Source organism: Lactuca virosa, chromosome 7 (assembly GCF_052849685.1).
Source record: "Lactuca virosa cultivar CGN04683 chromosome 7, Lactuca_virosa_CGN04683_v6, whole genome shotgun sequence".
NCBI lineage: Eukaryota > Viridiplantae > Streptophyta > Magnoliopsida > Asterales > Asteraceae > Lactuca > Lactuca virosa.
This window is the reverse complement of record NC_136432.1, coordinates 250,270,417-250,342,505: the sequence shown is the minus strand read 5'-3', so window position 1 is coordinate 250,342,505 and position 72,089 is coordinate 250,270,417. Positions and strand designations below refer to the sequence as shown.

Genomic DNA, 72,089 nt, shown 5'->3' with positions numbered 1-72,089 from the left:
AACAAGTTTAAAACATACCAAGTACATTACGTTAAAATAAAGGAGTATTTTAGGCACCATATAAATAACTTATGTGATAACTTAAAAGACCCTTACGAATAGGTCTATAATCTTACAATGTATACTCTTAAGGTTTTATATAATTGAGATCTTATAGACTTAGAATTTGTGATCCACGCTTCACTACCCATTCCTTAATTGGTTGTGGTTTTAGAGTAGGATCACTTATTCTAAGGTCTATTTAATCTTGAATTATATACAACTTGTATACATTGTACAGTTATAGCAGGACTCTGTAAGGATCACCCCATAACGTTACCATTAATCTCATAGATTCTTTAGTCACTTCCATTCTCGCACGACAAGCCCAGATAGATGTAACCACTTCCTCATAGTAGACAATAGAAGAGTCAGGAGGAAACAAGAGCAAGTTCATGAGGAGCTTTCAAAGAAGGATCAACAGAAGTAACCAAAACGTCTTACACGTCACACTAATAAATAATAATCTTGTTAACTTAATGAGCGAGTGGAGACACTGCTCACATTATATGTTAGGATTATTTTCTTACATGCACCTGGTAACAGTTATTCAGGCAACAGATATTCATTCGAGGATAGCCATTTTCAAATTCATAGAGTTTATTAGGTATAGACTCTTTTATGAATTGTTTCTAGAACCCTATGGAAGTCAGGACCCGATACACCCAGAACTAGGATAACCTTGTATTTTTAGCTTTCGGCTTGTGTCCATTGCTTTAGACTTATTCCGTCTCATCTTTGTATTCTTTTAGCAAGGATGCCTCCTCGCAGATCACACAGACGCACTACTCCGATAACTCCAACTCCACCGTCACAATTCGATGCTGCTACTCTCCATGCAGCGATATCCTCCGCAGTGGCAACTGCTATAGCTCACCTCGGTGAAAGTGGTACCTTGGGATCTGGTAGCGATACCCACTTAGCCAACCACGGAACTACTCACGGACACCTAAGGGAGTGTTCATATAAAGACTTCATGAGCTGCAAACCAAATTCCTTTAATGGAAATGGTGGAGTCATCGCTCTGATGCGATGGTTCGAGAAAACAAATTCGGTCTTCGAAATCTGTTTGTGCCCAGAAGGGAGCAAAGTGAAGTTTGTTGCTTGCACCTTCTCTGACAAAGCCCTAACATGGTGGAACAACCATGTTAAGTCACTGACCCTGTCAGTGGCTAACTCAATAGGTTGGGAAAACCTAAAAGAGTTGATGCTGGAAGAATACTCCCCAAGGGGCGAAGTTCAAAAGCTGGAACAAGAACTGTGGGAGCTCACTATGGTCGGCTTAGACATAGTGACCTACACTGACCGGTTCAGCGACCTAGCAACTCTATGCCCCGAGATGGTTACCCCGGAGAGCAAGAAGATAGAAAGATACATTTGGGGTCTGACTGCCTCGACCCAAGGAGATGTGTTGTCTTTTAACCCAGCCACATTCGATAGCGCCAAACGCCTGGCCCAGCGACTCATCGACCATGGAGTCCGCCACGGTGTGGAAGTCCTCATTCCCGAGCCATTAAAGGGAAAGGACTATAATCACAAGTCGGGGAACAAGAGGAAGAAGAAGCGAACAACACAGGACACCCCGCAAGAGCGACAAGCAAGTACTATGTACGCCGCTACGACACCTGCTGCTCCAGCACCTGCCAGTCGATATGCTGGAACCCTCCCAAAGTGTGGAAAGTGCAACTATCACCACACCGGAGTATGCCGGGAAATGCAGTATCTGAACTGCCACTGAAAGGGACACACAGTCCGTTTCTGCAGGTCACCGGCTCAACCGATCTCCCAAGTCCCTGGAGCTGAAGAAAACGAAGCCTGTTATGGCTGTGGTGAGACTGGACACTATCAGAGGGACTGCCCGATAACAAAGAACTCAGGAGCGGATGGACGCATTCTGATGATCACCGCGGGAGAATCTACCCCGGAGTCGTCGACGAGCAGCGGTACATTTTCGAAATAGTAATTACTTTGAAAATTAATTTATATTCATATAAGATTAAAACTTGGGGAAAACACTTAAAAAGTAAGTGTAATAACTCACATATTGAGATAGATCACAATATTCAAGAGAACTAAAAGATCCGTTTGGAGAAGCTATGATGGTGTAGCATATACATCATGGTTGTGAATAACTAAGAGGTTGCAGGCTTAGAGTGAGTGATTCTGCCTTAATCCCTATTCCTTTTTTGGTTGAGGATTTGAGGCAGAGTTACTCAGTCGATTGTCTTATTCACCTTAAATATTCATAACTTGTATATGACAGGCGATCGTAGTGGTACCAAGGAGGATCATGATATAAAGTATCATCACCAGTTAAGCAAAGCACTCTCATTTGTATGTATGCGCACATAGCGGTACGATACGTAGGAGTGTTAACATCAAAGGGAACACAGAAAGCCCTGGATCATTTACAAAGAGTACATTGTCGAACACACTAGGAGTATATTATCGAACACACTAGGGACACATCATCGTATAACAGACGTTTCTTTCAAATTTGTCAAAACTTTGTTCAGTAAAGAGTCTGTTACTATCATTCGTCATGAATTTGCGTGGTCCTCACCATACTAAGTTCATATGTTTCTATCGCCTCGATCGACAAGTTCTCAAAACTTTCGTCATTCGTATCGACAGTCCGACCTAAACCTTAGTTTTATCTTTCGTATTCTAAACCCCAAAGTACTCGTGCGAAGAGTACTTTGTCCTCCGAAGCCTTATCGTCGAATGTCTGCAGACCGTCACGAAATACCACTCGTCCAACAGACCAAGTTCGAGCACACATGCTATGGACGAATACAGCCCACCTATCACTATTCAGTGTATACGCGTGTTGGATAAGGTGTCTAAGTCCATAACTTATTTGGTATATACTTGACCCGACCCGGCATGGTCCATTTGGGTTGCACTTCACCCGAACTATTTATATGGATAACATTATGAGAAGAGTATATTTGCGGCTTATTAATATATTATAAGTTATAATATATTAATATGAAATTGTATTATTTAATTAGTATTCGTCTTAAATTAATTATGAATTAATTTAGTGATCAAATGGTGACTAATTAAACATGGGCTATTATATTTATATAGTGTGGGCTAACACTCATTATGGTAATGGGCTAAGCTTATATGGGAGTCCATGGATGATCCATGGAGCTCTTAACCCATGGATCCTTGGAAAGGAAAAGACATGGGTTATTAGGGTTTACCCTAATCATGTGCACTATATAAACAAGCTTGTGATGCATGAAATGACACCTTAGTGTGTGTGAAGAAAGGTGGCCGATTTCTAGAGCATAGATATACTCTCTCATAAGTTTTCCAAGGTTGTGGTGATTTGTGATTTCCATTTGAGGCATTCACATTATTGGTGCTTGGCTCTCAAACTCCTAAGGAATCAATTCACAATCAAAGGTATGTAATTCATCTAGTTCTTTTATGTTTAAAAGTTCCCCATGCCATGCTAGATAAGTTATAAACCTTGGAAAACAAATTTTGCATGTATTTTAGACAAACATAGATCCAAGGTTTATTAGGGTTGCATGTACACTTAGGAAGTGTTAGAATGCTCAAAACCCAACAGTGGTATCAGAGCCTAGGCTTGTTTGTTTGATACTTGATGCAAACTTGTTGAAAAACTCAAGTTTTCTGCATTCTGCAGCATGAACTCGCCGAGTCCATGGGGGGACTCACCGAGTCCATGAGTAAATTCATCCTACTCGTCGAGTAGGTTCATGCACTCGACGAGTAGAAGCCTCAGAATGCAGATTTTCGAGTTTTGCTGCTGGAAATGGACTAGAAACATTACCCTAAACTGTTTTGGTGTTATAAAACCTGTTTTAGATGGTGTAATGTTTATGCTAATCCATTTACAATGGCTTATATCAAAATTCCATGATTTTATGTGCTCATATAATTCTTGAAATCTTGATGATCATGTTCATGTTCTTATGAGTTTAGAAAAATGATAGGAATTATTTGCTGAATTGTTTATCATTAATTCTTGATCATTTATGTGTTTTAATGGAGTCCATAATTTGTCCTCAAGTTATGGATATCCAAAGGTCACTTTCTTTTAAACACACTTAAAACACATAAGTTACATGAAAATGAAGAGTCTTCATTTTATGAACCTTTAATTCATAAGTTATGAAATGAAAAGTTTTGAATAGTTTCAAAACTTGTCCTCAAGTTTTGGAATTTGTAAAGTTACACACACTTTAATATACTTTAATTCCAAACCCTTAGAGTTTTAAAAGTTAAAATTCAACCCTTATACTATTTATAACATTAATGGTTAATTATTATATATATGTATAAGATTAAGTCGTTTTACCGTTAGTAGGCCTCATTCACGAAGCCGGTCTATAAGGGGGGTATAAGGTTGTTGCCTATAAAATGGCAACTTAATGGGTGTCCATTCTCACCCACCGCTTCCTTGATCGGTGGAGGGTCGTTAGCCGAACAGGTAGGACAATGACTTTAAATTCTCATTAAAAGTATAATGAATATTATAAAGTAACTAAACCTTTAATAAATTCCCCATCTTAGTTACTTTAGGAAAATGTGAATATGGTGCTAACCCATGAAATTCACACTTTGTACCTTACCAAGTCGTTGGTGGAGCGTGTGTGGTTAACCAGCACACTAACTTGGACTAGTAAGGATCACGAAGGGTGACTTAATGTTTATCATAGATCGGTGGAGCATGTGTGGTTAACCGGCACATCGATTAGGTGATAATATTAAGGGTACCAAGTGAGTTTGCATGGTTATTCACACCTTGTTTTGTGATCCTCGGCATCCCAGTCACAAAACCTGAAGGGCACAATCGAGATTGAAACATGCCATTGAAAGTTCAATGAATCTCAAAAGATCTAGGAGTTTCAAATCCAATTAAAACTTAATAATTTATTTCGTTTTTCATGGTGGAAATTGGTGAATCGTCATTCACCTACCTTAAAATATTTTATAGCTTGGATTACGGCATCCCTCTTCCAAGTTATAAAATATTGTGTTGGGTTCTAGCCTTAATATTTCATATTGGGTGTTATATTAAGGACTTAAAATCAACTAACTTGAATATCTCCCATTGTAGATGTCTAGTTTAGACAACTGTGATCTTCCCAAATCTCATGGAAATCATACTTCTCTACCTCCACCTCCTCCATTTATTCTCCCTGACCCACAAGCTCGAAGACTTGAAAAATTCAAGGTCACTCAAGCCCTATTAGCAATGAAACATAAAGATGTAAGACCTGTGTGCAGTCATGTCTTAGGAATGAAGTCACACTTTGACAGGTTGAGAATGTTGGGTGTCGTTGTCCCAAGGAAGTTGGCTATTGACTGGGTTCTTCAGTCACTTCCAGAGTCATATAGTGAGTTCATTCAGAACTACTATGTGATAAATCACGACATGACCCTAATAGATCTATCTTATTTGCTTGTTGCTGCTGAGTCAGAAATGATGTGGCGCAATGGTCAAGCAAATATGGGTGGAAGGTCAATTTCTCAAACTTCCATGGACATGGACAATGGTAACATTGGAAGTCCAGAAAAGCCTTTTCTTCCCAATGGAAAGGGATCGGCCGTGGTCGACCCTGTTGACCAAAAGGCAAAGGGAAAGGCTAAGTCTGTGATAATCTTGTGTACCATTCCCAAAGAGTCTATATGTTTTTATTGTTATGAGACGGGTCATTGGAAGCGAAGCTGCCCTGAATACCTAAAAGATCTGAAAGCAAGTAGAAACAAAAAGTTTGACTCTGCAGGGCACCGGCTCAACCGATCTCCCAAGTCCCCGAAGCTGAAGAAAACCAAGCCTGTTATGGCTGTGGTGAGACTGGACACTATCAGAGGGACTGCCCGATAACAAAGAACTCAGGAGCGGATGGACGCATTCTGATGATCACCGCAAGAGAATCTACCCCGGATTCGTCGACGAGCAGCGGTACATTTTCGAAATAGTAATTACTTTGAAAATTAATTTATATTCATATAAGATTAAAACTTAGGGAAAACACTTAAAAAGTAATTGTAATAACTCACATATTGAGATAGATCACAGTATTCAAGAGAACTAAAAGATCCGTTTAGAGAAGCTATGATGGTGTAGCATATACATCATGGTTGTGAATAACTAAGAGGTTGCAGGCTTAGAGTGAGTGATTCCGCCTTAATCCCTATTTCTTATTTGGTTGAGGATTTGAGGCAGAGTTACTCAGTCGATTGTCTTATTCACCTTAAATATTCATAACTTGTATATGACAGGCGATCGTAGTGGTACCAAGGAGGATCATGATATAAAGTATCATCACCAGTTAAGCAAAGCACTCTCATTTGTATGTATGCGCACATAGTGGTACGATACGTAGGAGTGTTAACATCAAAGGGAACACAGAAAGCCCTGGATCATTTACAAAGAGTACATTGTCGAACACACTAGGAGTACATTATCGAACACACTAGGGACACATCATCGTATAACAAACGTTTCTTTCAAATTTGTCAAAACTTTGTTCAGTAAAGAGTCTGTTACTATCATTCGTCATGAATTGGCGTGGTCCTCACCATACTAAGTTCATATGTTTCTATCGCCTCGATCGGCAAGTTCTCAAAACTTTCGTCATTCGTATCGACAGTCCGACCTAAACCTTAGTTTTATCTTTCATATTCTAAACCCCAAAGTACTCATGCGAAGAGTACTTTGTCCTCCGAAGCCTTATCGTCGAATGTCTGCAGACCGTCACGAAATACCACTCGTCCGACAGACCAAGTTCGAGCACAAACGCTATGGACGAATACAACCCACCTATCACTATTCAGTGTATACGCGTGTTGGATAAGGTGTCTAAGTCCATAACTTATTTGGTATATACTTGACCCGACCCGGCATGGTCCATTTGGGTTGCACTTCACCCGAACTATTTATATGGATAACATTATGAGAAGAGTATATTTGCTGCTTATTAATATATTATAAGTTATAATATATTAATATGAAATTGTATTATTTAATTAGTATTCGTCTTAAATTAATTATGAATTAATTTAGTGATCAAATGGTGACTAATTAAACATGGGCTATTATATTTATATAGTGTGGGCTAACACTCATTATGGTAATGGGCTAAGCTTATATGGGAGTCCATGGATGATCCATGGAGCTCTTAACCCATGGATCCTTGGAAAGGAAAAGACATGGGTTATTAGGGTTTACCCTAATCATGTGCACTATATAAACAAGCTTGTGATGCATGAAATGACACCTTAGTGTGTGTGAAGAAAGGTGGCCGATTTCTAGAGCATAGATATACTCTCTCATAAGTTTTCCAAGGTTGTGGTGATTTGTGATTTCCATTTGAGGCATTCACATTATTGGTGTTTGGCTCTCAAACTCCTAAGGAATCAATTCACAATCAAAGGTATGTAATTCATCTAGTTCTTTTATGTTTAAAAGTTCCCCATGCCATGCTAGATAAGTTATAAACCTTGGAAAACAAATTTTGCAAGTATTTTAGACAAACATAGATCCAAGGTTTATTAGGGTTGCATGTACACTTAGGAAGTGTTAGAATGCTCAAAACCCAACAACGCGAGGGTGGTATATGATTATGATTACGCAGATTTAGTATGTGTGTTTCCGCCCTATCTCCTGTTCCTTGTTTGGTTGTGGACCTAGGGCAGAGTCGCACATCTGACCGTCTTACTAATCCTAATTATATACGACTTGTATACACGAGGTAATGATAGATGGACCAAGTACGAATCCTATCATGAAGACCAGGGCAAAGTTGCCAGGTCTACGAGTAGGTATTCTGTCAATCAAAGGAGCGCAACCCCAGTAGTACTGCTAAGAAAGCTAATTTCGGGACGAAATTCCATCTAACGGGGCGATGATGTGACAACCCGAAAATTTTTTGTTTTGAAAGCTCAGTCAGTCAACTCATTTGAGTATCAGACTCATTGATAATGAGTTCTAGCCTGGTTAAAGGTCATTCTAAGGAGTTTTAAGCCTAGTACACTTAAGGAATGAGTGTTAGAATGTACCTGCTAGAGACTCTGTTCAACAAATCAAGCCTTACCCTTTTCATTTAGAGTTCACGGCCACAACACTTGAGTTTACGGCCGTAAACTCAAGGTGGGCCGTAAACTCCCCTCATATAGGCTCATATCCTTCAACTTTCTTCATTCTCTCATTTCCAACTCAAGAACACTCCATTTCTCTCTCAACTATCATCCCGATTTTCATCCTAGATCTTCAAAAGTTGTAAGTGTTCTTCCTTGATTAATTGATACATCTCTTAATCTAGTTTCATCCATTGATTTCATCCATAGAAATCATCTTTTCTTAGATCTTCAAGAAACACCAAGAACACCAAGAACACACACTAGTGTTCTTGGCCAAAATCAACCATTTCTAGCCTCTATATCGTAAGTACTCTTCCCTACACTTGATATCTAGTTAGGACTCATGCTTAGAGCCTTGAACACATCAAGAACACAAGAACAAAAGGAGTTTACGGCCAAGCCATCTCCCATGGCCGTAAACCCCTTTAAGGGTGCCATTTTGGCCATAAACCCTCCTAGATGCAAAGCTTGTGACCTAGAACCCTTCATTGATGAGAATAGGACCTTAAACTACTCTCAAATGCATAATGACCATGAGTTTACGGCTGTAAACTCCTTTGGGCCGTAAACTCATCAAAAGCCTCCATTGAGTTGGTCTTTCTCATACTTGTGAAGAGTAAAAGTCCCTCAAGCTTCCCTAGCCTTCAAACAAACACTTATGCATGTTTGACCAAGAGTTTACGGCCATAAAATCCCTTTAGCCGTAAACCCATGGTAGTAAACTCATGATAGTGCCATTCCACTTTCCTTTGATGAATCACATGTGATTCCAACACTTGGTCAAAGTGTTTCCTAGTCCCGGAAGGTGTTTTCTTTCATATAGCTGCTTATAAACACTATATTCATGTCAATATATGTAATTTAGGACTTATTGTGTCTCAGGACTTCATTCGTGGAACTTCTCATCCTTACACGCATATTCGTTGAATCACCCACATCAGGTGAGTTCATACCCCGTAATGAATCTTTTAACTACTTTAAATGCTTTTAAGGGGGGAATACAAGTTAAACACAATGATAATTGTGTAATTGTTTGTTATAAACATCTTTCAAAATGTTGCTTATGTCTTTTATAAGTGATCAAAACATTTCAAATACTTTTTTAAAGTTATATTACTTTATAGTTAATCAAACTCCGTTTTTAAAGTACAAGCATAACTTAGTTGTAAAATGAGTCTTTTCAAATAACAGTTCAAGTAAAAACATTAGTAAACTATCATAGGTATAGTTTAGGAAGATACTATTCATGACTTCTAGTACAATGAAGCATACAAAGAGTCAGTTAATACATGAGCCAAAGCATACTATGATGAGAAACAAACAGAACATACATACATACTAGGCAGAGAGAACATACAATACAACTAGTACATACTATACATTATACAAGAGAACATACTATGATGAGAAACAAACAGAACGAACATACTAAGATGCTATAGCATGGAACTACTACAAGATCTAATTATACCAATGAATCACTAACTCATTGTTCTAAACAAAAGGTGATAGTTATATTGGGTATACATGATCATATAACTTTAATGTGAATTACACGGCTTGCAATTGATTGCAGAGGTCGCGTTTGGTTCCCTTAATCTCTTGACAAGGAGAGCGTATAGTAGGGGTGCTAGCCTTCACATTATGACCAGTATAAAACAAACATGTTTTAATGTCATCAAAACATCCGTATGTCATTTTAAACGACAAATGTGTACTTATATTTCTCATTACTTTCATAAAGTGACAGTACCACTTGAAAGTCAAATGCAAACTATTTTCGGGTTAAGATAGTTATAAACTAGGGAAAACTTACATATTACAAACAACAAATAGAACAGTCGAGTCTAGTACATTCAGTAGAAAGGGACCATAATGCTAACCTTATGATTCCTTAATGTATACATCAAAGGATATATACATCAATAGGATCCGACAGGTAATAGGATGTGTGCTCTCCGCTTCATTTCCTGTTCCTTGTTTGGTTGTGGGCTTGGAACGAATTCACCCAGTCTATTTTCTATTCGATTCTAGATATATATATATATATATATATATATATATATATATATATATATATATATATATATATATATATATATATATATATATATATATCATAAGGGTACCAAGTATGGGTCAAGTCATAGGACACAGAGTCAATGCACAGTTTTCTAGTTCAAAACATACTTTCCAAATCAGAACTTTTGGTATACAAAACTAGAAACTTACTAGTTAAAGGTTTAATCAATTTTATTAAACAAGTTTAAACTTAAAAGACCTTAGGTGGTTAACTCTATAATACTTTAGTTTATACATCATGGTTATATACAATTAATACCAAATATGTAGTTGGATGTGTGCTTTCCGCCTTACTTCCTGTTCCTTGTTTGGTTGTGGGCTTAGGGCAGATTCACCCAATTAACTTTCTATCCGATATTAGATCATATATATCCAGTATAAACTAAGTTATTATAGAAGTAATCACTATGGTCACCATTTTATTATAAGAAATAAGGGGTTTCTTAAAGAATCTTTTCATTAAATATAAAGGAACCATTATAATTAACTCCATGTGTAACAAGTGAATACACCAGGGTTATATACCACAATGATCGAACAAACAATGGGATGTGTGCTTTCCGCCTTAGGGCACATGCGCACAATCGATTGTTTGTTTACTCTGAGTCTTATATAACTTGTATCCATTTAGTACTCAAAGAAAGGATTGTAGAGTCATTTTTACATATCTTTTATTAAATTAGGAAATATAGGATTTTCTAGAGGAACATGCGAACTTTTCTAAACAGAACTTACAACTTAATACATTTTACAACTACATTTTCAACAACATTTCACAACAACTTTTTACAACTTACTTACATCACTAAAATCTTATGAACTCACCAGCTTAATTGCTGATCAACTCTTTCAAATAACTTGTATTCTCAGGAGCCTAGTAGATAGGTACTCGTGCTGGGATTCAGGAGATGGAGCAGTATAGCTTCAAGTCTTGTTTGTTATTTGCTTATGTATTCCATGTTTTGTGAACACACACTTTGTAAACACTTTCTTTCAAATGAAATGGTTGTTCATTACTTGCTTACTATAATGCATATCTTGTGATACTAAACATGACATCCTCCACCCCCGAACGTTTCCGCCGTTCCGGTTTTGGGGTGTGACAAACTGTTAGAATGAAGAATCATCAAGCGTGTTTCTGAAATTTCTTTTGTGAAATGTCAACCGTTAAACAATTTATGTTCTGTGATGTTGTAGTGTAAACAATGTACTTAATGTGAACAAGGTCAGTTGTAATGTATTAATGCATGGTGATGTTTATGTTATGATTCATGTATATTCATTGTGATGATATTTCAATTTAAGTCACACGAGCCCTCGGACGTTTCCGCCGTCTCGTTCGGGGGTGTGACAGATGCCGTCCACATAAATTTGTACCAACATGAGATGCTTTCCATTTGATCTTCGGAAAAAGGTGGGATCTAGAATTCCTCTTTGAAAACCGGAGCGTTTGAGAAAATCAGTGAGTGTCTCGTACCATACCCGAGGAGCTTGCTTGAGTTTGTAGACAACCTCCGGAGTTTATAACAGTAGTTCGGAAAGGAGAGATTAATAAATCCGGGGGGCTGTTGAAGGTATACTTCAGTGTCAAGTTCACCGTTAAGAAAGGCACTCTTAACATCCATTTGGTAAACTTTGAAGCCTTTATGAGCAGCATAAGCAAGAAAGATTCTGATGGCTTCAAGACGTGCAACACTAGCAAAGGTCTCATCGTAGTCGAGCCCTTCGATCTGAGTGAATCCTTTTGCCACCAGCCTTGCTTTATTTCTAATGATCACTCCTGCGTCATCTAGTTTATTGCGAAATACCCATCTCGTACCGACAATGGGATGATTCTGAGGAGGAGGCACGAGAGTCCAAACTTCATTTCGGTCAAATTATGCAAGTCGTCTTGCATGGCTGTAATCCAGTCAGCATGCTCCAATGCTTCCTTGATGGATTTGGGTTCAACCATGGATATGAATGCTGAGAAATGACATTCATTTTGAATATTAGTAGCAGAACGAGTCTGTACACCAGCATTGGGGTTTCCGATTACTTGGTTCGGAGGATGATCCTTCGTCCAAACATGTAATCGTGGGAGTTCTTGTGCAGCCGTCGATCCGATATCAACAGTGGAATTGATTTGCTCCCCCTAAATGGTTTGACTGTTGGGATGATGATCCCCCTGAACTTCTGAACCAGAGAGGTTGACATCATCATCAGAAGGGAACTCGAAGAAGTTTTCATTTTCATCAATGTTGAGAGGATTGGAGTCATCGAAATCAGCAGTTGCATCTTGGAAACCATCCACATTTGATTCAAGAGAGGGATGAGCATCATTCTCCCCCTCAACATGAGAAGGTTGAAACGGTTCAGAATCAAATGGAGATAGGCTTGGGATCGGACCGGAGACATTTTGAGAGACTGGAACTTTCGAAGTGGGAATTGGAATGAGAGATGGTCTTGATCGATATTCCGAATCAAGAGCGGTTTCAAAAGGACCAAAGAGAGTTTCAAAGTCAAATTCAAGAATTGTTTCAGGGTTCAGACATCCTGGCGGATGAGCATCGGACTCCATAATGTGAGTGGGGCCAAAATTCCGAACGAAGTTGTCATCGAAGGTAATGTCAAAGCTTTCTTCCAGAACATGAGTTCTCCGGTTAAGAACTCTGTACGCTTTCGATTTTGAAGAGTACCCAAGGAAAATGGCTTCATCAGCTTTAGGTTGGAACTTGGTAAGCTGATCACGGTTGTTCTTGATGAAGCACCTGCATCCGAAAACATGCAAAAACAAGATTGTTGGCTTCCTACCATTCATTGCTTCTTACGGTGTCATGTTGAGGCGTCGATTAATGATACTCTGATTTTGAGTGAAGCAAGCAGTAGACACGGCTTCAGCCCAAAGGTAGAGTGGTAGATTTGCGAAATTCAGCATAGATCGAGAATCTTCAACGAGAGTTCTATAGCGTCTTTTGACTACACCGTTTTGTTCTGAATTATAGGGAGCTGAGAAGTTGTGGTCGATTCCTTTTTCAGTGAGAAATTTCTCAATCGTGGAATTAGTGAATTCCGATCCATTATCACTTCGGATTCTCCTAACTGGGAGTTTTATAATAACTTCTATTCCTTTGATAAAATTTATGAGCTCTGAGGCTATTTCAGATTTTAGCCTTAGGAAGAAGACCTAAGTGAACCTTGTAAAATCATCAACAATCACAAGAATGTATTTCTTATGATGAAGACTTTCTACAGTGGATGGTCCACAAAGATCAATGTGTAGAAGCTCCAATGGTTCCGAAATGGACTTTTCAATGATAACAGGATGACCCTTCTTCGATTGCTTACCACAGTCACAAGCAGCACACAAATGATCATTTTCGAATTTGAGAAGAGGTAAACCTCTCACCATTTCATCGGATACAAGATCATTCATGTACCGAAAGTTTAGATGAGCAAGGCTTCGGTGCCATAACCAACTGACGTCAGGAACAGCTTTGGAGAGAAGGCAGAGTTGTGGTTTGCCAATAATCATGTTGATGTCGAGCGGGTACATGTTCTTGTTGCGAAGCGACTTGATTAAACACTCTTTCCGGTCAGTCATTACATAGCTGTACTTTTTTCAAAATTCCACATGTCGATTTGAATCAGAGAGCTGAGCAACACTTATCAAATTATGTTTTAGATCAGCTACATAAGCCACATGTGAAATAGAGAAGTTTCCATTTGTGATAGTCCCATAACCACGAATTTGAGAGTTGGAATTGTTGCCATACGTCACGTAACCAGCATTTGGAGAAAGCTTTAAGTCTTGCAGAAAATCTTTCTACCCCGTCATGTGCATGGAGAAAGCACTATCACTATACCATATTGTTTCTTGCTCCGAAGCACACAGTGCCTACAAAATTAGTGATTCATGGAGTTTTTAGGCTCCGAATTAGACTTTGGGACGTAGGCATGGGCTTTGGACTTTGATTGTGACTTAGGAACAACTTTTTGTTTGGGGTTGGTATTCTTTGAATTCTTTGGAAACAGACAGAAGGCTAATGTCTTTTCATCTATCCAGTAGTCATATTCAATGACTTGGAATTTCCGAATGGTTTGCTTCGGACCTTGGACTTCCGGAGTGTTGGTAATTTCTGTTACCTACGGAATTTTTGTTTCATCAATGGGAGTTTTGACTTTCCACACAAGATTTTTCTTTGAAGATTTTGAAGAAGATGTTTTCTTTGTATTTGTGGATTTTCTTGATGACACATTGGTTTTTAAAAGATTTGGTTTAAAAATTATGCCATCAGATTTTGCAAAAAAACAGATGAAATAGTCCGAGGTTTTGGTGAAGTGTTTCGGATGTTCTTGGCAGTTTCATGAGGTTGAGACTGAGTAGAGCTGATAACTTTCCTAGGTTCTACACGACCAAGAGGTTCAGAAGGTCTTTTGAGGATCTTAGAGGGAACAAAGGAGTTTTGACTATGAGTTGATGTATGAGAATTCCGGGATGAACTTGGTTTGGAGTTTGCAAGGAACCTGGAATTTTGTCTAGTCTTAACTTCCTTTTTATGTGCATTTCGAGCTTCTACTTTGGGATCTACAATACCCTTCCTATTCAACATTGGTTTTCTCTTAGGATGAGATAAGGATTTTGAGGTTTGTCCTACGGATGGATTTAAACTCAGGAGTAATGGGAACCAATTTAGTTTTTAAGATGACTAAGGAATCTGATTCACAGGAATCAGAGGAAACACAGCTTGAGACGTCAACTTTGTGATCTAAGGATGCCCATACAAACTCAGAGGCAATAGATTCAGTTGTCTCCGGAATGATTTCTTCAATCACACAATTGTTCACAAGATTACTTCTAGGAACATAATCTACACAATTTGTAAGACTGTGATGAAAATCCGTGGTCCGATTCAGGTCCAGGTTTATCAGAGGCGGAAGAGGCGTGGAATCAGGACACTTGACAACTATTGGTTTGAACTCGGGAATTAGGGACTCAAAGTGGTCTGTAGTCTCAGGAAGTGGAGACAAGGGAGAAACAGGGGTGTCCGAATGTTATATATTAGGAACCTCTCCCATGAATGTCAAATTTTCCAATTCCTTCAAGGGACTAACAATTGGTTTCGGAAACTCGCTTCCGAGACCAGGTGCTTTAGACCATGGATGATGAAAATTATGAGTCATCTGAATGTCCGCTTCAAGCATGTCTACAGAATTATCCAAAGCATCTATTTTTTGCATTGAGACGTTTGTTATCAACAATTAAAACATTTCGTTCAGAATAGGTGATTTCACATTTATCTTTCAAAATGATACATTCATCGTTTGACATTACAAGCTCATGCTCTAAAGACTCGATTTTCAATTTTTTATCCTCAAAACGTAACCTAAGACGATTAAGTTCACAGTCCTTCTTCTCACTGACTTCTATGGCAGACTCATAGGATTTATAAATGGTGCTCATATCTGTTTCGATTTGGGTCATATAAGGTTCACAAAGAGATAAATCAAAATTATTATCAGAGATCATAGATTTTACCCGCTGAACGATGCTTCGACCGGGTGGATCATTGGTGGCCATGTAGCAATAGTGAGGTTCAGCAGCATCATCTTCATCTTCTGACCCAGAAGACCAATATCCTTCATCACATTCAACCGTTTGTCTTGCCATCAGACACATGTTTCTTCCAGTTACTATGTCATCATCATCTCCGGATGACCAATACCCTTCAACATCTCTTGAAACTGTTGTTACAAAGGCTTTTTCTCTTTCAGCCATCTCTTGTGCTCTTCGGACGTAGTAAGCAGAATCCTTGATTTTTGGTTTCTGCAGAGCATCAGCCAGACAATTTATAGCAAAATGATTTGCATGTCGACACTTATGACACACAATTTTTGGTTTGTCCAATTTGGAACTCTGAGAGGGTTCCGGAGTATTGTTTAGTTTAGTGATGTTTGGTTTGTATGCAGGAGGATTTTCGTAAGTTGGTTTAGGTTCCGGAGCTGAGTAAGGTTGAGGATTGTTATGGTGAGGAGCATTGAATCGGTTTTGGTATGGTTTGTAAGCAAGATTGAACAGACGTTTGTACTTTATTGAGAGTAGGGCGAACTCCTGTTGGAAACGGAGTTCAGAGTCCATGGCTTCGGGATTATCAACAGGATATATTTGTGTAGGTAAGGTAGGTGCGGATGTTTGAACCAATGGAACAATGGGTTTGAAGGGATCCGAAGTAGATGTGTTTGAAATGGTTGATTCGAAGGAACTGACAAGGGCAAGAGGGCCTCCGAAGAGTCCTTATGGTTTGAGCAACATTGGACTCATGTCCTTGAAGTTCATCAAAAAGTTGATAGAGCTTTAACTTTTTCAAGGAACCAATGCTTTGGAGACAAGATTTCACATTTCCCCATCCTTTGCCGAGACTGTTTATGAATTTGAGATTGTACTCCAAAGGAGTTCGGACAATCCCATGAGCAGTCATGTTGTTGACAACGATTCGGTAACGGTTGGAATCTGAGGCCACAGATTCACCTGGAGTGGTAGTGAAGGTGTCGAAGTCGTTGACAACTGAGGTGAGGCTCTTGTCCTTCATATTTTTGGAACCTTCAATTAGGTCCTGAAGAGTGTCCCAAATCTCTTTGGTAGATTTACACAACTTGATGTGCTCGAAGAGTGAAGGAGGAACACCAAACACCATTTCAAAGAAAGCAACTTGATCAGCATGAAGCTTTTCGATATCATCTGCAGTCAGAGGAGCATGGCGAGTTTCATCTTCTCGCCTGAGTTGAGCAGCTGCATCTCTTACAATTGTTCTTACGGGAACATGTGGACCTTTTGTGACGGATCTCCATATTTCTTCACCTTCATCTTTGGCAAGTAGTAATCTTTCCATTCTAACTTTCCAGTGATCATATTCTTCCACAACTAGTAATAGGGCACGAGTAGGGCCACCCACACTATTTGCGATTTGCATTGCAATCATTTGCTGAGGATTAGAAGCAGCCATTGAAGTTAAGATATCTTCAAGCTAAAGTGGTATACAGAAGAACTTTTATCCTTAACACAGAAATGGTTGAAATACCAAGGTAATTTCAAACCAACTATAATCTCATCTTTATGGATTCAAAGGACAACCACTCAAGCTCTGATACCAATTGTGAGAACAAGATCTTTCTGATGCGCAGGGACAAGGTTTGAGAACTCAAACCTTGAGTGAATGCTTAAGATGTAACACCGAAATTTTCAAACCAAAATTTTCATTTTTAACATAAAAATCACATATCATATTTCCCGAATCTCATGTATCAACATTAGTACAATTTATTTATAAAAAGATGTTTATCACATAAACCAGGATCCTCCAAAATATATCTCCAAAGCGAGTGTGTGTACAATCAAGCCGGGGCCTTCCCACGATCATCGGAAGTACCTGAAACACATAACACATAACACGGTAAGCATAAAGCTTAGTGAGTTCCCCAAAATACCACACACACAGCTCATTAGCCACTCGAGGCTATATCACTGTACGACCCTCCGGTCAATGTGTCTCAGTGGGACCCTCCAGTCCCACGGTTCTTTGGACCCTCTGGTCCGGTCTGTAAAGCTCCGCATAACATAAATCACAAAGACATAATGCACAGCATACAACATAAAGCAGGATAACATAATACTCAATGTAAGCACATAAGACCCTCCGGTCACACATAAGTACCACTCTAGGTATAGTATAGTGAGAAGACTCACCCCGTAAGTAAGCTGAGTGAATGAATACTCTCGCACACAAATCACCAGTCTAGCCTCCTCCTAATAACATAAGATAAGTTTATCTAATTAACTCTTAATATTGCACATTTCGCTAAGTTATCTCTCTTTCTCTCTCTTGAAGTGGGAAAAGACCATTTTACCCCTCCATGGTTTACCAAAGACAAGGTTGACCAATCCTAAGCCAACAAAAGTCAAACTCGAGTCAACAGTCCATGTTGACCCTACTCGTCGATTTCACTCATGGAACTCGACGAGTCTGTTCGTCATTCCCAGAATTACTCAAAAGTCTAACTTAACTCACCGAGTTGCCTGTCAACTCGTCGAGTTGCTGTACGATCTAATCCATTGGGACAACCGCATCCGACTCGTCGAGTCGGCTTCTTGACTCGGCGAGTCCATTCAGACTCATCTCTCATTCCGTCGTTTTCAAGGCAGGGAACTTCCCCAAACTCTGGATCTACACTCCTAAGGCTCATCTATCACGTAAAGTCACAAGCTTTATGTTCATGCATGACATTTTGAGCTTAAAATGCCAAAACACACCCCAAAAAGGGGTTTTCACTCAAGATCACTATTATGGTTGGATAAAGCAGGGACTTTTGGACTCTAGGGACCTCACATGGTCCAGATCTGAAGTTCAACCCTTTCATTGAGCATGGAACCCTCAAGGTCCTCATATTTGGGTGGAAAAACCCTAGATTCACAAAATCCTAAGATCTATACAATAGAATGAGAAAGGTGAAAGCTTTATACCTTTCCCAGAAGCTTTGAAGTGAAACAACCTCAGATCTAGCAGCACCCTCTTTTCCCTTGGCCTTGAAATCTTCTCTTCTCTTCACAAAATGCACCAAACACTCTTAATTAGCAAATCACTCTCTCTCTCTCTCTAGGCTCACAGGTCGTTTAGGGTTTGCTCTCAAAGAAGGGTAGCCGCAAATGAGGCTATAAGTGCCTTTAAATAGGCCCCAAACCCGGGGATTTAGGGTTTCTCATCCCAGCGCCTACTCGGCGAGTCGCCTCTCGGACTCGTCGAGTAGGTCATTAAACCCACGTGTCCATTCGCGATACTACTCGGCGAGTTGTAGCACCAACTCGTCGAGTCATTCTATAAACTTCAAAAGTAAATAGTCAAAATGATGTACCTGGGACTCCGGATGTTACAATTCTCCCCCACTAGAATCAGACTTCGCCCTCGAAGTCATGATCTGGAAATAACTCTGGATACTGCTCTCGCATCTCGGACTCCGGCTCCCATGTCAACTCGGACCCTCTCCGATGTTTCCACTGGCCTGAACCAGGGGTACCTCCTTGTTCCTCAGAACCTTCACCTTTCGATCCATGATTGCAATTGGTCTCTCAATGTAATTTAGGCTCGCATCCACCTGAATGTATTCTAATGGTACTACCGCCGTCTCGTCGGTTACACACTTCCCTACCCACTCTAGCGGTCACCCTGAAAGGACTGATGTATCGGGGCCCAAGCTTGCCCCGTTTCCTGAATCGGATCACCCCTTTCCAAGGGGATACCTTCAGGAGGACAAAGTCTCCAACCTGAAACTCAAGCTCGGATCGTCGCCTGTCTGCGTAACTCTTCTGGTGACTCTGGGCCGTCAGTAACCTCTGCCTGACCTGCTGAATCTGTTTAGTCGTCTTGAGCACTATCTCAGTGCTACCCATCACTCGTTGCCCCACCTCTCCCCAACAGATAGGAGTCCGACACCTTCTCCCATAAAGGAGCTCGAAAGGAGGCATACCGATACTGGAATGGTGGCTGTTGTTGTAAGAAAACTCAGCCAAGGGTAGATATGTTTCCCAACTTCCACCGATGTCCATAACGCATGCTCTAAGCATGTCCTCGAGCGTCTGAATCGTCCGCTCACATGCCCGTCCGTCTGTCGGTGGTAGGATGTACTGAAATGCAATCTCGTACCCAACTCCTCATGAAACTTCTTCCAAAACCTGGAAGTAAAGCGCACATCCCGATCTGACACTATCGACGTCGACACTCCATGTCGGGCTACCACCGCCCTTACATATACCTCGGCTAATTTCTCTGCAGAAGAACTCTCACTAATAGCGAGGAAGTGAGCGCTATTCGTCAATCGGTCCACTATCAACCAAATTGCGTCGACACCTCACGCGGCCCTCGACAATTTGGTGATAAAATCCATGGAAATCTGTTCCCACTTTCACTGGGGAACCTCCAATGGCTGCAGCTTGCCATGAGGACGCTGGTGCTCAGCCTTAACCCGACGACAGGTCAAGCGCCTCTCGACTACCCAAGTCATGTCCCTCTTCATACATGGCCACCAATAGTCCATCTTCAGGTCCAAGTACATCTCACAGTCATAGTCTTTCACCACATCCAACCACCTCCTCTGTCTCATATTCAATTTGGGCTGATCCATGAGGTACTTCAGGCTCTTGTGGTCCGTGTATATAATACACCACACGCCATATAGATAGTGGCGCCAAACCTTGAGGGCGAACACCACCGCCCCTAACTCCAAATCATGGGTGGGATACCTCGTCTCATGAGGTTTCATCTGCCTCGACACAGATGCTATCATGTGACCCCTTTGCATCAACATTGCACCCATCCCTGAGATAAACGCATCGCAATAAACCACAAAGTCCTCCACTCCCTCTGGAAGGCCTAACACTGGAGCTTCGCATAATCTCTGGCAAAGGGTCTCAAATGATGCCTGCTGCTCAGGCCCCCAAACAAAAGTAACACCCTTCCGGGTCAATTTGGTGAGAGGAACTGCAATCTTGGAGAAATCCCTGATAAATCTCCGATAGTAACCGGCCAAACCTAGAAAACTCCTGATCTCGGATGGGGATCTCGGAACCTCCCATCGCATGACTGCCTCAATCTTGGCCGGGTCGACCAATATCCCATTCTGATTAACGAGATGTCGTAGGAACTGAACCTCTCGTAACCAGAAATCACACTTGGAGAATTTCGCATATAGCCTCTCCGATCTCAAAACTCCCAAAACCTCTCTAAGGTGCTCCTTGTGCTGTTCTCTGGATCTCGAGTACATAAGAATATCGTCGATGAACACGATCACCGATCGATCCAACATGGGCCTACACACCCGGTTCATGAGGTCCATGAACGTCGCTGGTGCGTTGGGGAGCCCGAAGGGCATCACTACAAACTTATAGTGCCCATAACGAGTCCTAAAGGCCGTCTTCGGAATATCCTCCTCGCAAACTCTCATCTGATGATATCCGGACCTCAGATCAATCTTGGAGAACCAAGATGCCCCTGCAACTGATCGAACAAATCGTCGATCCTCGGAAGTAGATAACGGTTTTTGACCGTCGACTTGTTCAACTCCCGGTAATCAATGCACATCCGGTGCGAACCATCCTTTTTCTTGACAAAAAGGATCGGAGCTCCCTACGGTGAGCTACTCGGTCTAATGAACCCTTTCCCCAGCAGCTCCTAGAGCTGACAGGATAACTCGTGCATCTCTGGTGGCGCAAGGCGATAGGGTGCCTTGGCAATAGGTTCCGCACCCAGAATCAAATCAATTCGGAACTCCAACTGCCTCTCGGGAGGCACACCCGGTAACTCCTTGGGGAACACATCAGGAAACTCGCATACTATCGGAACCTCAAATACAGATCTCGGTCTCTCTGACACAATTCGCGTATCCATCACGTACGCCAAGAAACCCATACAACCCTGCTGCAAACGCTGCCTTGCCCTGGCGGCAGAGCAGAAAGCTGACCCAGATCTCGTACCCTCGCCATACACTGTAAGCACTCCCCCACTAGGGTCTCTTATAGTCACTAACTGACGCTCGCAGTCGATCACTGCTCCAAAACAGCTCAACCAATCCATGCCCATAATGACACAGACATCTCCCATCGCGATCGGTATTAGGTCGATCGGAAACTTGACGCCAAAAATTTCCAGCACACATCCTCGGAACACCTCAGTAGCAAAAACCGCATGCTCATCAGCTATAGAAACCCTCAGAGGTCGACTCAACGCCTCACACTGGATGCTAATGTGACGACTAAAGGCTATGGATACGAAGGATCGACTCGCACCCGAATCAAATAACACTAAAGCAGGTACATAACTCACAAGAAATGTACCTAAATATAGCTTAGGATAATCATAAAAGAAGCGCAGAGCAAATAAATGGATAAATAGAGGAATACATACCAGCCACAACATCTGGTGCTGCGCGGACCTCCTCCGCTGTCAGCTGGAAAGCTCTTCCACGAGCCTTCGGAACCTCGGCCTTCACCGGCCTAGCATCAGTAACACGCAATGCAGCAGGAGTGGAACCCTGGGCTGATCCCTGAACAAGCTGAGGACACTCGGGCTTCCGATGGCTGGTCTGATTGCAGTGGAAACAGACTGCAAAACCCTTGGGGCAATCCTTCGCCATATGCCCCTCCTTTCCATATTTGTAGCAAATCCCTGCCCAACAAGATCCCTCGTGACTCTTGCCGCACTTGTGACAAGTGCGGCCCTTCTGGCCTCCTGGCCTCCTGGTCTCGGACCAGCGAGTTTAGCCCGCTTGGCTGCCGACTGCGATTGTGCCGGTCGCCGGTCTCTCCCCTAAGACTTCGCGTCCTCCCTCGCCTGGGTCTCCAGATCGATCTCTCTCCTCCTGACATTCGCCTGCAGCTCAGCGAATGTACGGTAAGACGAGTTCGCCACGAACTCTCGAATGTCCCTCCTCAAAATGCTCGAATAACGACTCATGCGTGCCTGCTCAGTCGACTCATGCTCAGGGCAGAACAACGCCCTTTCGTGGAACATTTGAGTAATCTCAGTCACCGACTCTGTCTTCTGTCTGAGGGACAGAAAATCCTGGGCCAACTGTTCCCTCTCCACCGGGGGAACATACTGTAATGCCCGTGCTTCAAGGCTAGGCATTAATATTGACATGATAGTCTAGGTTAACCTTTGTGACTCATTTTGAAGAAATGAAAAGGAATTATGTGAATATTACGTGTTTTATGTGTTTTATGCTTAATTATTAGGGTTTAATTAATTAAGACTAAAAATGAGCGTCGAAAATAAATATTAGATAAAGTCGATATTTATTAAGAAAGTTGTAGTGGTCGTGACAAGGATTACAAATATATAAAGAATGTCGAAATCCGAGTTATAACGAAGAAGTTATGAGCTGTCGAAGTTTCGCGACAAAACCTGCACGATGCCGAAGGTCGTAAAAAGTGAGTTTTTGATAAACTAATTTTTAGCCTTAGTGATCTAAACGAAAGTCATAGTGTTCGTTAAACCGAGAGTAGGTATAAAAAGAACGCCTAAATCTGACTTCGTATGAAGAAGTTATGATTTTTCAAAGTTTCAGCTTAGCAGTAGACAGCTAAAAACTCGAATTTTAGATCGAGTGATTTTTAGCCGACACGACCTAAATGAGAATCGAAGGTCTCGTAAATAGTAGTTCAACGGTAAAAAGACAGACGAAAACGGACGTCGGATGAAGCAGTTATGAATTTTTAACGGATTTCCTGTCCCGGTCTGTTAAAAATAATAATATAAAAATTAAATTCAAAATTAGCCGACGAAGTCTAAATGAAAGTTGTAGAGCGTAATTTTACCTACGCGTGCATATAAATAACGTCAAAAACGGAGCTCGTATGCGAAAGTTATGGATTTTAGAAGTTTTGGTGCAAAAATCGAGAAATATTGTCAAAACCGGGAAATTTCGCATACGTGGACTTCGGCCACGTCACCTTCGCTGCATGTGTGTCACGTATCTGAAATATGCTGAGTCATCCGAAGCCGTGGAAGCATCCGAGGAGTGACGCGTGTGCAGAAGAGAGTCCGACGCGTGTTGCCTTTATCCATCCGAGCTTCGCAGGAGCCACGAGCCACCCACCTCGGACCCGGACTTCGGTCCAATCAGGACCCTCCAGCGAGGCCCTCGCATGCGCAGCCCACGTGCGAGCCAGGTGCTGCCTCCTTCGGATCTGCTGCCGCGTGGCCTCCTCTCAACCGTCCGATCAGCAGCTCACAAACTATAAATAGGAGGGTGCGAACCCTCCCGGCTAGAATTTAAGAATTGGCAATTTTGGCCCCTTTTTCAATATTTTCGCTATTTTCACATCCCCCGAAGCCCCGATATCGATTATAACCCCCGGAATATGTCACGAAGTGCCCGAGAAGCCCGAAAAATTTATCTTTTCGGTTTTGAAGCCCGACCCTCGCAGAGCCCGGTTTTTAAATAAAACTCTTGGTTTTATTCGAAATGATCGTTTTAGGAAACGAATTGCTGCCCGATTTTCATTAAATCAGGTGGGTGTGTAGTTACTTTCACCTTACACATAGATATGAAGTATTTTACATATAATACGTGTTGTGTGAATATATATTGTTTGTTTATTTGAGATGGGTGTTGAAGGAATGATTTATACAGGTTTTTAAATAATTTAAAATGTATATGTATTTTTATCTACAAAAAATGTTGGGTAAAACATGGGTAGATGAAATAGTGGGTGTGATGAAAGGTGAGTTGGATAAATGAGATGATTAGTAATATTGATCATGAGTTGAGGGTGAGTTGTGAAATTTGAGAGAATCACTTACCCAAATGTTGGCCCCCGTCATTCAGCAGAGTATGGATGACAACCATGGACTATTCTAGACGGTTTGTGGAACACTAGCAGGCCTGCAACCTGTAGGTGTGTGAACTATATGTTCATCTGCTATACTCTAAAAACCCATTGACATGTATTGCAGGGGGGAATACCTGTGAATAATATTGTCGATAAATGAGAGCTATGTACTTAGCACATGTTGAATAAACCTTGGCACCTATGGACTTAGTTCCTGTTGTATAAACCGTGGTGACGAGGTTACTTCGTGCCTATTCCTTAGGATGAATCCTTAGGAAGGAGTGATAGTTGATTCTTAGGGTAAACCCTTAAGAAATAAATAAGATAATGGGGTTGGGGTAATTTGGTTGATTGTTGATGTTTAAGCATAATAAATTTATTTATTGTGGGTTGAAAACCGTATATGCTCACCAGGCTTCCAAGCCTGACCCACTCAGCTTTTTATATTACAGGTAGTGGACCTCGAGCATAGTCGGATGATGATGATGAATGATTTTTGGATTATAGGCCAGTAGTTGTAAATAACTGTTGTAAGGCTTATAATGTCTTGTTTATGCTTTTGATCTATATCGGAACATGACATCCCGAGGTTTTGATATGAAATGAAAATATATATATTTCATAAAGAAAGGTTTTGATAAATTTTTATCATGTTTTGTTTTGGGAACAAATTCCGCAACATCTTTTAAAAGGATTACTCTGATTTTATTTTAAAAAGCATAAAATAAATCGGTCTTTTCTGGCCGAGAAATTAGGGGATGTCACAGTTGGTATTAGAGCATTAGTTTAAGCGAACTAACAAATTGTAGGATTTCTAGACTTAAACTTAGAATGCTAAGTGATGATTGTGAGATGAGTGTCTACCATATTTTAGACACGAACACTAGTTTATTTTAGGAAAGATGCCTAAAATGCTTTTACGTGCTAAATGCTATATGTTTGCCATATATGCCATTATTTGTTCGGATCTATGGTCTGTTGCCGACCGGATCTGGAAAGCTTATGTGTGTAGGATTCTAAACGTATGACTACGATATTAGAACTAACATATAAACGTTTCGGAGTAATAACGAAGATTTAACGTCTATCGAAAATAAAGATCTAAAATCACCTACGATTGGTGTATAGATCGAAATGGCGAGTACACAAAGTGAATTCGGAAACGATAATCCGCAGCCTGAGCCAATCACGATGGCTGGGGTGCAGGAAATGGTGCGTACGATGTTGGATCAACAGATGGAAGAAACAAAACGTTTACTTCAACAAAGTAAGGATGAACTTACTGTGCCAGTACGTCAGGCATCTGTTCTTGAGGCAACTATCTGGGTTGCTAAGTCTATTGAAGAAATGATCAATGACAGGACCGCCAACGTGGTTGAAGTTGTCAAGAAGAGGAAATTTGAGGGGTCTTCAAGGCCCAACAAGAGTGTACGATTTGAGGTAAAGGAAAATGGTGCGGGAAGTGCAAAAATAAACACTCTGGGAATTGTGGCGGGAAGGTGAAGTGCTTTAGGTGTGGAGAAATAGGGCATTACATCAATCAGTGTACGATTCTCAAGGGGGTGTGTTACGTATGTAAGGAAGAAGGCCACATTTCTAAGGACTGTTCGAAGAAAAATGAAGTGACAAGGCCAAGTGCACCGCCAATGCCAAGGGAATTTCAGAATATCCTTGACAAAGCAAATATCAATGCTTGGAATTAGAAGTAAAGACTTGATACCCAAAGATCAAGTTGTGAAGTAGTAATGTGAATAGTAACAAGTGGTTTAGCCTATTAGAGGCATAGTATACGGTAAACTTGAACCTTTGTGTAATCGTTTCAAGGAAATAATATAAACCCTGGTTTTGTCATCTGATGAATTGAATGACTATGTGAAATTCTTGTATGGTGATTTGGTGAACTGCGAGACAATACTTGGGACGAGTATGAGTAGGTGTGAATGGTAGTAGAGGCCTACACGACCGGAAGCACAGGACTCGTACTTGGATCAAGGAAAGTCACAAGGTTACCAAGGAGCTATTAATTGATTCCGTCTTGTTCTAGTCTGTCGTTACCATCATTTCGGTAATGACTAAGAAGATGATTGTTATTCCGACCTTAGAGGTCATATCGAATCGAGTCCGACTAAGATGAGTATGTCACATGGTTCAAAGAACCAAATTCGATGTAGCATTTGACTTAAGCCAGAAGATTGAAGTGAAAAATGATCAAAGCGATCAATAGAAGTATCGCACTCATTGTTAAAGAAGTTAGTAGTTAGAAATGATACATGTTGAACTATGATTGTATCACATTAGAACATGAAGGAAGGTATAGTTTGTTCCGAAATTTGTCCCTAGGAGATCTGAGTCTAAGTAGTGCATTATACAATGAGAGATCATTAGAACATGACTCATCGGTCTGTTACAATAGATGAAGGAAAGTACTTATTCTAAGAAGAAGAAGGAGTCCTCAATAAGGATTTATTTTGTAACTTGAAGGTTACGATTGAAAGTCCTACGAAGATCTGAAGCTTTTTAGGATTAGTTGAATATTACCGAAGGTTTATCCAAGGCTTTTCTTCGATCGCGACTCCATTGACAGCTTTGACCCACAAAGGAGCTGTTTATACTTAGAATGAGAAGCATAAGGGAGTTTTTGAAAAGTTAAAGAAGAAGTTGTGTGAAGCTCCGATTCTTTCGTTACCTGAAGGAGTTAATGACTTAACAGTTTATAGTGATGCCTCTGGAGTTGGGTTAGGTTGTGTTCTGACCCAAAGGGATAAACTGATAGCGTATGCATCGAGGCAATTGAGAGAGCATGAAAAGAACTACCCCACTCTTGATCTGGAGTTGGCAGCGGTAGTATTCGCCTTAAAGATATGGAGGCACTATCTTTATGGTACTAAACGCAAACGTTACACTGATTATAAGAGTCTTCAATATCTCTTTAATCGGAAGGAATTGAACATGAGGCAACGGCGCTGGCTAGAATTACTCAAGGACTACGACTGTGAGATACTTTACCACTCTGGTAAAGCAAATGTTGTTGCTGATGCTCTCAGTCGGAAGGTAAATCTTGAAAAGAAAAGGACAAGAGCATAGAGAGTTGAAGATGTCTCGACAATTGGGGAAGGTATAAAGAAAGCTCAAGAGGAAGCTTTAGAGAAAAATAACCGAAAGGAAGGACGTTTGGATAAAACGTTGGTGTTTGATACAAACGGTCAATGACTGAAGGTATTCAAAGATAGGATTTGGGTACCTAAGACAGGAGGAGTAAGAGATCTTCTGATGGAAGAAGCTCACAAGACCATGTACTCGATTCATCCTGACAGTGCAAAAATGTATAGGTATCTAAAACCCTATTACTGGTAGCCGACGATGAAGCTCGATGTTGCTAAGTATGTGGCCGAGTGTGTAACTTCTGCTAGGGTTAAGGCACAACATCAGAAACTGTATGGGAGTTTAGAACCTTTACCTGTACCCATGGGTAAATGGGAGGACATTACCATGTATTTTTTGACTAAACTGCCCAGAACAAGGAACGGTCACGACATGATTTGGGTGGTCGTTGATCGCTTCACTAAGAGTGCGTATTTCATAGCCGCCAACGAGAAATGGTCTATGGATAAACTTGCGAATTCTTACGTGAAGGAAATTGTGAGGCTTCACGGTGTTCCGTTAACGATTGTATCCGATCGTGACAACCGTTTTACCTCAAGGTTTTGGAGGAATCTATAAGAGGAATTGGGTAACAAGTTGTGTTTGAATACCACTTACCATCTGCAAACCGATGGTCAGAGCGAACGAACAATTCAAACGTTGAAGGATATGCTGAGAGCATGTACCCTGGAATTCCAAGGTAAATGGGATGAACATTTACCTTTAGTAGAATTTTCCTATAATAATAGTTTCCACTCAAGCATCAAGATGGCACCTTATCACTCTTTGTATGGAGAAAAGTGTCGAACGCCGTCATGTTGACTGGAAGCTGGGGAAAAGCAGTTTATGGGACTTGAAATAGTCCATTAGACTGCTGAAAAGTTGAAAGTGATTATGGAAAGGATGTTAGCTGCTTAAAAGAGCTATGCTGACAAGAAAAGACAACCGATATCATTCGAAGTTGGAGATTCGGTTTTACTTAAAGTCTCACCGTGGAAGGGACTTATAAGATTTGGTAAAAGGGGAAAGTTGAGTCCAAGGTTTATTGGACCTTTTAAAGTTCTTTAGAGGATCGGGAATCAAGCTTACAAGCTAGAATTACCGGAAGAACTGGAGGATATTCATAACACCTTTCATGTGTGTTATTTAAGAAAGTTCATGGGAGATGTGCCCGACATAACTCCCATTTCTGAATTAAGGTTGGATGAAAACAAGAGGTTGATTGAAGAACCTGAGGCAAGCGTTGATCGTAAGACTAAGAAGTTGCGACGCAAGATGGTCGATTTAGTGCTTGTGCGTTGGAAACATACGAATAGGCCAAATCTCACCTGGGAAACGGAGAGTGACATGATGAGTCGCTACCCGCAGTTGTTTGGTGATATGTGATTCCGGGGACGGAATCATCCTAAGGGGGAGAGAATTGTAATGCCCATGTTTCTAGGCTAGGCATTAATATTGACATGATAGTCTAGGTTAACCTTTTTGACTCATTTTGAAGAAATGAAAAGGAATTATGTGAATATTATGTGTTTTATGTGTTTTATGCTTAATTATTAAGGTTTAATTAATTAAGACTAAAAATGAGCGTCGAAAATAAATATTAGATAAAGCCAATATTTATTAAGAAAGTTGTAGTGGTCGTGACAAGGATTACAGATATACAAAGAATGCCGAAATCCGAGTTATAACGAAGAAGTTATGACCTGTCGAAGTTTTGCGACAAAACTGGCACAGTGTTGAATGTCGTAAAAAGTGAGTTTTTGATAAACTACTTTTTAGCCTTAGTGATATAAACGAAAGTCGTAGTGTTCGTTAAACCGAGAGTAGGTATAAAAACAACGCCTAAATTTGACTTCGTATGAAGAAGTTATGATTTTTCGAAGTTTCAGCTTAGTAGTAGACAGCTAAAAACTCGAATTTTAGATCGAGTGATATTTAGCCGATACAACCTAAACGAGTATCGAAGGTATCGTAAATAGTAGTACAACGGTAAAAAGACAGACGAAAACGGACGTCGGATGAAGAAGTTATGAATTTTTAACGGATTTCCTGTCCCGATCTGTTAAAAATAATAATATAAAAATTAAATTCAAAATTAGCCGACGAAGTCTAAACAAAAGTTGTAGAGTGTAATTTTACGTACGCGTGCATATAAAGAACGTAAAAAACGGAGCTCGTATGCGAAAGTTATGGATTTTAGAAGTTTTGGCGCGAAAATCGAGAAATATTGTCAAAACCGGGAAATTTCGCATACGTGGACTTCGGCCACGTCACCTTCGCTGCATATGTGCCACGTATCTGAAATATGTTGAGTCATCCGAAGCCGTGGAAGCATCCGAGCAGTGACGCGTGTGCAGAAGAGAGTCTGACGCGTGTTGCCTTGATCCATCCGAGCTTCGCAGGAGCCACAAGCCACCCACCTCGAACCCGGACTTCGGTCCAATCAGGACCCTCCAGCGAGGCCCTCGCATGCGCAGCCCACGTGCGAGCCAGGTGCTGCCTCCTTCGGATCTGCTGCCGCGTGGCCTCCTCTCAACCGTCCGATCAGCAACTCGCACACTATAAATAGGAGGGTGCGAACCCTCCCGGCTAGAATTTAAGAATTGGCAATTTTGGCCCTCTTTTCAACATTTTGGCTATTTTCACATCCCCCGAAGCCCTGGTATCAATTATAACCCCCGAAATACGCCACGAAGTGCCCGAGAAGCCCGAAAAATTTATCTTTTCGGTTTTGAAGCCCGACCCTCGCAGAGCCCGGTTTCTAAATAAAACTTTCGGTTTTATTCGAAACGATCGTTTTAGGAAACGAATTACTGCCCGATTTTCATTAAATCAGGTGAGTGTGTAGTTACTTTCACCTTACACATAGATATGAAGTATTTTACATAAAATACGTGTTGTGTGAATATATATTGTTTGTTTATTTGAGATGAGTGTTGAAGGAATGATTTATACAGGTTTTTAAATAATTTAAACTGTATATGTATTTTTATCTACAAAAAATGTTGGGTAAAACATGGGTAGATGAAATAGTGGATGTGATGAAAGGTGAGTTGGATAAATAAGATGATCAGTAATATTGATCATGATTTGAGGGTGAGTGGTGAAATTTGAGAGAATCATTTACCCAAATGTTGGCCCCCGTCATTCAGCAGAGTATGGATGACAACCATGGCCTATTCTAGACGGTTTGTGGAACACTAGCAGGCCCGCAACCTGTAGGTGTGTGAACTATATGTTCATCTGTTGTACTCTAAAAACCCATTGACATGTATAGTAGGGGGGAATACCTGTGAATAATACTGTCGATAAATGAGAGCTATGGACTTAGCACATGTTGAATAAACCTTGGCAGCTATGGACTTAGTGCCTGTTGTATAAACCCTGGTGACGAGGTGACTTCGTGCCTATTCCTTAGGATGAATCCTTAGGAAGGAGTGATAGTTGATTCTTAGGGTAAACCCTTAAGAAATAAATAAGATAATGGGGTTGGGGTAATTTGGTTGATTGTTGATGTTTAAGCATAATAAATTTATTTATTGTGGGTTGAAAACCCTATATGCTCACCAGGCTTCCAAGCCTGACCCACTTAACTTTTTATATTACCGGTAGTGGACCCCGAGCATAGTCGGATAATGATGATGAGTGATTTTTGGATTATAGGCCAGTAGTTGTAAATAACTGTTGTAAGGCTTATAATGTCTTGTTTATGCTTTTGATATGTATCGGAACATGACATCCCGAGGTTTTGATATGAAATGAAAATATATATATTTCATAAAAAAAGGTTTTGATAAATTTTTATCATGTTTTGTTTTGGGAACAAATTCCGCAACATCTTTTAAAAGGATTACTCTGATTTTATTTTAAAAAGCATAAAATAAATCGGTCTTTTCTGGCCGAAATATTAGGGGATGTCAAACATACTCATCACGGAACATCATCACAAATCTCTCCCAAGTCACTGCAGTATGCTCTGCAGGAGTAAAGCTGGCTGTCGCAAATTTCCACTACTCCTTCGCTCCCAAACGAAGCTGGTTCAGCGCGAACCGCACCCTCAAATGCTCTGGCCATGAACAAGTATAGAAACCTCCCTCGATATCCGAGATCCACCTCATCGCCGCAATCGGATCCTGAGCCCCATCAAACTCTGGTGGCTTCGTGTTGCTGAATTCCCGGTACAGCAACGAGTCACCTCCCTGTGGTCTGGCAGCAGTGAGAGCTGCGGTGGCTGCAGCAGCGGCGGCCTCAGTAACAGCACCATACCGCTCATCGAAAGTCTCAATCAAAGTGGTCTTAATAGACCCAAACATCTCCGGGATCTCCGCTCGAATAGCTGCGGCCACCTCCTCGTGAATCATCCTACGAAGCTCATCATCAGTAGTCCCACTGCTCCCGGGGTTGTGGCGTGTACCCACCATGATGTCTCTGAAACACAACACAAAATCATCAGAGTCTCGCTCGAGTATACTCGCACTCGCTCACTCGCTCCTTAGCACCCTAAGGATTTGTACTTAAGCTGCCTGCCGATCCGGTGCTTTCAGTAGTACGGGACCAATACTACCTTCCACACCAAGTCCGCAGTCACCCGAAGTCCTCCTCCTAGGATTCTAATTCACAAATACTATACATCCCACGATCCACAGACTACTCTCTCGGAAGACTCCTCTCAATCTCACCTAGGTATCTCTTCCTAGATTATCTCTCGACTCAAAACTCAGAACATACTTAGAGCGAATAGCAGGTAACACTGTTCAAGAACATCTCCTAGGCTAAGGCATCACAAATCAGGCAGGTCTAGCCCTATAATATGAAATACCTAGCCTAATTTCTATCATGCAACCCTAACAGAACATTTCATAAATATCTCATAACACAAAGTTAGGGTATCTTGGGAAATCACCGTTCGGGCTCTGGCTGATTGTACACACCGCTCCAACTCGTTTTCTCTTTAAGCTCCTTCTCATTTTTAGAAAAATCATTTCTTTTGAAAATTTTGCTCAAATCCTCAGTTTGAGTCCAAACACACCCGGAGGTGCATTCGAATCCCTCAAACCAAGGATCTGATACCAACTTGTAACACCGAAATTTTCAAACCAAAATTTTCATTTTTAACATAAAAATCACATATCATATTTCCCAAAATCTCAAGTATCAACATTAGTACAATTTATTTATCAAAAGATGTTTATCACATAAACCAGGATCCTCCAAAATATATCTCCGAAGCGAGTGTGTGTACAATCAAGTCGGGGCCTTCCCGCGATCATCAGAATTACCTGAAACACATAACACATAACACGGTAAGCATAAAGCTTAGTGAGTTCCCCAAAATACCACACATACAGCTCATTAGCCACTCGAGGCTATATCACTGTAGGACCCTCCGGTCAATGTGTCTGAGTGGGACCTTCCAGTCCCACGGTTCGTTGGACCCTCTCGTCCGGTCTGTAAAGCTCCGCATAGCATAAATCAAAAAGACATAATGCACAACATACAACATAAAGCAGGATAACATAATACTCAATGTAAGCACATAAGACCCTCCGGTCACACATAAGTACCACTGTAGGTAAAGTATAGTGAGAAGACTCACCTCGTAAGTAAGCTGAGTGAATGAATACTCTCGCACACAAATCAGCAGTCTAACCTCCTCCTAATCACATAAGATAAGTTTATCTAATTAACTCTTAATATTGCACATTTCGCTAAGTTATCTCTCTTTCTCTCTCTCTCTCTCTTGAAGTGGGAAAGGACCATTTTACCCCTCCATGGTTTCCCAAAGACAGGGTTGACCAATCCTAAGCCAACAGAAGTCAAACTCGAGTCAACAGTCCATGTTGACCTTACTCGTCGAGTGCACTCATGGAACTCGACGACTCTACTCGTCATTCCCAGGATTACTCAAAAGTCTGACTTAACTCGCCGAGTTGACCCGTCAACTCGCCTAGTTGTTGTACGATCTTATCCATCGGGACAACCGCATCCGACTCGTTGAGTCGGCTTCTTGACTCGGCGAGTCCATTCAGACTCATCTCTCATTCAGTCGTTTTCAAGGCAGGGAACTTCCCCAAACTCTGGATCTACACTCCTAAGGCTCATCTATCACGTAAAGTCACATGCTTTACGTTCATGCATGGCATTTTTAGCTTAAAATGTCAAAACACACCCCAAAAAGGGGGTTTCACTCAAGATCACTATTATGGTTGGATAAAGCAGGGACTTTTGGACTCTAGGGACCTCACATGGTCCAGATCTGAAGTTCAACCCTTTCATTGAGCATGGAACCCTCAAGGTCCTCATATTTGGGTGGAAAAACCCTAGGTTCATAAAATCCTAAGATCTATACAATAAAATGAGAAAGGTGAAAGCTTTATACCTTTCCCAGAAGCTTTAAAGTGAAGCAACCTCAGATCTAGCAGCACCCTCTTGTCCCTTGGCCTTGAAATCTTCTCTTCTCTTCACAAAATGCACCAAACACTTACAATTAGCAAAGCACTCTCTCTCTAGGATCACAGGTCGTTTAGGGTTTTCTCTCAAAGAAGGGTAGCCGCAAATGAGGCTATAAGTGCCTTTAAATAGGCCCTAAACCTGGGGATTTAGGGTTTCTCATCCCAGCGCCTACTCGGTGAGTCGCCTCTCGGACTCGTCGAGTAGGTCATTAAACCCACGTGTCCATTCGCGATATTACTCGACGAGTTGTAGCACCAACTCGTCGAGTCATTCTATAAACTTCAAAAGTAAATAATCAAAATGATGTACCTGGGACTCCGGATGTTACATAAGATCAATGTCTGCTTGCTAATAAATGTTCAAGTCTAGCCTGGAAAGACCCGTCATGTCTTAGATAATGTATTCAGCAAATGATCAAGTCATTTATTGAGCAACGAGAATAACTGATCAAAGTAAAGCTAATAAATGAAGAACAAGAAGAATGTTTGAAGTAAACTTAATGAGACTAACAAAAGTGAGTGAAAGATCCGTAGTTTACTCGTATTGAATACTGTTATAAATAGGAGTGAATATTACACCGAATTAACTGAAGTGCTTACATAGGACCGGACAAAAGACATGAGTCTGACATTCTGATTGTCCAAATACAACTATAGACTTAGTCCTATGAAACGTTACATCAATACTAAGACAAATATAATAAATGCACAAAAGACAAAACAACTTCACTCCGGATCAGCATCCATTCCGGACATAAGAGTCAGCTCCGGAATGTCTTCAGTCTTCACGTCTTCTTACCTGGTCCGGACAGATTCCGGACCACTCTCCTCTTCGGAACATACACTTCGGAATTGGTACTTAGGATTGCTAGAGGTTCACTTTCAGATTCCAACAAAGATCCGACCTGGAACACAGCATATGCACCCTACTATCTCTCTATACCCCTTTATATGTTAGTCATATGCTGTTCCCTCTGCGTGACTGGAAGACATCCGACCTGGGATAAAACATATGCAACTCTATATATATCTTCTCTCTCAAATAATTGAGCACTCACCTAAAGTAAGGAGTTCTTTGGAAGTTCTTGATTATCGAGGTATGTAGGGAAGTGGGGAACACGTTCTAGTGCATCTAAAATTGAACCATTTAAATGGTTGTCTGTAGATCTCGCTGTTGAATTTAAGTGGACAACAATATCCTTGGTCGTCGTCAGCTAAATGGTCCATTTAGGAATATAGGTGCAATGTGTTGTCATTTGTAATCTGTCCAACTTGTCAATATCCATTGTGTTTAAGTGGATCAAAATACCGGTGATTGACCAGATCTAAACATACAGGTGTGTGCTGATAAACGATATTGAATTGCTTGACAACTTTGATCCCAAAAGTCTTAAATTTAGTTATTATTTTTGTTTTTGTTAAATTTCTTTGTAGTTTTCTTATATGCACAAATTTAGGGGGAGAATTAAAAAAATTAAAAATCAAACAAAAATCAGAAAATTCAAAAATCCAAAAAATGTTTTGTTTTACTTTTGAGTGTATTTTATTTTTATTTCTTAGTCATTTTTTATTGTGTGCTAAGTTTATTTTTAGTTTTTTTTATCTCAAAATTTCATTTTTCTTAAAACGAGAACTCAAAGGAAGGAGAGACTCAAGGAGAATTCAAAGGAAGAAGAGACTCAAGGAGACTGTATTGGAACTTTCTGAGCCAAGGTTACATCCTTGAACAACTGTGGTGAGAAGGGTTTTTTCATAACTCTGTGATCCACAGGGACTTTTTAGTCATTTTTTACTTTTCAAGGCGCAATAGTGATCATTGAAGAATTTTCATTCGAAGGAACAAGAAGTGAAGATTATTTTTCAACATTCAATCTTTCAACCCCAGAAGCAAGGTGAAGTTGTACTTGAAGTTATGTGACAGATTGAATTGAAGCCTCCTCAATCAATTTGTTGCTATCTATGAACCTGTTGAAGTGATCCATAAGAATTGGTCTCTCTGTTATTCTCTCTGAATATTCTCAAAGCTGCAAGTGCTGATTTTCAAGAATCCTTACAAGAAGCCTCCACAACCAATGTGCGTTCAAAGTCAAATTTTGAAGAAAAGTCCAACTGTTCAAGATGAAGTCATTCATTCAGACATTCATATGTTCATCTTGAAGTTGTGAAGAAATCGAAGATAAAGGCTGGAGCCAAGCACAAAGCGAAGATTGAAAAGAAAAGTAAGCTACAAACCCAGGGGGACTTTGTTAGGTCATAAGAAAAGAAAGCTATAACCCAAGGGGCAGATTGTTACGTCTAAATTTATGGTTTATACTTTGCTTTTCTAGGCATTTCTAGTTTTCGGTCTATGGCCGAAATCAGTCTTGGGTTTTCGGTTGGTTGGACCGAAATCACATGTGATTTCGGTCAGGGCTTTGGGTTTGGGCTTTGTATTTTAGTCCAAGTATAAATAGTGTTGCTTAGGGGCGTGTAAGGGAGTTACAAGAGAGGAGGGAACGTTCAAGGGGGATGCCATATTCCTTCTTCTTTATTCTATCTTTCATCATTCACTTGATTGTGATTCCGCACTATCAAGTGAATCAGATTGATACTTCATAGCAATTTTTAGGGACTTACAAGTTAAACAAAAGAAGAGGGGTCAGGCGATGGATCAGAACAGGGCTATTAACGCAGAAGTGGCCGACCTGGTGAACACCGGCATACTCAAGGAAGTAATGTTCCCATCATGGATAGCAAATCCTGTCATGGTAAAGAAAGGCAATGGATCATGGCGAATGTGCATTGATTACTCAGATCTTAATAACGCATGTCTTAAGGATTGCTATCCTCTCCCAGAGATCGATCAGAAAGTCCAATCGCTTGAAGGTTTTTAGCTCAAATGTTTCCTCGACGCGTACAAGGGTTATCATCAGGTACAGATGAAACGAGAGAATGAGGCGAAAACTGCCTTCCACACCGAGAAATGCACTTTTTGATACCAGAAAATGCCATTTCGACTAAAAAAATATGGGTGCTACGTACCAAAGGCTAATGGACAAGATATTCGCCGATCAAATTGGTAGGAATATCAAAGTCTACATCGACGACATGGTAATTAAAAGCTACAATGAAGAAACACTACTCCACGATGTGGAGGAAACTTTCACAACGCTAGCTAAATTGCAGATGAAGTTAAACCCATCTAAGTGTACTTTTTGAGTAGAGGAGGGGCAATTCCTTGGGTATCAGATATCCAAGGAAGGGATTCTGCCCAATCCCACCAAAATACAGGATTTACTTGAGTCGAAAACTCCCCACAACCTCAAAGGTGTACAGGAGATCAACGGTAGGTTGACGGCATTGGGAAGATCCATTGTCAAATATGCAAAAAAGGTGCTTCCTATATACCAAACACTCAAAGGATGCCTAGACAAAAAGCAGTTCAAATGGACAGAAAAAGCAGGTGCGGCATTGCAACAACTGAAATATGCCTTACATCAACTACCGGCTCTCGCCTGCCCGCTACCAGGGGAGACATACAGATGTATTTAGCAGCTTCCGAAGAAGCTATCTCCTATGTGTTGGCAGTGGAGAGAGAAGGCAAGCAGGTACCCATCCACTTTGTTAGTAGGGCCCTACAAGGACCAGAGGTCAATTACGCTGCCTTAGAGAAGATGGTCTTCGCCCTGGTATACGCTGTCAGATGACTACGGAGGTATTTTCAAACCCACAAGGTGGATGTTCTGACTAGTTACTCGATAAAGCAAGTGCTGCTAAGGTCGGAAAAGTCTGGAGGCCTGGCCAAGTGGGTCATAGAATTAGGTGAACATGATATCCATTACCACCCCCGGACTAGCATCAAGGCCCAGGCCCTCGCAGACTTCCTGGTCGAAATCCCGGATACCATTAAGGGAGTGCCGACGACAATCTCTATCGACCTACTAGAGCCTGAGGTCGGCAAAGAACTCTGGAAGTTATACACCAATGGCGTAGCAAGCAAGGAAGGCTCAGGTACAGGCCTGATCCTCCAAAGCCCCAACGGAGAAAAGATCACTTACGCATTGCAATTCGACTTCCAAGTATCTAACAACGAGGCAGAGTACGAAGCACTCCTGGCAGGTCTGAGGCTGGCCAAAGAAGTTGGTGCAAAACAACTAACAGCTCTCAGTGATTCATTGCTTATCACAAACCAGATAAATGGAACATATGAGGAAAAAGATTCAAGGATGCATAAATACCCAGATGCAGTCCGCAACCTGACTAGCACTTTCAAAAGTTTCTTAATAAAACAAATCTCATGGGGAAAGAATGCACGAGCGGATGCTCTTAGCAAGCTAGCCTCAACTTCTTATGATCACTTAACAAAGAAAGTGCTAGTTGAAGTGCTCCCGGAGAGAAGTATTGATAACCAAAGGGTTAATACAGTATCGACTACACCAGAATGGACTAAACCATATGTCGATTACTTGCGCCATGGCGCACTACCGGATAACCCTGAGGAGGCAAGAAAAGTCAACATCAGGGCATCACATTTTGCAATCAGAGACGACCAGCTGTATCAGAGAGGGTATTTAAGCCCATGGCTAAAATGCATCTCTAAGACAGAGGGGCAGCCGTTCCTGGAGGAAAGCCATTCCGGGGACGCAGTGGCACATGAAGGCGCTCGAGCGCTCATAGGAAAAATACTCCGCCTAGGAGTATATTGGCCAGACGTATACACAGACGCCACATCCCTAACCAATAAATGCAAATAATTTCAGGTGTTCGCTCCTTTCCAAAATCAACCGGCCATGTCGTCGACCAGCATCACCAGCCCCTGGCCTTTCCACCAATGGGGAATTGACATAGTGGGAACTTTCCCACCAGCGCCATGGGGTGTGAAATTTTTGCTAGTAGCTATGGATTATTTCACTAAATGGATAAAAGCAGAACCGCTGGCCACCGTCACTCGCATGCAAATGATAAAGTTCATGACCAAGAGTATCTTGGCCCATTTTGGCACCCCCAGAATCCTCATAAGTGATAAAGGAACGCAATTTGAAGGAAGTCCCTTCAAAGAGTGGTGCGAAGACAAGAAAATTCACCTCCCGTTCACGTCAGTGGCACACCCTCAGGCCAACGGACAAACTGAGATATCAAACAAAACCATAGTCAATGGTTTGAAGAAAAGGTTACTCAGATCAATGGCTGCCTGGGTGGATGAGCTCCCGCATCTCTTGTAGTCATTTTGTACCACAGCAAGGTCAAGCACAGGAGAAACGCCATTTAGTCTAACCTATGGGACGGAAGCAGTCCACCCATTGGAAATAGTGGCCAGCTCCCTGCGAACAGAGAGTTTCGAAGAAGCAGCCAACAAAGAAGGGCGACGCCAGGGCCTGGATATGCTCGATGAAAAACGTGAGGCAGAACAGATGCGCCAAGCATTGGACAAATCACGAACTGAGAACTATTACAACCGCCAAGTCCGGGTCAAAAACTTCAAAGTTGGAGAATGGGTGCTAAGAAAGAATGAGTCCAGCCATGCTGAACCCTTGGGGAAACTCAGTGTCACTTGGGAAGGACCGTACAAAATCGTTGAAGCCCATAAGAATGGTGCTTATGTCCTAGAAGCTCAGGACGGGCGTGCCATTCCAAAAACGTGGAATGCGTAGAGTTTGCGTCATTTTTATTCCTAAAACGAGTGTTAAAGATAGATTCAATGCTAGCAAAGGCATTTTATATTAGTTTTGACATGTAAATGTAACCAGAAAAAATTACATTACCATTCTCAGTCTTATAATGCTCCAACATTAAAACTAGCAAAAAGAGAGAAAGAAATTCAGATGCTTCTTATTTTCAAGCTTGACAAGTAAAACAAAGCGGTTGTGTACATTTACCGTGTGACAACAAGGACTGATCATCCAACGTCACACGAGCAGAATCGTTACAAGGAGGCAGTCAGGGAGTTTGTACAAAAAAGGCTCATAACCTTTCTCCCAAAACATTTTCATCAATTACATTATAGCAAACATACGAAAGAACATGTGACATAAGTGTAGAAGAGTCATAACCTTCCACTAATGAGAAAAACAAAATCGGGTGAGCCTCAAGATGACGATCTTGGCTACACCTAGGGTCTTTAAGTAGAAAATTAGAACAAATTTCTCAAAGACCAGCATTAGTAGAGCATAAAGAGTTCACCAATAAAAGAACTCAAACCAGGGGTATAAGCAAACCCTGTGTAAATACCATGTGACGGCCAATATAAACCATACATGTAGCAACCAAACAAACTAATATGTGCGGTAACAAGAAACATTCATACCCACAAGTTAAAAGTGAACATTGTCAAAGGCGTCGGACTCTCGGACTTTCAGACTGCCACTGAGGGCAGTAAAGAGAAAAAACAAAGAAAAAAATAGAAAACATTTTTCACAGGTGTTACATCAAAACAAACCAAATAAACAGTGCTACTTATGGGCAGGGGTGTTACCATCACCGAGTGAAGAGCTTAGGCTAGGGCCAGACCCATCGCTTTGAGCGTCTTGACAAAGATCGCGGAGCCCGACCATGTCCATATTTCCTAGGCGGAGATAGCCTGCAAAATCTGTTTCAATGAAAGCCGCCATGGCATCTTTCATCTCTTAGGTCTTAGTGGCCACGTCCACCTCAACCTCTGGATTAAACTCCCTGGAAGTCACCAGATCTTTCACAAATCTCTTTCCCTGCTCCACCCCTGCCGCCATACAAGCCGCCCACACCTGAACCAAGCCTTGAAGAAATTGAGGACTCTCGATCACCCTGTCCACTACTCGGCTGAGCCCATCGCTAAGGATCCACGCAATATCCTTCTCCAGCACCCTTTTTGCAACGTTCTCAACAACCATATCGACCTCCAGTTCTGCCGTCCGCTCGCTTAGACCAGCATTTTCCAAACTCAAGGCCCCCACGTGATCATTCAGGCGCCTCACCTCTTCCTCCAGCTTTGCCACTTGCTCTTTTAAGCTTTCTTCTTGAGCAGCGCCAACTCCTGCTTGGCCTCCTAGCTATGCTTGTCGGCTTCTATCTTTGCCACCTGGGCTTTCAGCTCTTCATATTCAATGCCCTTCTTGTCAAAGTCAGACTGGAGGGTCTCCGTATCGGAGATGCGTTTAGCAGTTGCGACCAAGTAATATGACACTTGGGCGGCGGCATAGCGTAAGCCGTCGGCTATATGCTCATCTGCTAGGACAGTTAAGGCCTCAATGGTAGCAAGAGTAAAGGTGTACCGACACCACTCAACAGCAGTGTCGTGATCAGAGACAAGGTCTTGGGAAGTTAGCCTCCAAGCTGGCTTGTAGGAATCTGGATGAGAACCTACTAAAAGGGGGACGGTTGCGGTTTTACCTGAAGAAGTTGATGTGAGACCTTGGGAAGGCGAAGACCCACTTTTCGCCTTGGCTCCTCCAGCAGTGGGAACCTGGCTGGTCTTATCGGTGCTTTCATCCTCTGTATGACTGGGCGGTTCAGTCGCCCTGATTTGTGCCCCCTCCAACAGTTTCGGAGGACTTTCATCGGGAGCACGATTGGAACTCTTGGTACCCCCTAGTAAGAAACTCAGATTACATTTCTTACAAAGGGGGGATCGGTGCTATCCGTCTCAGTTCGACCACCGAAAGAGGCTTGAAAGAGATAAAAACGCCTCCTGACATGGCGAAGACTCCTCGGAGACCCGGAAGGTGTAGGATCCTTCTGAGAAGCGCCAGTGACAACAACGTCTTGTAGATCCGGATCCTCGCTGGCACCAGTAGCACTGTCAGAACTGACGGTAGCTCGATTCCTTGACCAGAAACAAGGGGTGGAAGAGCCTCCACAAGATCGACATCGCGACACTGAAGTTCACCGTCGAATAGACCCTGAAGAGCTTTCTCTAAAGAAACAACCTCCTCCACACCTGGCAACAAAACAAAAACAACGGTGTTTAACCAAAATGCCGATTTAATCGTGCTTGCCGATTAAAAAAGAGGGGAAGGGGGCAAGTGAAAACAGCCTGAGAAGCACAATGCCCTCTTTCTCGATGAAAAACTCGGGCATCTTCCCGCGAGCCCTCCAAGCGGTGCTCATTCCGCCAACAGCTAAGAAGCAGTCAAGCCAATCTTCACTATTGATGCTAATCTTCTCTAGGACACCAGTCAGTTCTTTGTCAACACCAAAAAGTGTTGGAGCGCGGTCGACATACACCTTAGACCTTGGGTAGCTGAGCACCATGAGGTCGCTGTTCACCCACAAAAACTTCTCCTTCCAGTTATTCTTGGACGTTTTACCCTGGATAAGAGTAGGGACTCCCCGCCGACGAGAAAGGGTCCGAGTCCCCGACTGAGTAGAGGCATTAAAGAAGTACTAGACTGTTAGAATAGTTGGCAGACGGCCTAGGGCACGACAGAGGAGTTCGAAACCCACTATCTTGTTTATACCAATAAGGGTCAGCTCTCTCACGAAAAACCCATATTCCCAGATAATCAGGTTGAAGAAGTCTATAGTAGGAAAACGCAGACCCGCTTCGAACAAGGCGATTGTCACAACTAGCGTTTTAGCCAGGAAATTCTATTCTCATGTAAACATTCATCCAGTGTAATAACTTGTACTCTAAATGAATATCATACACTATGCTTATTTAATGATAACAAACTTAATCAAAACTCTTCAGTAAAGCTCAAAATCTTATACAATACACCTCTTATAGTAAGTTATGTGTTGAAAACCCTAAAAATTCCAGTTCAAGTTTAACATGAACAAGGATTCTCTTATTGGGCCTAATGGACCAATAAACCTTCAACTTGACTATCTTGGGCCTAGGAACCCTAATTGGGCTCTAAATGGACACACATTCATAAAGTTTTAGCATTTTGGCCTATGCGGGCCTAGAATGAACCTTCTTATTTCTAATGGGCCGTGAACCCATTTTAATTGGGATTCATTGGGTCGTGACCCTCATATGGGCCCAATGGGCCGGAAAATAATTATTGGGCTTCATAAATGCGAACAAGACCAATAATGGGCCAAATTATTTCATCCTCCTCTCTCTTAAGCCCAATTCTCGACCCATTATGCTTATTAGACAAAAAAAGGAAAAATGGGGAATTTTTGCATTAGACACCTCATGTTTGCATGGTGGTATTCCATGCAAACATCACCTCACCATCTCTCTCTTCTCTTCTTCTACCTCTCAGCCGAAACCCCTCCCCTCACCTCTCTCATTTCCTTTCAAACATCTTCAAAACACTCTCTAGAACACCTCCCTTTTTCCTCTAAATTTTTTGAGATTTTGGGTGTAGCTTCAAGAGATTCTTCTTCAAGATCACTATCTTTGGTAAGTTCTCACTTAGATCTATGATTTAACTTCTTGATCTCTTCAAAAATCTCCTCTTACACCCATATTTTTGTGGATCATGTTTCTTAGAACCATCCAAGTTCGAAAACCTCTTCAAGAGGCTTGCTAAAGCCGAGATCTTCTTCAATCTCTTCATCAAACCGAATCCAACCTCAAGGTGAGTTCATACCCCCCTTGATTTCGGTTTTACTTTGTTTTTGGGGGAGAATACAAGTTGCTATGTGTTAGATCTATGTATTTGTGCATTGATTATGTGTGTTTTCTAAGTGTATGTTGTGATTGTGTAAAGAACTTCATAGATCTAGACAATATTTGGGAACTACAACACTTTATACAACTTACTACAAGGATAAATGTTAAACATGTGAAGATTCATAAGAAACTAAACAAAATCTTGAAAAAGGGGCATGTTTGACAAATAACCAAAAAGATGAGACTTTCTTGGCATTTACAGTTTTACAAGGACTAAAAGAGTCACTTTTGTACAAAAATGAGCTTTTATGATATTCTTGGGAATAAAAGGGCCAAAATGCAAGTTTTTGTATATTGGGCCATAAAAATGGGCTTTTCGGTTTTATTGGGCCTAAATTGTAAAAACCTCGATTTTTATGGAGTAAATTGTCATTTAACTCAAGTTTGAGTCAAAAAGGCAAACCTACGGTTTCATGGGTTAAAAATGAAAATTTTCCAAAACTTGGGCCAAAAACGTAAATTCTATGAAACGTGAGATAAAAATGCAAATTTTTACAATCATGGGCCGAAAACGTCATTTTTATAAAACTTGAGTCGAAAAGTGTCATTTTATTTAAAAATGGACTGAAAATGTAAATCTTTACAATAATGAGCCGGAAATAACATTTTATATATTTTGGGCCAAAAATGTCAAGTTCTGTAAAAATAGGCCAAAAATATTCACTTACATATATTTGGACCATAAACGTTAATTTCTTGATATTGGGCCTAGCATATTCATTACATGTCTATTTGGGCCTTTGTGGCCCATTTACATGTTTGTTGGGCCTAATATGTTTATTACATGTAAATTTGGGCCTTTGTGACCCATTAACATGCTTAATGGACCCAGTCTATACATCACATGCTTAGTGGGCCATAGCTGCTCCCTTGCATGTCTGTTGTGCCTTATACATTCATATACCTATTTTTCTGGGCATTTCAAATCTTAACTATATATACGAAAATATTATACATAGCGTGAATCAATACTTGTGTGAAAACAATAAATGATCTAGTGAGACTTTTTGGTTGACATCTCTAGAGTGTATGATCGTAGCCTGTAGTTATAACCAGAGTCTCCTGGACGGAGAGCGAGAGTTTGTGTATAGATCTATATGGGGTGACTCCTCACACCTGAGTTGTTCGCTACAGCTAGGCTAGGCCGTTCTAGGGTGAAAAACCTTACCGTCAATCAAACTGGCGCCTAAGAACGCCATGACAGGCGAACTCATCAAAAATCAAGTATGGTTAAAACGGCTCACTTAAAAATCTTCTCCAACATAATTTTATAGAATACCTATAAAATCTTGTGGATACAAAAACATACATATACTGTCATTCGGTCTTGGGGTTGAGACCACAACACTTTTATAAACAGAAAATATTGGATTTTCTGGAGTATTAACTGTTAAACAATATCTTTTACGTACTACGGAAAATACAGGGTTTTTATCTTGATTACATTTTTCTATACATTCCAAATATAGAAAACACACATGCATTAATATTTGATTTTGATACATCACGTTCAAACCATTTTCAGAAAATATCGGATTTTCTGGTGTTTACAAACTATTCAAAACTTTACATTCAAATATGCTTATGAACTCACCAACATTATATATGTTGACGTTTTTCAAAATAACTTGTATTCTCAGGGAATCGTTAAGAAGAATGGTCAGCAGGAAATGGTGGAATTTGTAAAATTTTGTTATCAACATACATTAAATATTTTGAACATGTAATATTGTACTTGATGTAAAAAATGCTGGTTGTATTTGATATGCATGATGATGATGTTGTCTTGATTCAATTATATACAATTGTGATGATATTACAAGATGAAGTCACGCGCAAGCCCCCGGACATTTCCGCCGTCTGGTTCGGGGGTGTGACAACGATTGGAATGCCGACTTTGCCCTCGGGAGGGATGTAAAGCGATGCATCCGAAGGGGGATTTGCACTCCGTGTTCGGGAACAAACCCGAATCAGAACTGAAAAGATTCCTATTCCTCGGTGGTAAGATCTCTTCCCACGGAACGAGCAGTAGCCATGGAAGAATATGAAGAAAGGGTTGAAAAGGTTTCTTTGGGGCAAGAAGTCAAAGAGAGAAAAGTAGAAAGTAAGGAGGAAACGCCAGGAGGAACAGAGGTTTAAATGCCACTAAAGGGGAAGCGACCCGTTTTCATGAGGAAACCGCCGAAGAACGGCGATTTTGCCCTTCCAGCTGCATAAGCTATAAGTAGCAGCCCGCCACGTATCTATGAATAGACCAGAATAACTCTGCTACGTCATGAACGCAGAAGGCGACTGGTCTAAGGGACTTGTTAACGTTACCATGAACGACCACGTTAAATGTAACAGAAGTATAAACGAGACGTTATCTCACCAGAACCTTGGCCAAGGCCCGACCTTGGCCTAAGTAATCCAACATCGGGGTGGCAGTTCGTTTCCCACCACGAGGAACGAATATTCCCCGTGATCTTCTCATTCAATCACGACCAGTCAAGATGTGACAAGAACCTTAGGTGACGCCCAGAACTGACGTCACCAGACAGTTATTTAACGTGGGCATAATTCTCCCAGTCAGATGAGGCCACGTATCACACTCATTGGACGAGGTCCCCACGATCTGTTAGTAACAGGTATAAAAGGATCTCTTCCGCCTCAAGCAAGGGATCCATCTTCTCCCTCACTAAATTTACCCTAAATTCTCTCTCTCAGAAAACTAACTTGATCGTTGGAGTGATGTCCCGGGAGAGCACCCGATCGTCCTCTAACGATTCTTCTGTGTTGTGTTCTTAGGAAAACTTCCAGGACAGATCCATCATCCGACATCCATACCCCTGTAGGTCATGTCACAACACTATCAGGTGTCGATGTACGATAGCTCCATACGGGATGACCATAAATGGTGGGTACTAATTAGAAAATTGTTAGAAGTATGTCTGGTCATCCCACAAAGTAGGTGACAACACTTGATCATTCTAGGCGGTCTTGTGAATTACGTTGTTAGTGTAGGCTCATAACCTACATATGTAGATGAAAGGTAATACCATATTCCTCAAATTACTCTGAAGGCTTGGGTGCCTTAAGACTTACACCGGCTAAGGGAGCCCCTAGCCATGTAGTCAAACCCTTACCTTAAATGGTTCGTCGGGCAGATAATTCTCCTTAATAATCTTGGACTAGGATATGTGAGGATCAGTAGGAATAAATATGTAGGAATGTAAGCCTGTATGGATATTGCATGGTAACAGTTAGTGTTGCAGGTATGATAATTATGGAATATTATCATATCAATATTGTAGGTATGAAATCTCTATATATCTCACCAGGTTTCCCAACCTGACCCACTCAATTTATATGTATCACAGGTATGAATACTTAAGCTATTGGAACTTGATTAGGATGTTGAGTGATTAAGAGACAACTTGCAATAATATTCAAGACCATCAGGTCTTTACGCTGTAAGTTATGTATATGTATTGGTTATGACATCCCTAGGGTTTTAACATTTTGGAAACAAACATTTGTAATCAAAATGATCTTTTGTACCGGGATTTTCGACAAGTATAATAAATGATTTTAAAAGCGTAAAGAGAAGTTTGAATTCGTTCTGAAAATTAGAGGATGTCACAGTTGGTATCAGAGCATTAGTTTATGCGAACTAGGAATTTTTAGGTTTCTAGACTTAAACTTAGAGGTTAAGCAATGATGGCGAGGTGTGTGTGTAGGATAGTTTAGGTTGTAAGATAGTTTAGGTTGTATATCTGAATAGACACAAACACTAGGATATTTTAGGGTATAGGCCTTAAATAATATTAAGTGCCAAATAAGAAATTAATATATAGCATAATGTAGGTTAAATACATTATTTTCTATATTATGCACTAGCATACTTTAAAAATGTCTTAGCTATTAAGTGCTAAATGATTTATAGAGTAGCATGCCTTAGGTTGCATATCTAAATTTCTATTATTAAGTTTAAGGTCTATTACCGACCTTAAACTAAGAATCCTATGTGTTCAGAATTCTAAACGTGTCATTATTGTATTAGAATTGGCATGTAAAGTTTCGGAGTGATAAGGAGGACTTATGCGTCTAAACATAAACAAAACCTTCCTTATCATAATATATATTCTCGTCTGGGTACACTAAACTCATACTTCGATGTATAGAACATCATGGTCAGGATGCATATTAAAGTGGGAAATGATATTGGAGACCGAAGCCCTGAACCACAACATCCGCTTATGGACGGACCTGCACTAACGGTCGTACCGACAGTCGGACCAGTTATGATGGCAGGAGTTCATACTATGATTTGAGCAATGCTTGACAAACATATAAAGGAGATTAGAAAAATATTCCAAGGAAATAGGAAATAACCCACTGCGCTGCATATAGAATCGGTGTTAAATGAAGGTCAGTCCGAGGAAGGAGACTACAGTGGGAATGTAGAATCGTCAAAGGTTAGGAAGGATGGCTCCAAGAAAGAGATTGATAGAGATGGATACAAGTATAAAGACTTCATGGCATCACAACCACCAAGACTTTCTGGGGAACCAACACTAGTAGCAGTGATGGAATCTACGAAATGAAGACAATGTTCGAGAGCTGTGACTATGGCGACCAATGGAAGATAATCTTCGTAACCAAACAACTAAAGACTGGAGTATTGAGTTGGTGGAAGCGGCTAGCTAATGCTATGCCGAAAGGAGAGGCAAGGAATATATCATGGGAGAACTTCCTTGTGCAATTGAAGGAAAAGTACTGCTCACAGAGAGACCTTTTAGAGATACCAAATGAATTCCAAAACCTGAAGAAATGAGAGATGAGCGTCAGAGAGTATGCTACAGCCTTTTCTGAAAAGATAGGATTAGTCCCTTACCTAGTTCCTACCGAACTCTCCAAGATAGAGAAATTTGGTAATGGATTATCAACGGATTTCGTTCATTTGGTAAAGAAAGCAACTACCTTGGGAGCAGCCTTCCAAGTTGCTAGGTCCATCGAATACATAGTTGAAGGGAAAATCGCCACCAAGGAAGAAATTGGAGAGAGGAGGAAGGGTAAAGAAATTTCAGAACCCAATAATAAGGGTATATTTCCGAAATATAACACTAACGGCGAGAAGCACGAAGATAGCAATGAAGCAATATGGTTCGAAAAATGCAGAAAGAAGCATTCTGGATAAGGCACAGAGGCTGTAACCTGCTACAGGTGTGGCAAAACTGGTCACTATGCTAACCAGTGTGTAACTGCTTATATGGCATGTTTCAAGTGTGGGGAAGTCGGGCATTTCAAGGAGGATTGCCTAAATAATAAAGGAGCGGCACGAACATTGCAAAGGACTGTGAAGATAGTAAAGGAAGAAGCATATGTCGCTTCAGGAAGTTAGGGGTAAAAAGCTACCTACCCAAATTCCAGATATGTAGTAGTCATCTTATTTAGATAATAGTAGGATGTGAAGCCTAATATAAAGAGGCATAATGTATGAATAAATTTGTAATCATTTTCGAAAGTTATAAAATTTCTAATTATGTTACATTGCTATGTGACCTTAAGAAATTTTGATTTCAAAATTAATGGTTTGGTTAAGAACAAACTTTGGTATAGTGTGCCTTTGAGCAAGACACTACACGAGAAAGAATTTATACCAAAGGTTGGAAAATAGAATTATGATTGAAGACACGCATGGAAGATACTATTGTGGAGTCTAGGAAATTTTTGTATATGATTACTTGGACACATTTATATGTGTTAAATTTCTTTTGTGATCTTTAGTAAATAGTGACTTGGGAAAACTGTGAGACAACTTTTGGGACGAGTATGAGTAGGTGTGGAATGTAGTATGGGCCTGTACTACTGGAAGCACATGACTCGTACTTAGACCAGGAGGAGTTACAAGGTTACTAAGGCACTAGTGATTGCATTAATTCTTGTTCATTTCCATCATTACCGTTGTTTCGATGATGATTTCTATTCCGACCCTAGTAGTCAAAGCGAATCGAGTCTGACTAGTCTACAAGGTAAATCCAACGTAGCGTCTGACTTTTGATTAAAGGAAAATATAATCGAAGCGATTGATAGAAGTATCACAGTCACCGTTAGGATTAAACATCCTGTAGCTAGATGTGCTACTTGATAGAATGTGATTATATCACATTAGAACATGAAGGAAGGTATCTTTCATGTAAGGATATGACTCAAAGAGACCTGAGTCTAACCATCGCATCATACGACGAAAGGTCATTAGAGCATGACTATTCGGTCTGTTACTATAGTCAAAGTAAAGACCTTATCTTAGGTTAAGTCAATTTTAGAAGGTGAGTGAGCCTCCAATGGAGACTAAATTTAGCAGGAAGAGCAGGTACGGGATAGAGCACCATCAACAGTCAAGAAGTCTAAGAGTTGGAAACTCAATAGAAAAGACATAAGAGTTACGGTTATTACCTAGGATGGAAAGATAACGTACGAAGTCATTATACAAGCAAATCATCCTAAGGGGCAGATAATTGTAACGCCCATAAATTCAGACTACACATAATAAGTAATAATTACTAAAAATAAAATCATTGAATAGGATAATCTATAGTCGTGCCCGCTGCAGACTATATAATACAAGTTTCGCATTAAGGAAAAATAGGAAAAATCATCTGAATCGCCTGTAAATCGTAAAAATAAGCGCGCACACACACACACACACACATATATATATATATATATATATATATATATATATATATATATATATATATATATATATATATATATATATATATATAGTATTTTGAAAGATACGTCGATATGATCCCAAAAATATAAATTTCGTAGAAATCTGAGTTCATATGAAGGAGATATGAATTTTATAAGATATAAAAATCAACCACGTAATTAAAAATTAATAACTTCAAAAGGTATGAGGAGAATGGTTAACTTTTGGGTAAAGTAACCAAAATGAAAATAATATTAATCTTTAAGATAGGAATTGTGGTAAAAGAAACACCAAAATCGGAGTTCGTACGACAGAGTTACGATTTTTGCAAAATCATTAAATCATATAAAAATGATGGCTAAAACTAAATTCAGAATTAGTCAATGGAGCCAAAAGGAAAATTGTAGTACTCGTTGAGAGCTACTTGTGGCAAAAAAGAACGTCAAAAACGAAGTTCTTATGAAGAAGTTATGGAATTTACAAAATCTGGGTTTTACGCCGCACACGGTGTGCGACGCGCACTTCTAGAAGGTGAAAACGAAGACCACGAAAAGCCTGACATGTGGTACAAAATTGTTGGGGAGGCACCACCTTAAAATGCGCGACGTGCACCCCTTTTTCACATCGTGCACCCCAAAATTGGCTATAAATAGGAGGCCAAGCCTCATTCTTTCTCCTACAACTTCCCAAATACTCTCTCTCGATTTCTTTCAGTACAAGCCCATTTTCTCTTAGTTTTATCCCTTGGAGAAACTCTGTGATCTCTGAAGTAGTAGTAGCTAGCGAGTAGAAGCTTTGCGTGTGCAATTTCCTAGCTTTTGTCAGGAAGAACCTTTGTAAGTTAAGCTACACTGTAGTATTTTTAGTGTAACTTATATTTATAGTCATAAGTCGTTATTATGAACCTATAAATAAGATTTATCAGTGATTCCATGTCGTTATACTGATTGATCTACTTACGGAAGAGGTGTCTATAATGGTCATGTTACCTTGGCTGTTGGATTTCAGAAAAGCTACTATGCCGAAATGATCCTGCCTCTCAACTGTCCTTCATGTCTGATCGTTACTTGATAGATCTTGATGTAGACATTCGAATTAGTGAGGATCTAGACTAATATTAGTCTCAAGGATCATTAGACTACAACTTTGTATTAGTATTACTTAGGTCACGTCAAGGAATATCTTAGGTGTTAATAGAAACTCTGCCCAGATCACCAGTCACCCACCTAAGTCAAGTGAGTTCATAGTCCCTTTCATGAACATGATTTAATACAAGTATAATTAAAATATTAAATATATGATGGAAGTCGTACGTGATTTATATGCTTATTGACTAAAATATATGTTAGGATATATGTATAATGTTTTATGTGCAAACCAAATATGGTACTACTTTCATGTTAGAATAATATAGATAACATTACAATAATATTAGAAGTAGCATTTCTGAGAAGATAAATGAATAGTAATACCTAACACTTTGTACGGAATATGTACACTAAGATAGGTTAGTGTCACCCAATAATAGAGTTGGTATTAAAAGTTGGTTACAAGCACTATAATCTAGTATAGGGATAAACTTAGACTCATGGAAGATATCTAGCTCAATTTAGTTGATATTAGGTAGTATCATTAGGAGAATGTGTGTAACCTAGGAACGGAGAGTAAAGTTTTGTTCCAAGACACTATCATGTGTCGATGTATGATAACTCTGTACGGGATGACCAGAAATGGTGGGTCCCGATCAAGAAATTGTTAGCAGTATGTATGGTCACCCCACAAAGTAAGTGACAACACTTGATCATTCTAGGTGGTCTTGTGAATTACGTTGTTAGTTTAGACTCATAACCTACATACATAGATGAAAGGTAATACCTTATTCATCAAATTACTTTGAAGACTTGGGTGCCTTAAGACTTACACTGACTAAGGGAGCCCCTAGCTGTATAGTCCAATCGTTACCTTAAATGGTTCATCTGTGAGACAATTCTCCCTAATAATCTTGGACTAGGATTTGTGAGGATTGGTAGGAATAAATATGTAGGAATGTAAGCCTGTATAGATATTATATGGTAACGGTTAGTGTTGCAGTCGTGATAATTATGGAATATTATCATATCAATATTGTGGGATTGAAATTGTCACAACTAGCATTTTGGCTAGGAAATTCTATCTATATGTAATCAACTCTTGTTGTAGCTTGTAACTCTAAGTTGAAATTATACATAATACCCATTCAAAAACAACTATTCGAATCAAAACTCACTCGTGAAGTCCTAAACCTAATTCAACACATTTCATACACTCAACATTGGGTTGTAACCCTAATTCCCTAGTTCAAACTCTTATTGGACCAGGACCCTCTTATTGGGCCTAATGGGCCAATAAACTCTCAATTGATTTATTTTGGGCTAAGAAACCTCATTTGGGCCCTAATTTGACCCACATTCATTAAATATAGCATTATGGGCCTTTATGGGCCTAGAATGTCTCACTTTGTTTTCATGGGCCTTATTGGGCCAAAAGCCACATAAATAATGGTAGTGGGCCGAAAACCCATATCTTTGCCCTTCTTGGGCCGTAAACTCTCAAGTGAGCCCACATAAAGCAAAAATTCCTAATGGGCCCATGCAATATAAGCCTAACATCTAAATTTCATCTCTTTCCCTCTCATTCTCGGCCATTTTAAAAAAATGTATAAATAAATAAAAATAATAAGAAAGAAAATGATGGAGACTATGGGGTGACACCTCATTAATGTATGGTGGTTATCTATGTCATTAGAATCACATACATCTAAGCATGACTCCAAATCCTTCATGTAAAAACCAACCTACTCACTCTCTCTTCTTTCTTCTTATCCTCGGCCGAAGATCCCACCACCACCCAGACTTCATCCACAATTCAAACACCAAAAATTCTCTCTAATAATTCTCAAGAAAAATCTCATCTTTCCCTCTCCAAATTCGTATGTGCTTGTGTGTAAGTCCAAGGATACCTCATCAAAATCCATCCAAAGTTGGTAAGCTACTCCCTCATCAAGGTGTTTAACTTCATGTTTATGTTAAACCTACTTCTCTTAACACTCCATTTCATGATCCATGTTCCTTAGAAACCCCATAAGTTCGAGATCTACTCAAGGGAGCTTGCTAGAGCCGAAATCTCTCACATTTCTTCACCAAAAACCGAATCCATCAACCCAAAGTGAGTTCATACCCCAATTTTCGGTTTTATATTGTTTTTGGGGGAGGATACAAGTTGCCTTGTGTTAGATCTATGTGATTATGTATGTATATGTGTGTTTTATGTTATGTGATGTGATTTTTACTATGAAAACTTGTTGAAACATCACAAAAACTCGAAATATTCACTAAACATGGTGATATTTGCAAACTAAAAGTATTACATATAACATACTATGAAGTGAAATGAGAAAACATGTTGAAGAACACTAGCAAACTAAATAAATTCGTGTAGAGGGCCATTTTTGACAAAACAAACGAAAAGGTGAGATTCTTATGTAACTCACGGTTGTGAGAGGACCAAAATGGATCATTTTTAAATAAAAATGGATTTTTATGAAGTTCATAGTTTAAAAAGGGCAAAAATTGTAAATTTTCATAAAATGGCCCTCAAATTGTCCCTTCACGGTTTCATGGACTAAATTTGTAAACTTTTGACTTTTGTGGGTTAAATTCTCATTTTAAATAAATTTGGGCCAAAATTGTAAATTTTCGGTTTAATAGGCTGAAAATGTAAATTTATTTAACTTGGGCCGAAAAAGTAAATTTCTAAACATTTGGGCCGAAAATGTCAATTTTTCATAAAAATTGGGCCGAAATGTTGTTTTTAACAAAAGTGAGCTAAAAATGTTAAATTTCTAAACATTTGGGCCGGAAATGTCAATTATTCATAAAAATTGGGCCGAAATGTTGTTTCTAACAAAAGTGAGCTAAAAATGTTGTTTTAGTTGAAATAAGCCCTTAAATATAAACTTTTGGGTCTTAAGGGACCTAAAGTGTACCAAAAATGTGTCTCAATTGTAAATTTTCGGTTTTATGAACCAAAAATGTCATTTTTACAAAAATGGGTATTTTACGTCATTTTGGTAAACAATTGAGCTTAAACAACCAACGCAATAATAAACGAACTAAATACGTCATTTACACTTTTAATCGGATCTGGAATATACTTTACATGTTTATTGGGCCTTTGTAGTCCATTTACATGTTTGTTGGGCCTGGAATATACTTTACATGTTTATTGGGCCTTTGTAGTCCATTTACATGCTTGTTGGGCTTGGGATATACTTTACATGTTTATTGGGCCTTTGTAGTCCATTTACATGCTTGTTGGGCTTGGGATATACTTTACATGTTTATTGGGCCTTTGTAGTCCATTTACATGCTTGTTGGGCCTGGAATATACTTTACATGTTTATTGGGCCTTTGTAGTCCATTTAAATGCTTGTTGGGCCTAGAATATACTTTACATGTTTATTGGACTCTTGTAGTCCATTTACATGCTTATTGGGCCTGGAATATACACTACATGTTATTTGGGCCTTTGTGGTCCATTTACATACTCGTTGGGCCTTGTAACCTTAAAACATACCCGAAAACATTATTTACTACATTAAACAGTGTGATACAATATTCGCGTAAACATAGTTAAGGTTCTTGTGAAATATGTTCTTTCATTCGTACCTATCTAGTGTACAACCTTTAGTCCTGTAGTTATAACCAGAGTCACCTGCAGGGAGAGCGAGAGTTTGTGTATAGATCTATATGGGGTGGACAACCCCGCACCTGAGCTGTTCGCTACAACTAGACTAGGCCAGTCTAGGGTGACAAATGTCTTACCTTAAACAAGTCGACGCCTAAAAAACGTTATGACGGGTAGATCAGTCATATCAAGCATGGTTATAACGACTCACATAGAAATTAACTTCACTGTAAAATTTACAGAATACATATACGTTTCTACCATTACAATTCTATACAAACACCATTTTACCGTCTTTGGGTTTAATACCACAACACTTTTATAAGCAGAAAATATCGGATTTTCTTGGAAAACTTACATTATACATTACCTTCTACTTACAACAGAAAACATAGGATTTTCTGGAATACACTCTTTACACATTTTCAAAACAGAAAACAGACATGCCTTAATACAAGATTTGATACAAAGCGTTCAAACCATCTAATTCTTTTACAGAAAATATCGGATTTTCTGGTGTTTACAAAGTGATACAAACTTTTCATACAAATATGCTTATGAACTCACCAACATTATATATGTTGACCATTTTCAAAATAACTTGTATTCTCAGGAAATCGTTAAGCAGGTGGACATCGAGAACATGTGAAATTTGTTGCATTTTGTTGTTATCATAAACCTTATATTTTTGGGATGTAACTTTTGTAAACAATTACAATGATGTAAACCCAGTATTGTTGTATTATTGTACGTGTGATGATGATGCTTTCCTTGTTTCAATTATATTCACTGTGATGATATTACAAGATGAAGTCACCCAAGCCCCCGGACGTTTCCGCCATTTCTCCAGTTCGGGGGTGTGACAGATTGGTATCAGAGCAATGTTTATAGTGAATTGCAATATCTAATCATACAAGATATGCAACTATAAATACATTGGGACTAAAATACTCTGAACAATATTAAAATACATACATATGTTTGCATTATTACAATAACGATAAGAGTTTATAGAGAAATTGAACATCATGGTTAAACCCGGGCAGTTATGTAGTCGTATTGGGGATAAATACAGCCTGATCAACTATATTTATTCCAAAATACGACCAACATGTGTTTGGGAGTGATCATGATGGGCAGTGAATCTAGAAACTTACCAACCTCGTATCCAAAAATTTTTAAGGAACTCAAACATAAACAATTAAAATACTATAAGAGTATTTTGGAATGCTATCTACACACACCCCCTTACACGCTTCTCACACCTCCATTTCTCGCGCAGACATCATGGCTGAATTCCAGTAAGGTGACCTTTACTATCAGGCCCTGGTGGCCCATGGTTGGATCGAGGAGGAACCTGAAATGGTTCAGGAGGCAGGCCCAGGGATAGAACCTGAGGAGTATCTAGAGACAGACTATGAGGACGAGGGATCCGGAGAGGAGACTGAAGAGATAGCGGGCGTTGGGGAAGCCCTTAGTGAATCCCACCCTTTAGGGATGATACCAGATTTGCACATAGCACCGGAGGACCCCACAGATCGGACGCGCTCCTTGGAGGAGGAAGTTGTCATTCTCAGGCAACAACTTTTTGCAGCAAAGGCAATAGCAGTTCGGGCGGAGCAAGAGAGAGACGAAATCACTCGGGAGATGAGTGAGTTAGCCGACCGTTTAGTGCGCTATTTCAGCATCTGACACTTCCCGCCGAGACTAGGATCAGCTCCACCCCTCATCACTATTGTTATGATTCTCTTTTATGTACTATTGTATGTAGGACCGGATTTATGTTTAAGTGACTACACTACTCATAAAGCCGTTATGCTGTCGGATCATCTTTTCTCTATGTACTGTATGCCTTTTCAAAAGGCAACTTTTCATGCTCTGTACTATGAATATTATATCATTAATGAAGCAGTTATGTTTTATTTGTGATGTTGTAATCTGCTATGTGTTCTATTTTTCTTATTTCATGATATATCATGAATTCACTTATATGCACAACCGAACCATTGAAAACATTAGATACCAAAGGAACACGAAACCACAAACCACTATGTACTCACCATCTTTCTGTTCCATGACAGAAGATGGTTGACACTAGATTGGCTCTGATACCAATTGTAAGTTCCAAACTATGAACCAACTAGTGATCAATAGAATAAGCTAAACAAAGGCGGAATCAATGTAAAGAAAATCAAGAAGAAGAAGAAGCAAAATCAATCCAATTCAATGCACACGATTGTATTCAATAATCGTCTGGTACAATGGAACCACAACGTTATAACCGAAAACTGCTAGCCCTCTAACCGGTCATATGAGTCTCCTTTTATATGGAACACAAATGTACAAGCCAACCCAAAACTGAAAACACCAAGGGACCAAAATCAAGGCTGATTTCGGTCCAATCAAGGCTGATTTCGGTCCAACCACAAAATAAGCCCTAACAAACAATAACAAAGACTACAAAATATATATGCCTAGCACAAACCAATAAAATAGGTCCTAACAAGGAGACAACCTACAATAGTTTTCGGGACCACCAGGTTTTTACGTTGTAACTTATGTATTTGTATTGATTATGACATCCTTAAGGTTTTAACATTTTAGAAACAAACATTTCTAATCAAATTTATCTTTTGTACTAGGATTTTTCGCAAGTATAAATAAATGATTTCAAAAGCATAAATAAAATTTTTAATTGGTTCTGAAAATTAGAGGATGTCACAGATAGTTACTCTGCCCAAATCTTTAGGATAATATTATATAGTACATATGTTAATGAGACAACTATTCATAAATTAGCTAATTAAGTTTTAGCTCACCCCGACCGATAATCATTAAATCTTATGTGAGCGGGAAATATATGTATAGATCTATATGGGGTTGACACCCCCACCTGTGGTTGCTAGTACAACTATGGCAGGGATAAATTCAAATTAATATGACGTCCGATGAAGACTTGTGCGGGGAAATTTTAAGTCAAAAGCTCGGTTATGGGAACTCATTGTAACATTTTTTAACCGACCTTAAATAAATTAAAATACTTGGAGGGGAACACCTTGAAGTAGTAATAGTATATAACTAGTAAAGAATATACTTTAAAGGAAAGTAAATAAATGATAAAATTCATTCGAATAGAATATCTTAAAAAACACCAAAATATTTATAAAAATTACACACGGTAGCATGTAAAAGTATTTTCAGAACATAAAAACTTGTGAACTCACCAACATTATGCTTACATTTCAAATCACATGTACTCTTACGGAAGTCAGAGATGGAAGTGCAAACATCATCGTAGATTCATGCAAGGAAGTGATTTGCAGCGTCGTCTGTTTGTCGGTGTCAAAAGTGTAGTTTTATTTGCTATGCTTATATTATCAATAAAAGAAATGTTTATGTTAGAATTTTGTGCATTGTTCAATGTATTCAATATCTGTGATATATAGATATAAAAACGTCGCATATTCCGACGTTTCCGATACCGGCCAGGGGTATGACATACTGGTATTAGAGCTATTGGTTTTAGAGAACTAGTATTTCCTTAGGAATTATAACTATAACCTAGGGATTACTCTTCGATTAGGTTACCCTTAAGACCTAATAATAATAGTATTACTATTAAATACCCTACTGATAGACTACCTACGAGATAGGTGTCAAGAACGAATTAGTCGCTTTGGGTTGCTGGATTTCAGAACAGTTATATGCTAAAATGGTCCTGCCTACCGACTTTCCTACCTGGCTGCTCCTTACTTGATAGCCTTGAAGTATAAAACAACACTTAATAAAACAAATAAACAAAATTCAGATGTAGACTTGTGTATATAGACTCTTGTAAATATACTTATGTACCATAACAAAATTCCATGTAATCATAAACTCATGAATTTAGGTCAAATATACTACCTAGAGTTAGTACAGTACAACGGTCGTACCACAACTAGAACTAGCATGCACAACTAAGTTTTATTTTAGTCCGACCGACGCACGACTGAACTTGAATATGGTATTTGACAATCTAAACGCTTGAGGATTCTTGAATGGGATACCTAGTTCTGAATAGCGCTTTCTCCATACGATAGTTGAGGATTCTTGGGTTGAAGACTTAGTTCTGGCACATATATCCGACATAACCCATGTAGGAGTCACAGGAAGCACTAGTACTATCTATTTATGTACTTATAAGCTTGCGATTAGTTGTATATATAGATTTTCAAGATATCTCTCATAAACATCTATCATGTTTGATGTCTAATGCATGAGAAGGTGATACCATGGTGGACATGGGTATATGGATGGCGATCCCAATGCCCGAAGGAGACCAGGTGGTGCATCACTCATCCGAGCTCGAGGATACCCAACATCCAGAGGTTCCACCACCACTCTCACCTTTGACATCCGAGGAGGAGCCCTTTGAGGACGCCGACACTGAGGAGACGGCCGACGATCCAGATTCTGACCCATCGGAGGCATCATGAGACGATGTTGTGGAGGACAAGATAGATTATTCAGAAACTGAGCCTGATTTGGAGGAGGACGATGATCCCACCGAGGAGGAGGAGCCAAAGTCTTCCCCACCAGCACTTAAGGTCTTTCCATACTTACCACCACCATATCATAGATCCTTCAGACTGATGGGTTTTGAGCATTCTAACACTTCTATGGTGTACATGCAACCCTAGAAACCTTGGATCTATGTTTGACTAAGATACATGCAAATAATTATTTTTCCAAGGTTCTTATCCTAACTAGCATGGCATGGGGTACTTGAATCAAATAAAACTAGTAGAATTACTTACCTTGTAGTAGTAGTTGATTGCTTGGAGTTTGAGAGCCTAGCACCAATAATGTGGATGCCTCAAATGGAAGTCACAAATCACCACAAACTTGGAAACTTTAGAGAGTAGTCACAAACTTCTTGAAATCGGCCCTCTTACTTTACACACATCAACTAGTGCAATTTTAAGAACCAAAGCCTCCTTTATATAGTGTGGTGAATTAGGGTTACATCCATGTAAACCCTAATACCCATGTCTTTTCATTTCCATGAGATCCATGGGTTAAAGCTCCATGGAGTATCCATGGACTTTCCATGCAAGCCTAGCCCATTCCAAATAAGAATTAGCCCACACTATATAAATACAAGAGCCCATATTTAATTAGTCATACTTTTGATCTCTAAATTAATTCTAAATTAATTATAGATCAACACTAATTAATTAATATGATTTTATATTAATATATTAGAACTTATAATATATTAATAAATCATAACTTATACTATTCTCAAAAGATTATCCGTAAATTGTTCGGGTGAAGTGCAACCCAAATGGACCATGTCGGGTCTGGTCAAGTACATACCAAATATAGTTATGGACTTAGACACTATCTCCAACAGTCTCCCACTTGGATAAGTCTAATAACTATAGTTGCAAGTATGACTTCAGGAACCGATCAACAATCGTAGCTCTTAAAACTCTGTTGAACTATGAAGCGCCATTTTAGATAAGTGATCATATAATCCTCTGTTCTAGATATCAGCCGGACAAATACATGGAACATGGTCTTGCTTATTGTCCAGCATTTGTTTCCCGATTTCCGATTTGTTTGACATAGAACTTAACTGAACACATCAATTTAGTTCTGACCGGGCCCGATACATAGGTCAAAACAAAATCATCGAGGGGCCCAGATATCGCTTCTAATCCTAGAAGGAACAGATAAACTTCAACTCATATGTTTGCTCTACTACTTGTTGAATTACACACAAAAGCACGGTTTATAACATCGAGTTACCAATGCGTTTTCGTCCAATCAATGCATAACCAACTCATAGGCAACAAATCATATCTCTAGGTTTGAAGACTTATATGATATTACCGTCTCACGATCACTCGAGATAAATTCCATGAAGTGATACAAGTGAGCGTGGGTTGAATCCAATACTCAGAACTTATGAGCACTCATGAGTGTTGTAGCCCCGCTTTGTCTAACATCTTAGACCTCTACAAGCCAACCCATGACAGTCTTGATTCATATCTACTTCCAACATATGACCGACTGTGGAGAGTTTGAATAATATGATATAAACCATAACATAATTATTCTGGAAGTCAAAACATGCAAAAAGAAATAATAGTAAACGATTGACAAGAGATAGCAACACTTTACTCATAAATAACAGCTTTTATTTATCATCAAATGTCAATTACATTTTACAAATTTCAAGATTATCTAACTACTAAAACTAATATCATCCTTCAGCCCTATGCTCCGAGCATGCTGGAGATGCTTAGCCCGAGTCAGTCCCTTCGTGAGGGGATCTACTGGGTTCTCATCCGATGATACCCCCTTTGCCACGAGGATTCCTTCTTCTATTCGATGTCTGATGAAGTGATATTTTCTGTCAATGTGTCTGGATCTCCCATGATCTCTTGGTTCCTTGGCTAAGGCAACCGCACTATTGTTGTCACAGAAAATCTCCATTGGCTCCTTTATAGCTGGTACAACTCCAAGGTCTCCGATGAAGTTCGTTAGCCATATAGCCTCCTTTGCTGCCTCGCTTGCTGCTATATACTCTGATTCACAAGTGGAATCAGCCACTGTCTCCTGCTTGGAACTTTTCCAAGTAATTGCCCTCCGTTTAGAGTAAAGACCCAGCCCGACTGAGAGTGGAAATTATCCTTGTCAGTCTGAAAGCTAGCATCACTATACCCTACAACTCTCAAGTCCTCACTGCCACTGAGGGTAAGGACCCAGTCCTTAGTCCTCCGTAGGTACTTGAGGATATTCCTTACTGCAGTCCAGTGTGCCTTGCCAGGGTTCCCCTGATACCTGCTAACCATGCTCAAAGCAAAGGCTACATCAGGTCGAGTACACGTCATAGCATACATGATCGATCCTACAGCTGAAGCATAAGGTATTCGACTCATTTATGCTATCTCAGCCTCAGTACTAGGGCTTTGTGTCTTACTCAATCTGGTGTTACTCTGGATGGGTAACTCTCCTTTCTTGGAGTTATGCATGTTGAACCTTTTCAACACTTTGTCCACATAGGTGCTTTGACTAAGTCCAATTAGTCTTTTACTCCTGTTTCTCAAAATCCTTATCCCTAGGATATAGGCAGCTTCTCCAAGGTCCTTCATAGCGAAACACTTCCCAAGCCAGGACTTTACTTCCTGCAGGGTTGGGATGTCATTTCCTATGAGTAGTATGCCATCCACATACAGTACCAAAAAGCTGACTATACTCCCACTAGCCTTGATATAGATACAAGATTCATCTTCACTCCTTGAAAAGCCAAATTCTTTGACTTTCTCATCAAAGCAAAGATTCCATCTGCGAGGTGCCTGTTTTAATCCGTAAATGGATTTCTCGAGCTTACACACTCTACTGGGGTACTCTGTACTGACAAAACCCTCTGGCTGAACCATGTAAACATCTTCAGCCAACTTTCCATTAAGGAAAGCGGTTTTGACATCCATTTTCCATATTTCATAATCATGAAATGCAGCAATGGCTAACAGAACCCTAATAGACTTAATCTTGGCCACTGGTGAAAAGGTCTCATCATAATCAACTCCCGGAGTTTGAGAATAACCCTTTGCAACCAGTCGTGCCTTATAAGTGTGTATATTACCATCCATGTCGGTCTTCTTCTTGAAGATCCATTTGCACCCAACTATCTTACGATCAGGTACATTGTCAACCAAGTTCCAAACTTGATTGTCATACATGGACTGTATCTCGCTATCCATAGCCTCTTTCCATTTAGTAGCCTCAGGGCCTGCCATGGCTTCCGTGTAGCTGTTAGGCTCATCCAGATTTACCAGTGTGTTATCACTGATAAGTGTCTCACCTTCTGCAGTAATATGAAAACCATAATAATGCTCAGGTGCATTCCTAACTCTGGTGGAACGCCTCAGAGGTACAGATTCTTCAGTCGGCTCAATAGGAGTTTCCTCCTCAGGTTGAGGGCTAGGGTTTGAGGTTCCTTCACCACTTGACTCTTGAATTTCCTCAAGGTCAATTTGCCTCCCACTGTCTCCTTGGCTCATGAATTCTATCTCTCGAAAGAATCCTCTTCTTGCTACAAAGACCACATTATCACTGGGTCTGTAGAAGATGTAACCAAAGGATTTATGTGGGTAGCCGATGAAAATACACCTTTCGCTTTGGGGTTCGAGCTTATCGTGAGTCTCGCGTCTCACGAAAGCCTCGCAACCCCAAATCGTGATGTGGTCTAGATTGGGAACTTTTCCAGTCCACACCTCGTGAGGTGTTTTGGCAACCTTCTTTGTAGGGACTAGATTAAGGATATGGGCGGCAGTCTCTAAGGCATACCCCCAAAATGAGATTGGTAGCGAATCTCGACTCATCATGGAACGAACCATGTCCAACAAGGTCCAATTGCGCCTCTCAGCTACACCATTCAACTGTGGTGTCCTAGGAGGTGTCAATTGTGAGACAATCCCACATTCCTTAAGATAGTCAAGGAACTCAGTACTACGATACTCACCACCATGATCGGATCGAAGCATCTTAATGTTCCTGCCCAACTGATTCTCCACTTCTTGCTTAAACTCTTCGAATTTCTCAAAGGTTTCTGACTTATGCTTTATTAGGTAGACATATCCATATCTACTAAAATCATCAGTAAAAGTCACATAGAACCGATTAGCATCTCTTGTGGTTGTTCTGAAGGGTCCACACACATCCGTGTGTATGAGGTCCAACAAACCTTCACCCCTAGCACAAGTGCCAGTAAAAGGTGACTTTGTCATTTTACCAAGCAAACAAGATTCACAACTATCATCTGACTTTAGGTCAAATGACTCCAAGACTCCATCCTTTTGGAGTTGGCCTATGCGTTTCTTGCTTACATGTCCAAGACGACAATGCCATAAGTTGCCATTTTCCTAAAATAACTAAGATTGGGAATTCAATAAAGTTTAGTTACTTTAGTATTATCATTATACTTTTAATGAGAATTTATAAGTCCTTGTCCTACCCGTTCGGCTAACGACCCTCCACCGATCAAGGAAGCGGTGGGTGAGAGTGGACACCCATTAAGTTGCCATTTTATAGGCAACAACCTTATACCCCCCTTATAGACCGGCTTCGTGAATGAGGCGTACTAGCGGTAAGATGACTTGATCTTATACATATATAAATATTATTAAACTTATAATATTATAAAGTATAAGGGTTGAATTTTAACTTTTAAAATTCTAGGGGTTGGAACTAAAGTTTTTAATATGACTTTACATGTTCCAAAACTTAAGGGCAAGTTTTGTAAACTTTCAAAACTTTTCATTTCTCATAACTTATGAGTTAATGGTTATTAAAAATGAAGACTCTTCATTTTTTGTAACCTATGTGTTCTTTTAATGGTTATTTATAAATGTGACTTTTGGTTATCCATAACTTAAGAACTAGTTATGGACTCCATTAAAACACATAAAGATCAAGAATTAATCTAATCAATTATTAGCACATAATTTCTATGATCTTCTAAACTCATATGTTTATGAATGTTCATATCAAAAATTTCAAGAATCGTAAGTACATATACAAAACTTGAAATTTTGATACGAGCTTTTGAACAAAACTTCGATTTTCAAGTTTTTTTTTTTTTTTTTTTGCATCAAGTATCAAATAAACAAACCAGGCTCTGATACCACTGATGGGTTTTGAGCATTCTAACACTCCTATGGTGTACATGCAACCCTAGAAACCTTGGATCTATGTTTGACTAAGATACATGCAAATAATTATTTTTCCAAGGTTCTTATCCTAACTAGCATGGCATGGGGTACTTGAATCAAATAAAACTAGTAGAATTACTTACCTTGTAGTAGTAGTTGATTGCTTGGAGTTTGAGAGCCTAGCACCAATAATGTGGATGCCTCAAATGGAAGTCACAAATCACCACAAACTTGGAAACTTGAGAGAATAGTCACAAACTTCTTGAAATCGGCCCTCTTACTTTACACACATCAACTAGTGCAATTTCAAGAACCAAAGCCTCCTTTATATAGTGTGGTGAATTAGGGTTACATCCATGTAAACCCTAATACCCATGTCTTTTCATTTCCATGAGATCCATGGATTAAAGCTCCATGGAGTATCCATGGACTTTCCATGCAAGCCTAGCCCATTCCAAATAAGCATTAGCCCATACTATATAAATACAAGAGCCCATATTTAATTAGTCATACTTTTGATCTCTAAATTAATTCTAAATTAATTATAGATCAACACTAATTAAATAATATGATTTTATATTAATATATTAGAACTTATAATATATTAATAAATCATAACTTATACTATTCTCAAAAGATTATCCGTAAATTGTTCGGGTGAAGTGCAACCCAAATGGACCATGCCGGGTCGGGTCAAGTACATACCAAATATAGTTATGGACTTAGACACTATCTCCAACACAGACTCCATATCACAGGCCCCAAAACAAAGAATACTTCAAGGAAGTCTAATCCTATCTTGAGTAGAAAAAGGTCTGCCTCACCACCGTCATCACCGGTAGCCCCAAGAAGCAATGCCCCACATATCAATGGGGACCCCAGGTTAGGGAATGACATGAGGATAGAAATATTGGATTCCATTATGAGGTTGGGGAGTCATCCAGAGCCCCACCACCTGCCCCTGTTCATGAGACCCTCGTGGAGGAGGCTATATCTATGTTGGTTCCACTTACAACACGTCATACTGATAGGATATATATTATGGAGGAGGAGTTGAGATCACTGAGGAGTGAGGTTGGACACCTTTTTGGTAGGATTTTGAGTCTAGAGGAGGATTGTGACCTTGACGAGATGAGCCTCCAGAACGCCTATGATCAGTTGGAGGAGGCCCAATCATAGGTTCATGCACAACAAGTTCAGATTGGAGAGATGAAGCTCCTTATACATGTGTTGGAGCAGATGTTTATGATATCTGAGGCGGGAGCTTACACCTCAGATATATGGATTTAGTGCCTTAAACAACAACTGATGATATGGGCATATTTAGTTATAAAATCCATGCATTATCTTAATACTTTATGTTGATTTTATCTCATTTGATGAACAAAAGATGCTTAATTAGTTTTAAAATTTCATTTTCAGCAATAAAGACATGCTCAGGAGAAAAAGGAAGCGGAATTGGCAATTGGAAGCTTGGATTTGGATTTTGAAGAAAGAAGGATGTTGCTGGACAGCTTGACCCCTCATCGGTGTTTTGGCCATATCTCATGACTCGTAACTCCGATTGACGAGATTCAAAATGTTATGAAAACTAAACACAATTTCGGATGACTTTTGTGTTTTGAGAAAATGTTGATTCCAAACACAACTCGACGAGTTGGTCCATCAACTCAATGAGTTGAGATGAAAATTTCCGACAAATTCGTGACTTGCCGTACATGCGATTTAAGTGAGAAACTCGACGAGTTTTTCCATAAAACTCGGCGAGTTGCTCTATTTTTCAGAATATATATAGAACGTTATCATTCGAAACCCTAACTTATGCTGGAAGTTTTGGACGACTTTTGGAGGTAGAGGGGTTCTGAGAAGCCCTTGTTTTCGATTTTCAACTAGAAGTTCAAGTTTGAAGAGATCAAAGGCATAAAAGTATCACTTTTCTCTTAATCTTTTTTTAATCATGCTTGAATCATTAGATTTTGATTTTAGGATGCTATTTGCTGTAGTTATGAGCTAAAAGCTTCATACTTCTGTTTAAACTATATGATCTTATGAATATGATTTGATTGAGTGGCTTGGATTAATTTGATTTGGTTATTTATCTTGTTAAGCTTGTTAAAAGATCCTTATGTGTTAATGATAATTAGTTTCTGTTAACAACCATGTATTTTGAGTTGTATGAATATATTCTTAAATGCTTGAATCATATAGTTTTGTGAAAACAAGATTGTATGCCTAGTATTAGTGAACATGAAACTAGGGTTAACTAGAAAATAAGTAAGTTAATGTGTGAGCATATGTGATAACCAACCACATATGAGTTAACTGAATTAAAAAATTTAGTTAACCTATATTACAAGTCTTGCTTGATTCGAACTGAACACTAGGAAATCTGTTAGTTCAATCAACTGGCCATTGTTTGAATTAACTTATTTGCTAAAGGATTAGTAATAGCGAACATGAACCTAATCACATTAGAAATCGGTAACCATTGACACATTAATCCATTGCACTTGCCACGAAATCAACCATAGGAATAAGTGAATCGAAATCTAAATGGAAGTCTCTTTTATATCTTTGAATCTAGTTGTCTTTTGTTTCTCCTTAGTTATTAATTGTCTTTTGTTTAAGTGTTTGGTAATTGCTTAAGTTTATAGTCTTGCAAAACTAGAGAAACCCCATTTTTATTACTTGTTTTATTTAGGTAATACTAATTGTTTACCGTTCCCTGTGTTCGATACCATAGTTACATGAACTAAACTGTTAATCGATAGGTACTATACTTACACATTAATCCATTGCACTTCCCTGTGTTTGTCTTTGTGTTTAAATTAGAAGGATTAAAACTAGTACATTCCACACGTATCAAGTTTTTGGCGTCGTTGCCGGGGAACGATTCTAATAGTTGATTTTATTTGCTAGTATTATCGATCCTTTGTGTGAGATTTATCTCATATAAAGTTACGAGTTTTCTGTTTTTATTATTATGTATTTTCCAAATGTCGATACTCTTGATGCTTTTCTTGAGGAAGTAGTACAGGAATTTGAGCAAGAAGATGAGGAGTATGACTCAGGTGATGATTTGAAGAAATTTGGAAGATGGTTAGATAACATCTTTCCCAACAAACAAGAACAATCTGAGTTACAAGAGCTAGAGTTAAAAGATGAAGAATTTAATCCAGAAAGAGACTTGGAGGAGCTAGAAAGATTGCTGACAGAGGGGTCAGACAAAGAACAAGAACAAGTTGAGTTGCAGGAGCCAAGTCGTAAGTTGATCATTACCACAACGTGGCCTCTTGTTTTTCCGGTTTGTGTTTCGAAGCATGGGGTGACGACTCCAACTTTGGAGAAAGTTCTGAAGCGTGATCCATTCCTTACTAGTATCCAACTTGTCCCAACCCTTATCAAGATTCTTGGGTTTTATAAATTCAAGCTCGTCTAGCCAATTTTAGAAGCAAAGCGCAAAATTTCACAAATTGGTCCAAAGAAAATATTCAATGTAACGGATGGAATGGCATCAAGTTTATTATAAGTTTATTAAGTTGAGAGTCCAGCTAAAGACTCGCACAAAAAGAAGCTCTTGCGGGAGGCAACCCGTCGTTTGAGTTTGATTTTTTTTTCTTTCTTATAGTAAATAGGGGTAATTTAGGATTTAAATTTAATGTTTGTTTTCCTGTTATTATTTAGTTTTTTTGTTTTTGATCTTTTTAGGAGTTTAGGGTTAGAGTTGATCTTATAATTAAAAGCGTGGGAGAATTAGAGTGAGGGGTCGAGTCGATTACGAGAAGATTAGAAGATTTGAGTCAAACTATGAGTCTGATGCTTAAAATGGTTCAAAAAGAGTCTCGTTGCTGAAGAAACAGAGGAGGTGTATTACCCTAATACCCTCCTTGAACACAAAATTATAAATAAAGCAGAAAGAAGAAACTGCCCGATCAGAGCTGAAAACTCGTCAAGTGCACCCTTATAACTCGACGACTTGAAGAGGAATTTCCCGATTTCTGTTGAGTCACGATCTAACTCGACGAGTCTCCACTTTAAACTCGACAAGTTGCTCAGTTTCTTATTTTCATGTCTTCGATTTGATTCCATTCAAGACGGCAATTGGCTATATTTTCGAATACCATTTCTAGGTGATTCCAAGAAGCTTTTTTCTGAATATTTAGAGTTGTCAACCACACGAGAAGTTTGACACCCAAGGCGTGGATGAGTTGTTCCCATGCCAAAGTCAGCTGAAGATGGAGCTTAAAAAGAAGAAGATCAACCTCGCAACTTCTATCCCAGGGGAGTCTGTTCCATTTCTCTCTTTACTTTTATGTTCTTTAATTGTTTTAACATGCAATGGGGACATTGCATAAATTAAGTGTGGGGTAGGGGGTCGGTTACATTAGTGACATTAGAATCCTATGTATAATTTTTTTTTAAAATTTTACATAAAAATTGTTAGGGTTAATTTAGAAAATCATGGTAAAGGCAATTAGGATTCCATGCTAGTATTGTGTTTGATAATTCCTTGAAAACCTAAATGTTTAGTTGAGCCAATATACGTTTTAGTGCATTTGTGCCTCCCTTTATTCTAGTGAAATCATGGAACAAAAACACAACCTTGCTTAGTTTGAGGGACGCAACATGTTAAGCATCGTGTACTTGAAATTTATCCAGGAAAGCTTAAGTAGTCATTGCACATAAGACTGATGCCTTTAATCAATAAAGCATGAAGTTAAATCCCCTTGCGTAAGCATATTTTTTATAGGTTTTTAGTTTGAGTGAAAAAAAAGTGTGGTTAAAAAAAAGAGTGTTGAAAGGTTTGAAAGAATATACAAAACTATGAAGACAAAGAAGAAATACATTGAAGAAAAGCTGCAAATTATTGAAGATTCAAGCCAAAAGTTATCACGTTATCAACATTTTTATTTTTATTGTAATTTTTCTTTTCTAGGTTATTTTACCATATGTATGCTTGGGGGTTTAACCAAATATTCCTTGAGGTTAAGAAAGTTTTCTACGGATGGATTCGGAGGGATGCATAAAATGAGCGTTGTTCAAAACAAGTGGGCGAGTGTTTATGAGGATTGTAAGTATTTAGGATTAGGGGGGTCCTTAGGAAAAATTTTAGACACAAATGCATGTGTTATGGTCTTGACATAATGGTTGGGTTCGATTGGGATTGTCTTATGTGGTATTGGTGTGTTAAAATTCATTTTTGCTTAGGGGCAAACAAAAGTCAAGTATGGGGTATTCTGATATGGGCATATTTAGTTATAAAATTCATGCATTATCTTAATACTTTATGTTGATTTTATCTCATTTAATGAACAAAAGATGCTTAATTAGTTTTAAAATTCCATTTTCAGCAATAAAGACATGCTCGGGAGAAAAAGGAAGCGGAATTGGCGATTGGAAGCTTGGATCTTGGATTTTGAAGAAAGAAGAATATTGTTGGACAGCTTCACCCCTCGTCAGTGTTGTTGGACAGTATGTTCTGAAAACTAGACACAATTTCGGACGACTTTCGTGTTTTGAGAAAATGTTGATTCAAAACACAACTGGACGTGTTGGTCCATCAACTCGACAAGTTGAGATGAAAATTCCCGACGAATTCGTGACTTGCCGTACACACGATTTAAGTGAGAAACTCGACGAGTTTTTCCATAAAACTTGACGAGTTGCTCTGTTTTTCAGAATATATATAGAACGTTATCATTCGAAACCCTAACTTATGCTGGAAGTTTTTGACAAATTTTGGAGGCTAGAGAGGTTCTGAGAAGCCCTTGTTTTCGATTTTCAACTAGAAGTTCAAGTTTGAAGAGATCAAAGGCATAAAAGTATCACTTTTCTCTTAATCTTTTTTTTTTAATCATGCTTGAATCATTAGATTTTGATTTTAGGATGTTATTTTATGTAGTTATGAGCTAAAAGCTTCGTACTTCTCTTTAGACTAGATGATCTTATGAATATGATTTGATTGAGTGGCTTGGATTAATTTGATTTGGTTATTTATCTTGTTAAGCTTGTTAAAAGATCCTTATGTGTTAATGATAATTAGTTTCTGTTAACAACCAAGTATTTTGAGTTGTATGAATATCTTCTTAAATGCTTGAATCATATAGTTTTGTGAAAACAAGATTGTATGCCTAGTATTAGTGAACATGAACCTAGGGTTAAGTAGAAAATAAGTAATTTAATGTGTGAGAGTATGTGATGACCAACCACATATGAGTTAATTGAATTAACAAATTTAGTTAACCAATATTACAAGTCTTGCTTGATTCGAACTGAACACTAGGAAATCTGTTAGTTTAATCAACTGGCCATTGTTTGAATTAACTTATTTGCTAAAGGATTAGTAATAGTGAACATGAACCTAATCACATTAGAAATCAGTAACCAAGGACATATTAATCCATTGCACTTGCCACGAAATCAACCATAGGAATAAGTGAATCGAAATCTAAACGAAACTCTCTTTTATATCTTTGAATCTAGTTGTCTTTTGTTTCTCCTTAGTTGTTAATTGTCTTTTGTTTAAGTGTTTAGTAATTGCTTAAGTTTCTAGTCTTGCAAAACTAGAGAAAACTCCTTTTTATTACTTGTTTTATTTAGGTAATACTAGTACTTATTTTAATTATTTACCGTTCCCTGTGTTCGATACCATACTTACCTGAACTAAAATGCTAATCGATAAGTACACTGCCTTTCGTGTGTTTGTCTTTGTGTTTAAGTTTGTAGGATTAAAACTAGTAAATTCCACACGTATCAATTGACCCAATTGATTACATTACTAGGAATTTATTTCGGTTTATGGTAGAAAACTCAGAGAGGGATTGTTGTACTTTTTGGTTAGGGCTAATGAAAAAGTTTGTATGTAAGTATGTAGTACCCTTACGGGTTTTGATGCAGTTTCTTTTGATGTAAAATACCCCACTTTTCCTCTCATAACCACATGTTTTAGGTGGTTCTAGGAGCCACAATGTAAACAAAAATCATATCATTACAAATGAAAATATGTAATTATATTATAAAGCAATGTGTTATATTATGTTCAACAGTGTGGATTCCAGAAAATAACTCTCGAGGTGAGGATGTAAACAAACTTATCTAATTATCGCTTACAATATCATGAATCATGACACGTCAATTTTTCATGAATCCTTACAAAATATACTAACTCTCGAGG

The 72,089-nt window shown here is 39.5% G+C and overlaps 1 protein-coding gene across 1 annotated transcript; it reads left to right on the top strand.

Moving 5' to 3' along the window:
- Nucleotides 1-36,848: 36,848 nt before the first annotated feature.
- Nucleotides 36,849-38,936, top strand: LOC145127714 (uncharacterized). The gene is made up of 3 exons (XM_079062860.1): nucleotides 36,849-37,068; nucleotides 37,406-37,726; nucleotides 37,951-38,936. Exons 1-3 carry the CDS (start codon nucleotides 36,849-36,851, stop codon nucleotides 38,934-38,936), a joined length of 1,527 nt encoding a protein of 508 aa, XP_078918986.1.
- The last annotated feature ends 33,153 nt before the right edge of the window (nucleotides 38,937-72,089 follow it).

What these genes read in the sequence shown, in the direction of transcription:
- LOC145127714 (XM_079062860.1), top strand. Translation starts at nt 36,849, where the DNA reads ATGGATCAGAACAGGGCTATTAACGCAGAAGTGGCCGACCTGGTGAAC. An exon ending in GAAAGTCCAATCGCTTGAAG is followed by an intron (nt 37,069 to 37,405) that starts GTTTTTAGCTCA and finishes CTTTTTGAGTAG; the next exon opens with AGGAGGGGCAATTCCTTGGG. An exon ending in ACCAGGGGAGACATACAGAT is followed by an intron (nt 37,727 to 37,950) that starts GTATTTAGCAGC and finishes CGATAAAGCAAG; the next exon opens with TGCTGCTAAGGTCGGAAAAG.